The sequence below is a fragment of the Sturnira hondurensis genome, unplaced genomic scaffold, assembly GCF_014824575.4.
Source record: "Sturnira hondurensis isolate 20B ecotype Veracruz unplaced genomic scaffold, ASM1482457v3 Scaffold0014430, whole genome shotgun sequence".
NCBI classification, from domain to species: domain Eukaryota; kingdom Metazoa; phylum Chordata; class Mammalia; order Chiroptera; family Phyllostomidae; genus Sturnira; species Sturnira hondurensis.
This window is the reverse complement of record NW_028087061.1, coordinates 1,909,596-1,980,173: the sequence shown is the minus strand read 5'-3', so window position 1 is coordinate 1,980,173 and position 70,578 is coordinate 1,909,596. Positions and strand designations below refer to the sequence as shown.

General features: G+C 48.0%; 2 protein-coding genes and 1 long non-coding RNA gene across 5 annotated transcripts in view; all 3 read left to right on the top strand.

Annotated features, from left to right (window-relative positions):
• The window catches only part of SRSF3 (serine and arginine rich splicing factor 3), a 7,482-nt gene extending 4,785 nt beyond the window's left edge, over positions 1 to 2,697 (top strand). Inside the window, exons 4-6 of the mRNA XM_037063300.1 lie at positions 739 to 777; positions 1,000 to 1,086; positions 1,244 to 2,697. Of these exons, the coding sequence (XP_036919195.1) occupies positions 739 to 777; positions 1,000 to 1,086; positions 1,244 to 1,271 (154 nt within the window). The 3' untranslated portion in view covers positions 1,272 to 2,697. The remainder of the gene's footprint in view (positions 1 to 738; positions 778 to 999; positions 1,087 to 1,243) is intronic.
• A 42,527-nt stretch (positions 2,698 to 45,224) lies between these two features.
• Positions 45,225 to 52,181, top strand: LOC118998934 (uncharacterized). 2 transcript variants are annotated; one of them, XR_005069002.1, is made up of 3 exons: positions 45,225 to 45,451; positions 48,641 to 48,756; positions 52,012 to 52,181. It is a non-coding gene; the product is annotated as an uncharacterized LOC118998934 (long non-coding RNA). The 2 variants fall into 2 exon arrangements; XR_005069001.1 differs by lacking the exon at positions 45,225 to 45,451 and adding an exon at positions 48,366 to 48,520.
• A 2,902-nt stretch (positions 52,182 to 55,083) lies between these two features.
• CDKN1A (cyclin dependent kinase inhibitor 1A) lies at positions 55,084 to 61,467 on the top strand. 2 transcript variants are annotated; one of them, XM_037063299.1, is made up of 3 exons: positions 55,084 to 55,177; positions 59,427 to 59,882; positions 61,194 to 61,467. In XM_037063299.1, exons 2-3 carry the CDS (start codon positions 59,438 to 59,440, stop codon positions 61,241 to 61,243), a joined length of 495 nt encoding a protein of 164 aa, XP_036919194.1. In that variant the 5' UTR covers positions 55,084 to 55,177; positions 59,427 to 59,437; the 3' UTR covers positions 61,244 to 61,467. The 2 variants fall into 2 exon arrangements, with proteins under 2 accessions (XP_036919194.1, XP_036919193.1); XM_037063298.1 differs by having other exon boundaries at positions 55,085 to 55,177; positions 59,430 to 59,882.
• The last annotated feature ends 9,111 nt before the right edge of the window (positions 61,468 to 70,578 follow it).

The following is a 70,578-nucleotide window of genomic DNA, read 5'->3' as shown; positions in this document are numbered from 1 at the left end:
GCTTGAATAAAACTTTTAAGGGTGATAGGGAACTCATAATGTAACTTGGACCTTCAAATGAAACTTATTTGCATGTGTGAGATGCCAAACTAAAAATTTTAATGACTAACAGATTTAGCTTTCCTTTCTAGCAAAATTTTGTTGACTCCTATCACCTTTAAATGGTTTTACTAACAGTTTTCAAAATTTTAAAATTTTGGGGGTGAAGCGGGCCAAGCTAAGGTAATTTTGATAAGTCTAAACACACTCTTAAATGTGACGATCACAAATGCAGTTCTAATGTAAGCACTTAATGGCATCAGTATTTACACCTACCGCCTTTTCACAAAATTACACTATCCACCTGGTACCTAAGTCTTGTCATAGACTTACAGGTTTGCATGGGTTCCAAATACTGGTTTATGGTACTGTTTTTGGAACTACTTGTGGGAATACATTTTGGTGTGGTGTTTTGGGTACTGAAGTTAGTTTGACATGAAGTTTTGCATTGGACAGATCTGCTGTGAAGCATTCTTTGTTAAAGTGAGTCCATGGTTGGAATACCTGCTTTTCACTTGAGCTTTTGGTTCCTTAATCCTTCTGTGCCTTTTTTTCTATTATTTTTCTTTTTTTGGACGATGGGTGCCAGTTCTTCCGGCACATTCACTGGGCCCAACAGTGAGATTGAAAAGTTGGGAAATGCCTCACGCCATAAATACTAGTTGGCAATTAGCCTAACTTTCCTGTTTCTGCTTTTAGATCTCCAAGACGGAGAAGCTTCTCCCGCAGCCGGAGCAGGTAAATGATTTTTGGTCACATTCTTGGAAATGGCAGTGTTAACTACTAAGCTGTTTTCCAAATGATTTGATTAATGGTAATAGACATTGACTTTAGTAATGAGTAAAGTGCTGCATGAAACTAATATTAACTTGTAAGAATGAACCAGTTTTCAAAGACAACTTAGAAGTATTTGTTGTGTTTAATCCTTAATGGTCTTATTTTTCTGTTCTCTATTTTTAGGTCCCTTTCTAGAGATAGGAGAAGAGAGAGATCACTGTCTCGGGAGAGAAATCACAAGCCGTCCCGATCTTTCTCTAGGTCTCGTAGGTAAGATTATTTTAATGACTTGAGCCATTTAAGACCTTGCATACATAATATATTAAAAACAGAAATGTGTCTTAAGCCTATTCTATCATAAAAGTGTTTCGATGTTTTGTCACTGTCACCAAGTTACAGGTGGAACTTGTTTTTTTTCTCTTTTTAGCCGATCTAGGTCAAATGAAAGGAAATAGAAGACCAGTTTTCAAGAGGAGTGGTGTACAGGAAATAACTTCATTTGACAGGAGTATGTACAGAAAATTCAAGTTTTGTTTGAGACTTCATAAGCTTGGTGCATTTTTAAGATGTTTTAGCTGTTCACCTTTGTCTTGGAACAGTCACATAAAGATGTAATTCTCTATGGTTTGAAATGGATCATATGAGGCATGTAATACCAAGAATTGTTACTTTACAATGTTCCCTTAAGCAAAATTGGTTTTGCTTTGAACTTTAGTCTTGCATAGACTGATAATAAATTTCTTAACTCCTCCCAGCTAAAGTGTGATGTATAGTATTATGCCATTCTTGGAAATGTCTATTACCTAAACTGGCAAAAACTGAACTTAAGACTTTGCATAGCTGGGATATAACAAGCAGCCTTCAGAAGCTGCCGTGAACACAAGCCAGCAGGAAAAATTTAAGCTGCACCCTTAAATTAGATTAGGTTTAAAAAATCCGGCTAGTCTTTACACTGGGCATAGGTTGTCCAGTTAGTATAGAACCCAAGAAGTTTCAAGGAAGTTAGTTTACTTTTCTTTGCTTTAGGTCATAAATTTCTTATGTGATTGCTATATATGAATACATAGCCCTTTGTAACATTATTCATTTGGAAATTTGAATTTGAGACTTCAAGATACCAGTGTCCTGACAGTTTAAGGGTACATTGTAGAGCTGAACCTTGAGTTACTGTGCAAAAGTTTTTTTCATGCTGTCATTTGTAATATGTTTTGTGAGAATCCTTGGGATTAAAGTTTTGGTTACAAATTGTTGTTTAACATGAAAGCCTGTTTTTCCTTACAAAACTAAAATCTGTGAGCTTGGTATCAAGTTCAGGTGTAACATTCCTATTGGAAGCCATACTTATATTTTCTTGTAAAGTGCTTTTGAATTAATAAAATAATAGCATAACTATTAGTCCAACCCACTATTACCATAGTTTGTGTCCCATGGAAAGTAGCTGATTACACATATCTTATAAAAAACAAAATTGAGGCCTTTAAAATGAAGGAAATTTTTGTCACCTAAGTGATTGTTAGTTCTTACCACTTTGGGTTTTTTTGTTTTGTTTTAGTGGAAGCCAGTTCAAAGTTCATGATACTCAGTGACTAACATTTTCAAATTTAGCAACCTAGTACATTATAACCCAAAGTTACCCATTAAAAGGCTTTTAGCATTAGCATGAGAACTTCCACAAAGCTTTAAAAATCTGCTTCCATTTTATATAATTTGAGGTATTGCATGGGAATTCTAAATTGATCCATTATGATGTAAAACTCATTATATGGTTCAAATGTAACAGTGCAGACTTGAATATGGAGGCATGCATAACTGTCCTCTTAAAAATCCAGAGGAGCTGTAATTTCAAAATTTTGTGCAATTAGATTAAATCATAATACAACAGTCTTGTGGCTTAGTTTCCTTAAATGTGCTATTTTATGATTGCTTTGTATTATTGTGACATTGTGAAAAAAGCAGTCATTGTGTTGAATTGAATCTATAAGGATATTTTATAAGATACAGGTCCTAAGCGTGTTTCTTCCTTTGGCCCTTTACCTGTCATGTGAATGTCAATAACAGGACAGTCATAGGTGTCCTAAGGGAGTATTGGTAGTTAGTGAACTTAAGTATGAGCCTTTTTACAGAAGATACTTAAAGTTACCTGTTGATTTGCAGGAAGCTCTGGCTTTGTGCTTTTGTGTTTTGGTGATTTCACATTGCCTAAATACTGCTTCTTGTCAGGAACCAGGGAATAGCTAAAAAGTCGTGGAAGTAATAATTGTATGTGACTAATTACCCTGATCTTATAAATGGACATTTACATGGACTTTGTCAATATACAATGTCCAGAGTCTTGAGTTAGAAAAGCTTTTATAAAGAGGATAATAGATTATGAGTATAATGTGGCTAGTGGAAGAGATGAGATAGTCAGTCTTGGACTTACTGTGGGTGGGGGGGTTGGGGGGGTTGGGCAGTTTTAAATTTGCAATCACTTTAATTAAAAGCCCTACCACATATGTGTATTATGGCGTGCAAAAAATACAGACAAAACAGTGTTAGACTCTTAAATTGTACATTTAGGTTGTGGTTATATTAAAAGTTCTGACGTTACTGCAAGAGTTCTGTTAGCCAGTTTGGTCATGTATCCTGAGTTGAATGATAAAAGCAGTCACTAAAACTGACCTGTGGTGTAATGATAGCAGGTGTTCACTAGAAGTCATTATTGGTGATGTAAGGAAACCTGAGGGTTATATTGGTTTTAATGCTTTCAGGAGCATGTGACAATCTGTGGGTCTCAGCTTATTGTGGGTTACTTCTGAACTCCATATCTTAAGCAGGAAGGGTAAAGACAAAGGTAAATTAGCCAGAGAATTTTTAATTTTATGAGATAATTGACATTATATACTTTCTACAGTTCCTTAAAAATATGTGATCAGAAGATGGCATCTCCACCCTTTTAGTTAGACATACCTCTCATATCTAGATGGAGGGGGTCCTGGTTGCTTTTTATTGTAGTCTCATGGTTCATACTAGTATAATAGTTTTTAACACTAGTAGTGATCATAGAAATTTTTAACATGGGTGCAGCCTGATTCCAGGCTTGTTGGCTCAGTTTTCCACAGTGGTCTCAAGTCCTGTGTTTGGAGGAGTTCCCCCAGGTGATAAAAGTCCCTGGTTATGTAAGAGCCGCTTGCCTTAGTGTTGTGTCCTTTTGTGAATGTTGAACATGCTTTTAGTTGGCCAGATCTAGTTAGTGATGTCTTCCAGTTGTATATTTTTGTACTGGACTTTTCCATTGGGGCATGAAAGATTTTTATAATTAAAATAGCTGAAGAAAAAACTGGGTTGGAGTATATTTTTACCAAAACAGTCTGATAATGTGGAGTAACAATTTTATAGTGCACAGATTTTTCCATCTTACTTTGTTAAAGATTCACTGCATACCTCAAAAGAATTCAACTGTAGCACACTTGTAAGGTTCTGAGAAAAGCTTGAAATTTTTTTTGAATGCTTAATTTTTTCCTGCAACTTTGCCCTAACTGCAGAAATTCAAAATACAGTGTGTAGACATCACTTAGTTATCCCAGTTCTTTAATTATCTGGAACACCTAACAACTATAAACAAGTTTTCCAGAATAACGTGAAATATGTGTGTAGAACACTAATCTTTCCATCTTCAGCTTTTTTTTTTTTTTTTTTTTTTTAGTTTTAGCGTACAAAAAAAGCATTGAGTAAGATTGTTTTACTAAGGTCTTTGATCTGGCCATTTAGTCATTTTACTATGCATTAGTATGTGTATGTATTTAGTTTTGAAGTGAAAAAAATCTCTGGATTTTGATACTGATTCTTTGTGATGATCATTCAGAAAGAGCCTGAGATGGAGAATAGTTCATTTTCAGAGTAAAATTAGGTCCTCCAGAAAATAGTCTGTTAGGTAGCTTAGATAGCTTTCCCCTCTTTTTAAGTCTTTCTCCCCTGTGAATAGTCACCTTAGTTTTAGTATATATTTAACTCACATTTCATTTGGGGTGAGTTAAGTGTCCTTTTTGGTATTCTGTTATTTAATAATAAGCTCCTAAACTTCAAATCAGCCAAGGGAAAAAGTTGCTGAATGCTCTTCTTTCAGTGGGGTGGGGTGCAGTTACTATTTGTTATTTGCATAAGGAAATAGAAATGATCAGTATGAAAATGTAAATTTTGAAAGCTTAATTTCCCTTAGGAAACAATTTCTAATTTTTTTTAAGTTTAGGCAGCTGGTAGCTTTATTTGACCCATTCCAACTGGCTGTGCCACCAGAATTTATGAGGAAATTTATTTTTAGATAAAATTATCCATGTTAAGTTTCAACAAGAGTGCTTTACAGGTAAATACAAATTGGAATGTTGACTTGTCATCTAATTGTTTTTAAAGGCCATTCTTGCCCTACATGGCAATCCATGACACACAGGTGCTTAGTGGGGAATAGGATACAAATCTGATTGAGGGCCCTTTGAAAAGCCACTCGGTGACAGGTGAAAATAAGTCACAGCAAGGGGATGGATGGTGCAGAAGAGCTCACAAAGAACAAGGCTATGTTATGTAAAGAATCTGAAGTAGCCTTGGCTAGTGTAGCTCAGTGGATTGAGCTGCGGGCCTGCGAACTAAGGGATCTCAATCTCGGTTCGATTCCCAGTCGGGGTTTATGCCTGGGTTGCAGGCCAGTTCCCAACACGGGGCGCACAAGAGGCAACCATACATTGATATTTCCCTCTCTCTTTCCCTTCCCCTCTAAAGATAAATGAAAAATCCTAAAAAAAAAATAATCTGAAGTAGAAGTTTACAGGAGTAATTGAATGTACAACTGCACTAGGATTTTAGCGGTAAAGCTGAAAGGATTCTAAAACCTGAAGTAGGTCCAGTCTGATTTGACCTTTTCAGCCATACTGCCAAATAAACAGGTGTGGGATATAACTGGTACTGGCAAGAAGGCCAAGGAGCTGGGGGTGTTAAGACTGCACTAATGAAATGGTTGGCTCTTGCGTGCCAGCTCTCTGGGGTTTGTTGGGGACAAGACTATGAACTAGCTGTCCTGGTAGGACTTGTGTTGACAACATATAGCTGTCTAGTTGACATGAAATGGTCTTGTAGAGGCTAGGTTGAGAAGAGAAGTTGCCCACTTGGTAAGTATGTATGTATGTATTTTAAGTTTTCTTTTTCTTTTTTTTTTTAAGCTTTTATTTATCTTGGGAAGGGAAGGAGAGGAGAGAAATACCAACATATGGTTGCCTCTTGTGAGTCCCCTGCTGGGAACTGGCTTGCAACCTAGGCATGTGCCCGGACTGGGAATCAAACCAGCAACCCTTTGGTGCACAGGCCAGCACTCAGTCCATTGAGCCACGCCAGCTGGGGCTATTTGTAAAATTTTTTATTTGTAAAACTGGACATAACAGAAACATACTTCACAGAATTTGTTGATGACTCTCAGTGGTCTTGGGCCTCATTCTTAGAGCCTCTGATTTAGTGTGCAGTGGGAACTTGGTGTTTGTATGCTTTAAAAGTTCTCCAGGTGGTGGTGCTAAGGAGCAATCAGGACTCAAATGTTTTTATCCTACCATAGTCCTATTGGTCTGTTTGTGTGCTTCCTCCTTTCCACTGCCCATTCTTGTGAATGGAACAAGGTAGGTCAGTGCCCTTAGCCCGAGGTTCTGCTGGCTGGCTAATCCTCTGCCTATCCCTGTTCTTGCCTCATTCTTCCTGGGAGAGGCAGCCTGGTTTCTGTATAGAAGCCATGAAGCTGGACTGAAAACTCCCAGCATTTTGGGGGCACCTATCTTTGTATTACTTAGCAGTTGGATGAGATTGTCATCACCAGAAAATGCTGCTTTCCTTTGCTCTATTCAGCACGTTCACAGTGCTGTTGTTTCTCTTGAGCAAGGTGTAGGGGGAGAAAAATGACAACTAGACAGGAAAAGAATTAAAATTGAATTACCTTATGCTGAGCCATTTGAATTGTGCTTTTTCTCATTATCCACCTTGGTGTTGGGGTTATCTCTCATTTTCTCCAAAAGCTCAGATTGGTCTCAATTCTATCAGACTTGGGCCCCCTTTTAGTAGAAAAAATTTTGTAATGAATGATTGATTGTTCTAAAGTGAAATCCATTTTCTACATTCATTTTTTTTAAAAGTCAAGATGAAAATTTTTTAAAAAGTTGAAAGCAGTTTATAAAATAGAAATGTATTTCTGTATGTGTTAGGTATAATCACTGGAAGACATAAATTGTTGCTTGAGCCCATTTGAAGCCACTTCATACTTGCCCTCAGAAAAGTTAAGGTACATGTAGACACCAAAATAGACTTACTTGAGTATGATGAGAGAAAGGGAAAGCTTAACTGAAGTAGCGATAACACGCCAAGAGAAGTAACAGACTGCTGAATTGGAGAAATGAAGTATAACATTCTCACAAATAAGCTGGGTCTTAAAAACTAAGGCCCTGGCCGGGTAGCTTAGTTGGTTAGAGCATCATCCTGATAAGCCAAGATTGTGGATTGATCTCTGGTAAAGGCACATAACAAGGATCAACCAGTGAATGCATAAATAAGTGGAACAAGAAATCAGTATTTCCTTCCCCCCGCCCCTTTCAAACAGTAAAACTATCAAAAATAGTTTGTCTATTATAACATGGGACAGGGAGAAAATGAAATGCTTGTTTCATGGGTTGTTAGGAAGGTTTGATTGAATCAATACACGAGACATGCTCAAAACAGTTCCTGGCACTTAAATACTGTAAAAGTATTAAATAGTATACATCCTTTGATAGAAGGGAATAACTGATTAGGAAAAACTGAGTACTGGAAACGCACACAGTAATGGGTTATTCAGTGATATCTAGGCAATGTCTTTATTCCGTTTAATCGTTCTATCTGGCCTCATGCAAGTTACATTATTTTTTATTCTCATTTGATATGTTTATTGATTTGAGAAAGAAACTCTGGTTGGCTACTCCAGTATGCACCCTGACCAGGGATTGAACCCACAACCTCTCAGTTTACGCGACAATGCTCCAACCAGCTGAACCATCTGACCAGGGCTATGCAAGTACTTTAAATATTTTGTACCTGTAATAGGTTCAGTCCTGTGGATGTGGGCAATTCTTGGGTGACAGACATCTCTCTAATAGCACATCCATCTAAAGTAATTTATGTTCCCTGGTCAGTGTGATGATTTAAAAAAAAAACCTACATCAGTTTCTCACCCACCCACTAGGAGGCAGTACTGCCCCATTGAGACTTCAAGGCCAAATCCTTTATCTGAAGTCATCCTTTTAGCATTGAGTCTCCATTGACTCTGGAGTCTGTCTTTCTCTGGCAATAACAATAAAGACAATAATAATGACAAGAATGACAATAATGAGCATTTTTTGAACTCAGGTGCCAGCACTTTGCTAAACATTTTACATGCACGAACTACCAGCTCTCTTAAATCTCTCCACTTGGGAGGTTCTGTTACCTCACCATACCAATGAAGAAACAGGGTTAGGTACAAGAGCCACAGGAAGTGTTTTGTGTTGAAGAGGTTGTACTTGAGTTAATTGTTGAAAAATGAGCTTTGGCTACAAAGCTAGCTATATACAGGAAAAAGCCATGTGCTTAAAAAAAAACAAACTTCAAGGCTTTATGTGGGCTGACGAGTTTAAGACCCTATAAATTTGTACGGGGTTTAGAATTGGAGATGAATAGGAAGTCTGAGCCAGAGGATAACTTAGAACTCGTTAAGGGATGGTGGATTTTTCTTTTGAAAATACTTAATTTTTTTATAGGGATGGTGATGTTCAGACCTGAAAACTTACGTAGTAAATACAGAATATATCAGTTTAAATGATACTGGTATAAAAGTTCTAGTAGGTAATACTTAGGAAACATGTTTTGATGAACACAACCTTAGGTTAACCTCAGAACCCAATTTCTCCTGTATTTTGGCTGTACAGAGAAGTAAATGGCAAGTGGTAACATTTTTAAACACATCACTTTACAGTCTTTAGGAGTGACAAGATAGGAAGATCTTCTCCAGAACAACCCAGAACAGTTATGTTAAAATACACCAAATGGTTGAATAGGTTTTTATGTTTAAAAAGATACTTTTTAAAAATTGTGAGATCGATGTATATATTTCACGGACAGTCAAATGTCTGAGAGACTTGTGCAGCGCCCTGTGAGAATTCCTTATGCTGCCCACACTGTTGCTCTGCAGATAGCCCGAGGGAAGGAGTGGGAGGATTGGGGGTGGGGGTGCAGGCACTCAGACCCCCGGAACCCAGATGGGGCCATCTTTGCATTTGGCCTCCTGACTTCCGGCCCAGTGCTCCTGAGTGGCCAGTCCTGATAGCCCGTCTGGCAGCATGCCACAGCTAGGCTGTGCAGTCCCCAGCCTGAGAGGGCCCTGGCCACTTGCCCATCGCCCTGGCAGATAAAGCCGCAGACGGAGGGCAAACAGTACTGGCTCCAGGAGTCAGTGCAAGTCTGACTCACCCAGTGGTTTGTGCAGGTGCCCGTGCCAAAGGCTCTCCCCTGATCTCCTTTCTATCACCTCACTGTGGCCAGATTGGGATACTTGAGCAACAGGCAGACACCTGTGAGCATCAGAATGGTGTCTTATGAGGTGGGTTTTCCAGGCTGCAGAGGGACTGGTCTGCCTCGTTGCTTCATCAGTTTCGCTCTTGGTGGTGCGGTGACATGGGGTGGGGTGCTGGGGACCACAGGTGGTAGCTCTGGAGCTTAGGGGAGAACAGGTGGGCTCTAACCCAGGATTTCAAAAATAACATTTATCGGCATTTGTCTTTTGAAAGAAGCAGTGTTCTTAGAAATGACAGGATGTTTAGAAATTGAACTTGCCCTTCTTTTTTTCCTTTTTCAGAAAAGGAAATATTACATTGTGTGACAGACATCTAGTATCTCTGTCTCTAGGTCAGTTAAGATCCCTGTCCAATGTGATGACAATAAAAAAACTAAACCATTAGGAGATGTTTCTTATAAACATATAATTAACATTTTTAAAGAATACATTTGGTCACTAATGAAGAGAAGAATACCAAGTGTGTGCAGTGTTTTTATATGGAAATATTTAAAGAGTAAGTTCACACACTGAAAACTTTGGCTGGGCACAAGGCTGTTATTTAATAATTAATTTACCTGACCTTGACCCAGAGCAGGTTCCTGGAGTGTGGCTCTGATGGGAAGGCTTTGCACAGGGGCTCTCTGGCCTTGTTGCAGGGGAGGGCAAAGGTTCCGCTCTCCCAGAGCTGGAGGGCTGACCTCTGTGACACAGCCCTGCACATGACCACAGCCTGAGAGCGATGCGGCCTTTGACGTCTCCAGGAATGCAGCCGAGAAGTGGTGGCCACACTGCCTCCTTTGTAGGCTTGTTGGGGCCAAAACCTGAGGTAACGTGTGAAGCAACAACTGTGTCTGGCACAGAGGAGGCCCTGGAAGTTGACAAGTTCAGTGTTTTCCGTTGCACTAGCTCCACTTCATCCCCTTTAATTGCTCGTTTTTAATTCAAAGGTAATGTATGACCACGGTAGGAAAATGAAAGGATACTTAGAAATAAGAAAGGAAAAAAGTGATCCAGTAGCTTCTAGCTTTCATAAGTAGTTTTTTTTTTATCCTGTTTTCTAACTTGTGCTGGGAGTTGGAAGTTTCTTCATTTGTGTGTATCAGGTGTTAAGTGATAGGGCCACAACTGTGGGAATGAGGAAACTGAATTCCAGAATGAGGAAGTGCCTCCCTCAAGGTTGGGAAGATAGTAGGAAGTTTAAGCCAGTTTGAAACCCACAGCTTCTGAGTCCAAGCCCAACACTGAGTCAAGACAGGAGGGGCCTCAGAAGTGCCCACACCTGCCCCTGAACTCCCGTGTGTGGGGAGCCGTGCCCATAATGCTATATTTCCCCTTGATGACAACCTGAGGTATTGACCATTCCCTGCTGAGGACAAACTCCTGTTTTGTGGCCCGCCCAGCCCTAAAGTCTGGGAGTGGGCAGGTGGTGAATAAGCCAGTTAGGTGGGGCTTTTAGGCCCCATCAGTTTTGTGTTACCGGGGCTCCTGGGTTTGCGCCGTGCTTAGGCGTGCTGCCATTACTACAGAAGTGTCCTGGGCTTTCCCCTCACTGAAAAAGGTATTTCTTACTCTGCTTCCTTCTGGCTGCCTTGTTTTCTAGGTGGCTGTCTTGGGGTTCCAGCAAATACTTCTTTTCTAAGAAAAACAAATGTGTACTGTTTTAATGGCTAAAGTGGCAAGCACTGGTTTAATGGTTAAAATTATTCCTTGAGGTGGAAGACAAGTGGATTGTGGGCAAATTGTTTCCTGAAATCCTCTTATCAGTATAATTTTAAAGAATGCTGAAAAGAGACATCAGTCCGTGAGACCTCATTGTGTAATGATTGCAAGTAATCACGTGTGACGTAGGCCATGCCCTGTGCTGGTCAGGTGGTGCACAAGCCTGGCTCTGTGCCCACACGGTGGTCAGGTCTGATAGTCCTGCGCATCAGGTGAGGGGAGAGAAGGGGACTTTCTTCCATTTAGTCGGTTTGTCCATCTGTAGGAGGGGGCAGCTGGGACAGCGGTGACTTGTTCCACACATGGCGGCCTGTGCCCTGGAGCAGGTGGACCACAGTGTCCCTCCAGCTGAGGCAAGCGTGCCACCCTGGGACCAGATGGCCTGCAAGGTCCTTTCCATCACTGAAATTCTAGGGTTGGCAGCTGCAGAATGAGTAAGGTTGTTTTCTTTGTAAGGGTGGCAGGTCCAGACTCGTGTTCCTAGAGGGGAAGGGAACAATGTTAAATGCATACAGTGAGTGGGTGGCTGTCATCCAGGGCGGCACCAGGCTACCTAATAGGTTTTGTTCTGCAGGGGCCACACAGGTGGTGTAATCCTCACATGGCCCTGTTAAGAGTTACTACCCTCATTGTACAGATGTGGAAACTGAAGCTTAGAAAAGGAAAAGAACCCAAAGTGAGGATGGATATCCGCAGCCAGGACTAGACCCAAGACCTGACCTCTCGGGCCCATGCTCCTCCAGCACTGTGCTGTGTGGATATGCTATTACTGGGCCTAGCATCGAGGTTCACATTGCTCCAGAGGCTTCTTGGTGAATGGAGATCCCCAAAACCCATGGAGGAAGTAGGTTCTTTCTCAGAAAGGACCAGTGGGTGTAGAAGTCGTGGTATGGGAGAAGGATGTCCATGAGGAGTAGAGACCGCCAGAGCCAAAATTGTCTCCACAGCAGCCCCTGGGTTGCCGCATGTCACTCAGATCGGCACCAGGGAGGCTTTGCAGAGCATTTGCAAGTTATATGTTGGGGGTCAAGGCCCTGTGGCTGTGTCTGGTAGGAAAAGCACTGCGTTCAGTCTAGAGACCTGGACTTGGCTCCTGGCAATACCATTTATGCAGCCTGGGCAAGTACTTTGCTCCTTGAGCCTTGGTCTTGCCATCTGTAAAGCAGAACAGTACTTCATAAGGCTAGTGTAGGGTTTAAAGGGGCAAAAAACCTTTACTGAATGCTTGGGGATTCCAGGCACTGTTCACCTGTATTAACTCCACCTTCTCAGCAGTCCTTGGAGAATTGGTGCTGTTACTATCTCCATTTTAGGAAACAGGCACAGAAAGATTAAGTAACTTGTTCAATGTCACGTAGCAAGTGGAGAAGCTGGGATTGGAACCGAAATCCTCTGGCATCAGAGGAGATAGTAGGAATCTATTAGATAAATAAATGAATTCTAGGGCTCATGAGTCCTAGACAACAGCTTTCTTAATGGCAAACACTAAGGTAGATGGGACGCTGGGGGAGCCTTAGTGTAACCTGCTGTTTAATGGATGAGAACCTCAGGAGTCTTAGTAAGCCTGGGGCAGAGCTGAGGTGAGGGGCTAAGCTACTTTAACAGCCATGCCCCGTCAGGGGGCGCCCATGGCCCACAATCTAGAGGTTCTGTGTTCTAGGAAACAGCTCGGGCACAGTGCAGTAGCTTCCATAATCATGAATGCAGGGTCTCAGCGACCTCCAGGTGCTGCCACTTTTTAACATGTATCCATTAACCCTGTCCCCAAACACATTAAATAACATTGTTAAAGAATGGTTAGTGCTACACGGCAACACACATCTGCATAACCCCACACTTTAGGACACAGAGGGTCTACTGGACTGGCTGCCTGTGGGGCACGGAAATGGCAATGACCCATAGGGGGAATCAGAATGTGTAAAACGAGGGGTCTACCCATTGGAGCAGGGAGTACCATCTCACTGCACGAAGGGCCAAAAATAATAGAACTGAGTTTAAAAAAAAAAAAAACACTGGATGAAATGACTGCCTGAAACACGCTGGCTCTGAGCTCAGGGAGGAAAGGTGCGGGGGACACATCCTGGGTTGCCTCACTAAGGGCAGGGACATGGAAGAGTGCCCCTGGGTGGGGCAAGTGAGTTCAAGGTGAGAGTCAGTCACACCTTGCACTGCTCCTGGCCACAGGCTGTAGGGCAGGAGGGAAGAGCAGCTCCTGGGTTGGTGTCAGAGGCCACACAGTCACCTGCTGTGAAACCTTCCTCACCTAGGGTCAGCCAGATCCACTACTAGGATGAGTCCAAGGATGCCAAGAAGACACGGACATAGGTCAGTGATCCTGGGATTGTACAGTGATTGTAGGCTTAGTTGCCATGAGGGTCCTGCCACACACTGGTCCAAGTGGTGCGCCCACCCATGTCCCAGACCAGCGGAGTGTGCCTGTGAGGACACGGGAGGGAAGAGCCCACCTTTCCCTCAGATGGACCATCTGTAGATGCTGACCTCCCCAACAGTCCACCCATACTGGAATACTAGAACGTTACTGCAAGGGGATGTACCCGGGCATGGAGCCTGCAGTTCTGGGCTCAGGACACAAGGTGGCAGCATGGGGAAGAGCTGACTACCCCATGGAGAGGAGGTTTAGGTTTGCTGGCAAGGAGAGGCAGGCATGATTTTCTAGAAAGTAAATCTTCAAGCCTGTTAGTCCTCAGCCATGAACCACCAGTGGTGGGTGACTGTGCGCATATGCTTCTGAATATGTATATGTGACGTGTATGAGTGTGTTGTGTGTGACGAGTGTAACAGGGTGGCTGGATGACTGTACCTGAGTGTGAAGTGCGTCTGTAAGTGGGGTGAGGGGAAGGGGAAGCAGCAGTCTCAGGTGTCGCCAGAGAGGCTAGGCGGAAACTATAAACCTGGGCGGGTTCCTCTTTATCAGTGAGCCCTTCTGTTGGGTGAGTTGGGGTAGGGGGCAAAGTTCATGCAGATTAGTGGGCACCCGGAGGCATGGCAGCAGTTTTGGAAGGGAGGAGGTGGTGCTCCAGTGGGAACGGAGGGCCTGCACTAAATTCCACTTAGCCCCAGACTCGAAGACCAGGTGCTGGGCCCAGCCCAGCCAGGCCCCACCCAGCCTGGCCATTTTCAAGTGGTGCAGACAGGACAGTTAACCTCCCTGGGCTTTAGTTTCTCCACCTGTAAAATGGCAGGAAAGTGGGCCCGCCTTCCTGGCTGTTTGTGAGGATTAAAAGCCAGCTATGTATGTAATGCACTTCGAAGAAGGCCTGGAATGTGATGAGTGCTTGCCAGCTGGTTGCGGAGGAAACATGAAACCGTGTAATTTGAAGAGACCCAGGTACAGCCTGGTCCAGGCCTGCCACTCTGCCCACCACAGCCTTCAAGAGAGGATGTTCCTAAAGGTGAAACGGGCCTTCTCAGGAGGCGAGGAGGGCCTGTCTCCCAAGGAGGGGAGTCTGCTCTTGGGGGAGGGTGTTGAGCCCACACCATCCAGACCTGTCTCCAGCTCCCAGCACTGCACACTTCAGGTGTGCAGAGCACTGACTCACACGCCCTCCTGCTCGAATTTTGCTCGTTTCTTCTTGTTTTAGAGGCCTGGGTGGAGAACATTTGGTGTCATCAGGGATTTCTTTGAAACTACCGCCTCACATTGGGAGCTGGCTTGAGTCAACTGGTCACCATGGAATTTCTTTTTTTAGCACATAAACAGGCAAGTCAGAGGCAGCTGTGGCCCCGTCCAGGGTGGAAAGCAGCCTGTGGCTGTGGAGCTGCGGGGCTCGTATTTCTTGGGTAAACAGATGCCGTGTCTGTCAACTCACCATGAGGAAGCCCAGAGACTGTGGTTTGGAGACCGAGTGTCTAGTCATGTCTAGTTATTCAGGTGGCTTCACCTGACAAGCCCTCTCTAAATGTCAAAGCTACAAGATAAAGTACATAAAAAGGGTGCTGCACTTCTTAGGAGCCACCCAAGTCAGTGAGGAAACTGTTTTGTAGCCAAAGCATAAAAAATCCCAGCCGCAAATGGATGGGCCTTTTCCGAGTGCTTGTTTTGTGCAGGTTCTGAGTCCAGGGAGGGCCTCCAGGGTGGGGAGGCTGGGGCTGGCAGGGTAGGGCCCTTCGAGAGGCGGAAATGCCACGGGCCAAGGCGTGGAAGTAAGAGTGTGTAAAGTATGTTACAGGTTGGCGCAGAGAGTTTACAGCAGTAAATAAATCCAACACACTCATTGAGCATCTACCATGTAGTAGATACTGCTCAAGTCACTGAGATGAAGCTGGTGAACAAAACAAAAATCCATCTTCCATGGACATTCTATGAAAAACAACAAGATAAATAGTAATAGCTCAAATTTATCAAGCACTTACTGCATGCCCGGCACTGTTTTAAGTACTTTATTTACTCATTTAATCCTCAAAACACCCCCATAAAGTAGTTATGGTTATTATTTCTAGTTCATGGGTGAGGAAGTGTAGGCATTGAGTGGTGGAGACAGAATTCAAACCTGTGGCCCGTGCTCTGATCTTGACACCCGACTCTCCTCATTGAGAGAGAGTGAGACATCAGGTCACAGATATTGGGTATTGAGGGGTGGTGTGCAGGGTGCTAAACTCTGGGCAGGGAAAGTGAGGGACCCAGTGTTTTCAGAAAATCAGTCTGGGGGCCCATGTGGAGTCAATTGCAGGGCTGGTGGCTGAAGGGACTTGGGGGTTGAGGGGCTGTGCAGCCCACTGACCTCACACAGGAAGAGGAGAGAACTGAAGAGAGAAGGATCAATAGACAGGGCTTGGAATACTCCTCAGGCCATACCTTGACTGGAATTCATAAACAGAATTAATGAGCAGAAATTGTTCCCTCCCATCAAACAGGACTGACCACCAGTTTATTGTGGATTGGTCTTTTTTGTCATTAATTGCACTTGGTGAGGGATGAAGGGCCTTCCTAATGTGTTGAGCCCAAAGTCTACAACCAGGGGCTCGAAGGGCCTCCCAGGCTCTGTAAGAAGATGCCGTGGTGTACGAGGTTCAGAGTCAGTCCTTCCCAAATAATGTTAACCAGTCTACAAACTCAGTGTTCAGGTGAGTCACAGACCCACTGCCATTCTCCCCCTGTGCCCTCCCAGCCCTGCACTTCGGGACCCTTCACATTTCTTCTTTGGCAGTCCCACTGCCAGCCCCTGCCAGTGGCCAGTCTGCAGGTCCTGGGTGGCTGGAGCTATGCTTTTGTTTGGGTGGTACCACTGCCTGCCTGCTCCGTTAGGAGCACAAGCCAGATCCCTGGCTCAATCTCTTCGAGTTTTCATGCGTGTTTCCTGAACGGAAGTAGGATCTCACTCTGGCTTAGGTGAGAGCAGCCATCTTTATTTTTTTGGCTGCCACCACCTGCCTGCTACCAGTAAAGCCTCTTAGAGAGCTCTTCCCACCCCTGCACGCACCCCATCCTGGCCACATGGCTTTGCCAAGCCTTCATCCTGACTCCGGTCTGCCTCACGGAAAGGCCTTACCTCCAGGAACCTCGAAAGGGCCTGGACCTTCAGGCATCATATGGCCCACCACCAGGAGCCAAGCCCTTCCCCTCCTTTATTCCCTTTGGCCCTACCCTCTCCCTCCCTCCCGAGCTCTGCTCTGACCCTCAAAACATTCATGCACACGCACCCACCCCCCCTGGGGCGGGTTCTCCCCACGAACTGTCAACTAAGTTAAGAAGGAATTTCAAGATCAACCTTTAAGAATGTCCTCAGCCTGGCAGAGCCCTTGAGGGCTGGGAATTCCCGCCTGGGAATTTTTCCAATGTTCTGCCAGCTGTTTCTTCTCTTTCAGTGGCTTTGTTATTTTTCTTTCTGTTCCAGCTCCTCCTTTCGCTTTCTGTATGGCAGCTCAGGCCAGATGGCGGAGGAGGGTGGGGCCCTGGCATTTGCTGAGGTCAGAGCCCTGGCTCGGTCCAGCTGTGCCCCTGGAGGGGGGGGGGGCGCAGGAGGAAACAGGAGAGAACAGGAAACGAGACGGGTGATCTCCATGTCATTCTGCTCTGAGTGTGGCCTCCTTTCTGGCCCTGTCAAAACTCACATTTGCTGCCTGGGCAACACACTAATCCAGTCACTTGTTAGACATGCTGGCTGCTGCCTAACAGAGCAGAGACCACAGGCAAGGGCACACGCACAGGTAAGTGGTGAAGCACCTAGGAAGGGTTGGGGGTGTGGACCACATGCCTGGGGCGGCGCCATGGCAGCTGTGAGCAGCAAGGTGTGGCTAGACACCTAGGGATTGGGGGGAAAGGGGTGAAGCCCCGCCTAGCAGGACTTTTTTTTCTCTGTGGCATTAGGCCCACAGGGGCGGGTGGTGGGTAGGACTCCCTGGAGAGATCATTTCCGGATGTGATATTGGCACCACAGCCCCTGCCTGTGCCCTTGGGTCTTGGACAATTTCCTGAGGGGACAGCCCCTGGCCTTCAGATTCAGATCAGGATTAAACTCAGCTACATGTAACAGAAAAGCAAAATAAATGGCTCAGACCACTGACAGCTTTATTTTTCTCTCATGTAAAAGAATTCCGGAGGCAAACAGTCCTGTGCATTTTAAATGCAAGACTCTAAGGAACAGAGATACCCAAGTCCCCTCCCTCCCATCCTGAGTCCTGCCCGGAACTTTCCTGAGCGGCACTCGTGCAGCTGGGGAGATGCACGGCGTGGGGCTTCCTTCCCTCCTGCAACATCGCCCCACAGCCCGTGGCTTCCTGGGCTGACCTCCCAAACCCCATCTTGGGGTCTGCATCTGGGGGAACCCCAACCAAGATACTAACATTGGTGATCACTTACCTACAGCTTGCAGGCCTCATTTCCTCTTGACGGCCATGTGGCAGGGTATGAGTATTACCCCCGATCTTAGAAACGAGGCCGTAACTTGCCCCAAATCTCCCACCGTTGGAGCCAAGTCTCAGACCAGGCCTGTCATTTTGTGTTAGTTCCTTGGGATCAAATCCTAACCCTGAGCCCCCGGGTCAGAGAAACACATTTTGAGGCTTTTGACCTGTTCTGTCGAATTGCCCCGAGTAAAGTGAAGCCTGATGCTCCTGCCTGCTGGCAGTGTGGGGCACGACTCTGTCTTCACATCCTCACTGCCCTCGGCTCCCAGCTCTCCCCCACTCAGCTCATGTGAGGCTATTCTTCCCAAATACAGCTCTTTTTTTAAAATGCAGAAAGCATTAATATTAATTAGCCGGTCAGCCTCACGCCAGCAGACATGCAATATGTGTCTGTGAGTTGAACTGAAAATGGGTGGAGCCACACGGCAAGTTCCAAACCCAAGCGGAACAGCTGTTTCCTCCACTTCTTGGCTCTTTGGGGACTGCAGCTTTTGCCTGTGCCTCCTCCCTGGCGGCGGGTGGGCAGAGATGTCTGGGTGGACAGGTGGGTGAGGGAGGGGGAGGCTCAAGGAGGAAGGCAGCAGGATGGCCACTGAATGGTGAGGGCCTGGGGAGAGAAATCCTTGCATAACGTTGGTCTCTGCCGCCACATTCCTTGTCTTAGCAGAAGCACTGGTGAGGTGGGGGTGGCTGCGCCTGCACTGCCCTTAGATATTTGAAGAGCCACCAGCCACTCCCTCGCCCAGTTGTGCCATAGCCCGAGGGTGGCAGGGAAGCATGAGGGCAGCAGGTGGGGGAGGCCCTGGGATCCCTCTCACTGGCAGCTGAAGCTGCTGATTCAGATGCCCTTGGTGGGTGGAGAGCCCTGCCTGTGGCTCCAGGGTGGGGCTGACTCCTTGCAACGAAACTCTCTGCTGGGCTTCATAGTATTCAAAACACTTTCATGCCAGGAAACTCCTTTGATCCTTATACCATCTGTAAAGGGGGCTGAGCCAGGAGGCTATTATTTCCATTTTACAGATGGGGAAGCTGAGGCTCTGATTAAAAATGATGCTATAACTCGTGCATGCTATAACTCAAGATTTCTGTAGCCTCGCCTCCCAATCATTGTAGTCAAGGTGATGACAAGTTCACTGGACATTATTAGGGACAGGTGCTGTGCAGTGTCTGGTGGCTCTTCGTCCAACCTTTCAGCCCCTTAGGTAGGCTGTCAACCGCATCTTGCAGAGCTGGTATTGGAACCTCGGCTGCCCGACTCTGAGAGCTAGGGGTTCTCAGAGTATGGTCACCAGACCAAGAGCATCGGCCAGAAACTTGTAAGAAATGCACATTCTCAGGCCCTGCCCTGGAACTACTGAATGAGAAACCCGGGGGAGGCTTGGCAGTCTGTGGCAATCCTGCCTGACTCACTCTCAAACTTGAGAGTTGCTGTTCAAATACATCGTTTTGACTCCGTGGATGTCAATCCTGACTGCACAGCAGAATCACCCGGGAGCTTTAATAAATACCAAAGCTGGGCCAGGCCTGAACCTCTGGGGTACTTTTGAAAGCTCCCCATGTTCACGTCACTGACATGCACCAGGGGAAAGTGGTGGAGGAAAGCTCCACGTTTTACTAGAAGGTTCTAGAGTAGAATAGGGCAGCCTCTCCAGAGAATCCTGAAGGGAAAGGGGGAGACTCGGAGTCCAGGAAAAAGAGACTGGGGACTCAGCCCCTTCACCAGCTGTCTCCCGGCTCCTCTGCCTGCCCCGCCCCCCCCACCCCGCCCCCAGCACTCGACTGTTTGTCTGGGCACTTGCCCAAGCAGGCGGTTCTGTGCGGAGCTGCAGCTCCTTTGTGTGGTGTAACTGCTGGTCCCGCTTTTCCAGTCTGATTAGATAGTCCTGCCCCAGCTCCCACAAGGGGCTGAAGCAGCTGTTTGTCCTTTGAGTGGAGGCAAGGCGACATGTCCCGGGGCTGTGCCCACTTTTGACTGTATTATGGCCTGACCCCACTCAGGTCCAGGGATCTGATGATTGCATTGGCCAGGGTCCAGTCAGGAGACAGAAAGTACACCAGTCATTTAATAGAGTCTAATATGAAGAACTGTTAATTAGCGACTGGACAATTGAAAAGGCAAAGAGGGAATGCTGAAGTTTCACAGGTCACAACAGCTAAGGTGTCCCTGGGGCTGGAGGAACAAAGGGAAAAGGTTGCATCATTAAAACTTGGAAGCTGGGAGGATGGCTGTGGAGCTGAAACCCAGACCTCCGGGAAGGGGGTGCCAGCCGGTGGTTCTTTGAGTACTGGGAAAGAACCGGACTGGAATCAACTGCTGCTTCTGGAATGAACTGCTGCTGGCAACTTGGAAAAGCGTGGTCAGGGCAGGGGCATTGGGGCAGCTGAGTTTCTGGTTGTCTAAGTTCTCCACCCTCGGACCCTCCATCCTCGCCTCAGTCTCATACTCTCCCCTCTCTTAGTTTTCTCTTTCCTGGACTAACCCCAAATGTTGCTGATCCAATCAGTAAACTTTTATTGAACACACATTATACCCCGGACCCTGGGGCCTGGGTGCCAGGGACACAGACAGAGCGATAGCACCCACAGTCCTGGGAGCATTCGTCTGCCTGGCCCTGCTCTAAGCATCTCACATGCATTAATGTGTTTACTATTCTTCTCAATGTGCAGGTGGGGAAATTGAAGCACAGAGACATTTATAACTTGTCTAAGGTTATTATTTAATTAGTAAGTGGCAGAACCCAAATGCAAACCCAACCAGCGTGGCTCCACCACCTGGTATTCTTCACCTAGTCGTCTCATTGCCTCCAGTCCTAGGGAGACAGACATGTAAACAGTTGATTGCAGCACAGAGTGGAGAACGTCACATGGGGAGGGTGCCAGCTCATTTCATTCATTCATTCATTCATTCATTCATTCATTCAATAAATCTTTAGACTGAGGTGTAATGATGAGCAAAATCAGACACTCTACCTGCTCTTGGGAGGCTTCTAAGTGAAGACATGGACATTAATAAAATTTTCACACTCAAAAAAGTTAGCTCCAAATGGGTTCCCTTTGCTTTGAACACAGTAATCACAGAGATTTGTCGTAACTGTGGAAATGAAGGAAATCTGCTCCCTGGAGGAGTGATGGCTGGGCCAGTATCCAAAAGATGAATGGGCGTTAATCAAATGGAAGTGAAGAAAGAAGACAGAGGGAGCAGCATGTACTAAGCCTGTGAGGTGGGGAGGGCATGGTGAGTACAGGATTATAAGTCCCGCTCCTGAACTCTTGCCTCCTGACCTTGGCCAGGCCTCCCAGGCATGTAGCCCACCTGTTGGGACCCCCACCACGCCAGTCTGGAGCCCTGTGGCCCACCCTTCTAGATCACGCTGGGGGCCAGCCATCACCTGCTGGTGTGGGTCCCAGCCTCCCTCAGCTCCCAACAGGCTGGCCTCAGGGGACTCCTGAGGGAGGCGTGAAAAAGCTCCACAGCTGAAAGCTGGCCTAGGGACAGACTAGGGCTGTCCTGTGGGTAGTGAGTAGAGCAAGTCGCCATGGAGTTTTTGGAGAGTAAGTGAATGAATGAACCATATAAATCACCTTTGTAAAAAGAGGCCTCGGGGCAGCTGGGGGCACAAATGGGATGGATCCCTCCCCACAACCACCAGAGCACTCAAGTCACAGTCACTTACTCCTACTCCTTGGCTGGGTGGGAAGGCAATGATCAGGCCCATTTTACAGGCAGGAAAGTGAAAAGGCAAGGCTGGAGAGGAACACGCTGTGTGGAGCAACTTCTCAGCCTGGCCCTCTGGAATGCAGCTGGGCATTTGCAGAATGAGATTCTGAGGACCAGGCACAGGTTTTGTGCAGGAACCAGAGAGCCTCTGGACTCTGGGGGCAAGACCCTAGCTTCCTCATGGGCCGCAAAAGGGCAAGAGACAGACTAGAGGGAAGAGGGAACTGCCTCTTCCTAGGTTACTCTTTCTGCTCTGTTTGCAAAAAACAAAGTGTCTTTGGCTGACTCCGGAACCAATTCCCCTGAAGCAATTAGAGCGGCCACCCTCCATGCTCCCAGGAAGGGCCTCCTGCTCCCCTATTCTGTCATCTGCAGTGGCTGGAAGCCCCACTGGGGCCCCGGGCTGGTGTCTGTTGGGGACTACGTGCCTGGGGTCCCCAGCCTCCTCACACTGAAAGGGTGTCCAAAGCCATCCAGGTTTCCAGGGGCCCAACCTAATCAAGCATTGAGAACTGTGTCATCCTCATCGCTCTCCCCGAGAACATCTTATGAGGAGGAACGCGGTTGAATGGGCCCCTCTGGTTCCCAGTGAAAACTTGAGCCCCTCCCCTCCTGACCCCCACACCAGCCTGAGGTAGGCTTTTCAGCAGAACCACTTGACCAGAGACGCTGAACAAAGATGATTTGAATCTCTGAGCCTCCCTTCCGGGGCAAGGGTGAGGGTGTGCGCACAAATCTCTGTTGTACCCTGTTGGGTGGCGGCGTTGCAGGACGCCACTACCCGTCTGTCACACTGACTAGGCCCTGGGGCTGTTGGAGGACAAGGGAACCACCTGATGAGATGGCACGAGTCAGGAGCCAGGGACAGAGAGGCAGCCCCATTGGTTTGTTGGGGGTCCGGAGACTCTTTGTCCTTTCAATAGCTCATGGCGCGCCATCTCTCCTCTCAGCCAGGTGTACTTTGTGGATGGCGGAGGGGGTTCCTCTCTCCCTTCTCTGCTTTGTTCCCTCCTGACTCACTCACTCCCACAGGCTTGCAAGAGCCAGCTGTTAAATATTCAAGAATTTCGTGAGCTGGCTGTTAATCCCAGCCACCATTGAAAATTAAATTAGTGAACCTTTTGTTCATTATTGCTTCCCAATGAGCCTTTCTAGACATTTTTTCCTACCACCCTCCCCATAAGATTTCAATATCGCAGATATACTGTATGTCTATTTATGTACTGGATATAGACCTGTGCTTTATATATAAAAAGAATAAGACTTTTCCCCCCACCAGGAACCAACTGTCACCCCTGTTGAGAATGCATGCTATAAAAACTCGCAATTAAATAAGTTAAAAACAAAAGTCACATATACTCAAAACTTACCACTTCCTGAATATTTTATTACAATTTTTCTATAATCGATTCTTTCAAAGTTGTGTATACATCTACTTTCCCCGCCCCCAGAGAGCTGGTTGTTCAACATTTCCTAGTACACCGTTGGGCAGGTGTTTCAGCAAAATAGGAGACACTTTGAAAGGTGATCAATTTTAGCCGAAGAAAAATTGGTTTGTCCAGCAAACACCTAACCTGAGGAAACACGGGGGGACCTGGAGAATTCCAGCAGATGCCGGCAGGAGGGGAAGAGAAGCTCAGGAAGAGAAAGGCCCTCTGAGGCTGACTCCGTGTTGGCTGAAGGGCAACGCTAAGTGAAAATTTGTGTGTGTGCATGCGCGTGCATGGGTGTGCTCATAATCTACATGCTCATGCTCTAGGAGTGCTTGCTTTTTCCTCAGGTATAGGCACACCTGAACACATTACAGATCAGGGCATAAGGTCGAGGTCCCTCCCTGCACTGTCCCATTTCCTCCCAGTGTCTTTTGTCTGGAGTCCCCTGGAAACACCTGAATCTCCATTCTAAATGGTGTGCGGAGCCCTATGGGAACACAAAAAAATCAACAATGCTGACTGGCCTTGAGGAGAGGGAGAAGAGAAGACCTTCACAGGCAGAAACATGATGTGCCTCAATCCCTGTGCTCTGGGCCTCAGTTTCCTCACCCTTGAAATGGGAGGGTGGACTGAGTTCTAGGAGGCCCTTTCCTCTCACCATCCTTGTGTAGAGAGCTCTCTTCTTCATTCCTTCTGGACAAGGTCCTGCCCAGCCACTTCCTCCACCTGCTCCTCTGGCCTCACACATCTCCCTTCCACTGCTTCACCCCAAAAGGTGGCAGCACGGTGGGGGACAGAGATGACCCAAATGCTGCACCGTCACTTGTGAGATGGCAGAACATGAGCCCTGACCAGGGCTCTCGTCTTTAAAACAGGAATAGGCCCACAGTGCCCGTGAAGATCACGAGCTAAGATGTGCACATAAGTAGGTTCTTGTGACGGGCAGAATTGCATCCCCCCAAATTCGTATGTTGAAGCCGTAGCTCCTCAGCACCTTAGCATGTGACTGTATTTGAAGGTAGGGCCCTTAAAGGGGTGATTAAGTTAAAACAAAGCCCTTAGGGTGGCCCTAACCAAATTGCACTGCTCTCTAGTCAGAAGAGGAGATCAGGACCCACAGACACCGGGGGTAGGCACGCACAGAGGGCCAACCGGGCAAATGGGCAATGTGAGGGCGGCTGTCTGCGAGCCCAAGAGAGAGGCCACAGGAGATCAAGCTTTCTGGCACCTCTATTGCAGACTTCCAGCCTCCAGGCCTGTGAGGGAGTACATCTGTTTAAATCACCCAGGCTGTGATATTTCGTCATGGCAGCTCTAATACCAGGCTAACAATACTTACGAGGTGATGCTTCTGCCTTTAATTCACATCAGCCTTGTTTTTGTGTGTGAGGGTGGGACCCAGGCAGGTGTATCTTTTCCTGTGTCCCCAGAGGGCATAGCTCAGTCTCTGCAGAAAGTACCTGGGTCCTCACTGTCCCCTTTGCCCACCTGCAGACAGGGTGGGGGGACCCGTTGCCGCCCACCAATGTGCTGTTCAAACTCCACATCACAGAATCAGTTGAGTGACTGGCATGAGTGCTTCTCACGAATAACAACAGAACAGCAAAGAAAAGAAAATGCCACAGTGCATCTCAGGCAGTAAGGGGAAACCTTATTTCGTAAAACTTGTGTTTGCCTTTACGTACTTGTCAAAATAATAACATTATTTTAAAGGCTGTGAATTATGTTTTTATGTCTATTTACTGCACTGGTGATTAGTGCATGTCTCACTATGCATTATAACCCAAAACTTCTGAAAAAACACTGATCTCTAGGTGCTCTCAGTTCCTCTTAGAGTGAGTTCATACTTGAAAAGCCAGTCAGCCGTCCGGGGGAGGCTTGGGAGCTGGCGAGGGCCTAAAATGGGAGCAGCCACTTTGTCCAGGCAAAGAGTCACGGAGCCCTGGCCTTAGGTTCTTTCCTCTCTGTGTCCTGGAACAAGTGACATGACTTCCCTGAGCCTCAGTTTCTCTACCTGTTAAAGGGGGACTTAGGAAACCTCCTCATAGCAAGGGGTGCTGTGAGGATGACCAGGAGCCAAGGATCCACTTGATGGAGCAAAAGGCAGTTTTGCTATTTCATCATTTCATTCAGGTCTCTCTGCTCTGGTAGGCAAAACACTTTTTTCTCTTCTATCTCAAGAGAAAGGAATGCCCATGTCTCTCACCCCTTGGGAATCCCTGTCTGGAGATGGGCCAGGAGCTCAGGGGTGTCCAGGGAAGTATTTCAGAGGCTAACTTCCAAGGTGAGACTCTCCTAAGGATTTTATACAGATAAAATTAAATTCTGGTAAACTGCCCTGGCTGGTATAGCTTAGTGGATTGAGCACCGGACTGTGAACCAGACGATTGCGGTTCGATTCCCAGTCAGGGTATATGCGTGGGTTGCAGGCCAGTTCCCGGCAGGGGACACACCAGAGGCAACCATACATCGATATTTCCCTCCCTCTCTCCTTCCCTTCCCCTCTAAAGATAAATAAATACAATCTTAAAAAAAGAGAAATTAGAAGATATTTTTTAAAAATCCTGGTAAACTTTCGAAGCAGCTTCCAAAGGGCAATAATGTCCTAAGAGGCCAGGAGAGGAAGGAGTAGCCTCCTACCCTTTGCCCAGGAAACAGAGAAGTCCGGGCCTGCTGCTGCCCCTCTGCACTCTGGCTGGGTTCCCAGGAACAGTGCCTGCAAGCCCTGGGCCATTGCTAGAAGCCATCCTGGGGCCCTGGGAGTGAAGGCAGAGACGGGTCCCTGCCACCAGGTGGTTCCCTAAATCTGTGTCCTGGCCACCCCTCCCTCGATCCAGCCCCTTTTCTCTGGGCTTCTTCTTCAGATTCTCTGAAACCCATGTTGGCAAACCTGCTTCCATGCAGGGAATTTGGACATGAGTGGAATACCTGGAATCCCTAGAAGATTTATAACGCAGCAACTGAAACAGGTGAGGGTAGCTGACCCTCACCCCCACCCCGTCTATGACTCTGCCTCCAGTTCTGGCACTCATCTTTCCTCTCTGGCCCCAGCATCACATCTAAGTCACCATCCTGACCTCCGCCCCCTTGTTGGGAGCAGAGAGCGTGGGATACAGAATCGGGAGTCCTGTTTCTAGACCTAGCCCCGCTTCTACCTGTGTGTGGCCTCAGGCAGTCCCTACTCACCTCTCTGGGCCTCAGTTCCCTCATCTGTACCATGGGTGGGCTGGTGGGGGATGGGTCATTACTTGATTTTCTTAAGAGTCAGATCTTTAGCTGTCCTGTCTTTTTAAAAGTCTAGGAAATGAACTACAGGAGCTGAAACTTGGCAGGTTTCTGTCCCAAAGAGAGAAATGGGCACCTGCATTCCTGGGGAGGCAGCCAGAGCTTCTGAGCCATGGGACCAGTTTCCGGGGTTTGCAGTCTGGTTGGTGGGCAGAGGGGGGCATCCTTTCTGCAGCCTGCACCAGCAGGATGCGCACTCTGGCCTGCACAGGGCGTACCTGGGTCTTGGGTTGGCGTGGAAAGTGGTCATTCCCCACGCAGCAGCTGCACTCTGCACCAGAGCCCCCACGTGGGGACTTCTCCTTAGCAGCCCTTACTAGCTATTCTCCCTTGTCCTTCTGTGTCTCAACTCAGAGACCCTCTGTCTTACTTTGGAGATGCCCATTGTCCAGGCCCGATTAGCAGGTCTTCCGAACCCTACCCAGTCAACCTGCACCCAGATCACCCAGGCACTGCCTCAACAAACTGTCCTTTTGAGAGTCAGAAGGCCAACAGAGAATCAGCCAGCTCCTCTGGCCCAGAACTTCACTTGGAGAAATTCATCCTCAAAATAGAGGTCCTCAGATGTTCCTTTTCCTCTGTGAAACCTGCCCTGACGGATGCCCATCCTCCACATCAGATGCTCAGTTCATTATTCATTTATCCACTTGATGCATATTGATGGCTACCCACCCTGCTCAGCTGGGTGCTGCCTTAAGGAGAGCAGAAGCAGACCCAACACCATTTCCAGAGGCCTTCCTCTCGCCTCCAGCCCTCCATCCCACACCCGCTCAAGACCAGCTCCCAAGGCCTGCCCTCTGTCCCCCATGCCTCTGTCTCTCAGCACCTAGCAAGTGCCTATCCTTGAATAGGCCTTCAATACATTGCAGAAGACATTTGGCTACGAGGGAAATCGGTTTATTCCCGAGGCTGGTCCTGGCTCTGTTATTTGGAGAACAAAAGATGGGAACAGTGAGTAGGCCACACACGGCTCCAGACGGAGCTTCAGCTGCCAGCTGCCAGTGCTGTGCGGCCACAACCATCAGGATTATACATGCGTCCTCTTTTTGACCCCACAGTTGCACTTCTAGGAGTTTACTGACGGATGAATGCTCGCACAGGTGCGATGATGTATGTACACTGTTAGTCACTGCAGCGCTGGTTGCAATGGATTGGACACAAATGAAATGTTCGCCTGTGGAGTCTGAGGTGCAAAAACCAACGAGGAAGCTCGCTTTGAATATGAATAGGAAGATCTCTGAGGAAAAACTTAATTTAAAAAGGAAGGTAAATAACAGCGTGGTAGTTCATTACTCTTTGTTTAAAAAAGGGAGGGGGCGTGGTGTGCTGGGGAAGAAACACAAATAAGTACTCATGGAGCTGTTGAGACATGTGCAGAAGGGCCCTGCCTGGAGGACTCACAGGAAAGGGCCCCAGTCAGGGCCACCGCAGGAAACCGGGCACGCGGGACACGAGGTGACATGAAATCTTTCCACTGAATAGCTGAGCCTTTTGAATATTATACCATGTAAATGTGTTACCCATTAAAAATTAAAATAAAAAATAAAATTAATTATAAAGACTATGAGGCAACATTGGAAAATGCTTATAGTATAAGTGGAAATATTTTTAAAGATTTCTTTCTTTTAAAAAAATGCTTTTCTTCTTTAAATATTTATTTCCTTTTCAGAGAGAGGGGAAAGGAGAGAGAGAAACATCAGTGTATGAGAGGTACACTGATGGGTTGCCTCTCATTTGCCCCAACCTGGGGACCTGACCTACAACCCAGGCATGTGCCCTGACTGGGAATCCAAGGGGCATCCTTTTGATTTGCAGACTGGCACTCAACCCACTGAACCACACCAGCCAGGGCAAGGTGAAAAACTTTTTTGTACTGTATTTAGTAAGATTATAACTACGTAAAATAAAAGCATATTAAAATTTCTATTTGTGGAAGAAACATTCTAGGTAATTTTTATCTCCTTCTTTTCTTCTATGTTCCCAGAAATTTCAGTTATATATATTGTTTTTATTATTTGAAAAAAAATTAGTGACACAGAATATACAAATATACTAAGAAAATTGTATGCACATTTGTATAACCATATTTATGAAAAGAAGGCATTGAAAAAGAATGAAAAAATATGCAAAACATTCACAGTGGTTGTCTCTAGATGTGAAATACTAGACGATTTTTAAAATATTAAAATATTCTCTATTATTTTCATGATGACAGGAAGGAAGGGATTCTAGTGGAGGGGAATTCTTCAAAATAACAGCTATGTTGGGGTAGTAAGATTATGGGTCTTTTTTGCTGACTTGTTCCATTTTCCAAGCTTTTCATTATGTGGTTTTGTTGTTATTTTAGCAGGAATAAAACCCTCGTTGCTTCAGAACAGGATTTCACTCTCGAAAGGCCTGCAGATTTGTGCTAAAGAGCTAGGGCTCCATGCCCTGGCTGGTGTGGCTCAGAGGACTGAGCGCCAGCCTCTGAAAGGTTGCTGGTTCGATCCTTCGTCGGGTCATATGCCTGGGCTGCGGGCCAGGTCCCCAGTAGGGGGAGTATGGGTGGCAGCTGATCAATGTTTCTCTCACGCATTGATGTTTCTCCCCCTCTCTTCCTCCCTCCTTTCTCTTCTCTCTAACAAGGTAAATAAATAAATAAAATCTTTAAGAAAAAAAAAAAGAGCTAGAGCTCCTAACTGCTTGTATTCATCCCAAGTAACACAGCAAAAGCCGTGGCTGTGGATGATGGGAGATTGCTACTGGTGACGTGTCTCTGGGGAGAGAGAGCAGAAGGCAGAGCACTCTTAGTCCCTTAAAATGTTTTAGCAGGCAGACACTTCTGCAGCCCCAACAGCCCGGCTGGGGGCTGAGTGAGTCAAGAGCAGCAAGACCCAGTCCCTGCCTTCTCGGGGCTCCAGCCACCGGTGGAAAGGCAAGGGCACTTTGTGCAGAGATGGCAGGGGAGGCCTCCATGAGGTCTGAGCAGAGGCCTGGCAAGATCTGGCCTTGTAGGAAATGACCAGTCTCACCAATGGACAAAATTAGGCCTGTCCGAGGGCTGAACCCTCAATGGCTGTCACTTGCCTTTTCATAGTAAGCGCATGTCTAGGCAGAATCTGCTGGGTGGATGACAGCACTAGTGATTACAAAGCAAACTGTCCAACAAAGGTTTGGTCATCCAAACCCAAGAGACCTGGGTTCTGATTCTGGGTCTGCCATTAACCAGCTGTGGCACCTTGGACAAGTAATTCCATCTTTATAAGCCTCAGCCTCCTCATCTGCAAGATGGGAAGAACCACAATAATAATAAATAGTACCTGTCCTGACTACGTCCCAGTGTTTTTGAAAAAAATCAGGTAACATAATGTATATAAAAGTCCTTTAAGAGTATAAAGCATGTCAGCTGATGAACGGACAAAGTGTGGTATATCACTGCAGTGGAATACTATTCAGTCCTAAAAAGGAATGAAGCACGGAAGCCCTACAGCGTGGATGAACCTTGAAAACATGCTGATGTTTCACTTATGAAAGGAGACAGACACAAAAGGCCACATATCGTATGATTCTATTTACATGAAATGTCCGAAATAGGCCAATCCAGAGACAGAAGGCAGATAAGTGGCAGCCAGCGGCTGGGGACAGGGATAAACAGAGTGACTACTTAATGGGCACAGCACTCCTTCTGAAGTGATGAAAACACGCAGGCATAGAGAATAGTGACGATAGTCGCACAACACGGTGAATGTACTAAAGCCACTGACTTGTACAGTTTAAAATTGATTAAAATGGTAAATTTGTTACATGTATTTCACCACAACATTAAAACACTGTAACAAGTATAAATGGTAATTTGAATCTGAGTTTATTATTATGATTATTTCCACAATTTATAATCAAAAGGATTAGATGTCCAGAATTTCAGAGTCCTTCATCCGCACCAGGGCACTGCGAGACGTGACTAGGAAAGAAAGAAAGGAGCTCACGCTCAGCCTGTGTGCAGAATTCTGCCTCCCCTCAGCCCAGGAGCAGGGGACCCGACGGCAAACCCAGACTGCCAAGGCCAGGGAGGCACACAGATCTGGGAATTTCAAAATCCATCTGCGTGGGCTCACCCTTTAATTCAGTGGCTGTGTGATCCCTCGGGGAAGATTTCATCACCAGCCTCCTGCCCCCTCGAACTGTTTCCCAGACAGACTGGAAGCAGCCTTTCTGGTTCTCGCTCCAAGGGCAAAGGGCAGCTTCCTGGGCGCAGCCCTGCCTTAGCTCCTGAGTGACCTCAGACTTGTACGGCTGCAGAGCTGGAGACTTCTTGATGACAATGATGTGACATTTTGATGACAATAATGATGTGACTGAATAAGAGCAACCGTTCACTGACAAGACACTCAGATGTGCAAAGAAGATACTATTCCATTTTTTACCTGGTACTGATTTAATGTGCCTCTGGCGCCCCACCTCAGGGAGTGGAGCTGGGAAGGGAGGGGACAACTGACCAATTAGGACTCTTTGTTCCCGTTTAACCTGCATCTAGCCGGTAACAGTCAGTCATCTCATTAATAGGGCCACTTCTCCCTTCCCTCCCCAGCCGCCCCATACCACCGGGGAGTCAGTTCTCACGTGGAGCCCGCTGCGTCCCCTGCCCCTGTCCTTTTGTTCCCACCACGCCCAGGGCCCTCTGCCAGGGTTTCCTAAACTTTCCTGGGAAGAAGCAGTCACTGCGGCACTGAGAATCCGATCAAGGAGATCTGGGGTGGGACCCACGATTCTGCATTTGGTTGCCTCCCAGGAAAGTTAGAGAAATACTGAGTTCTGTGTAGCCTGGCTTACACTAACCTTCGTGGTCAAATCCTCCAGGATGAAAACGTTTGTAAAATCCATCTCCTCCTCCCCAAAGCCTGGCTTCTGGGGTTACTGAGCACCCCCCCCACCACAAACATGGGAAACCTGATGGTTGGAGGAGAGCAATGACTTCGCCGTACAAACTGGAATTTGCTCCTCTCGTGACACTCCAGAAACCCACTGACTGGCCTGTGGAGCTTCGGAGGTCCACACGATTAATGAAGCTATGCTTCCAAAAACATCTTTTAAAAATCCCCATTGATTAACAATGATAATACCTAACATTCACTGAAAACTCACTATGGGCAAGGCATTGTGTTACATGCATTCATGGGTTATATGCCTTAATCTACGTAGCAGCCTTATACTATAAGTTATCCACAGTTTATAGATAAGGAAACTGAGGCATACAGAGGTTAAACAATTTGCCCTAGGTCACATCACCGATAGTGAAAGAGACAGGACTTGCAGGGACATGTGGATGACTCTGGGGGTTCTTTTAATCACTAAGACACCCCTTCCCTATGTTAATTGGAGGCCTCTTAGAAACCCTGGTCCAACCTTCCAATTTTTTAATTTAATCTTTATTTCATTTTTTAAATTACCATTTAGCTCCCTTATACCAGCATCCCACTCCCCGCCATGCCCTCGCCCGCTAAGCTTCTTATTTCATAGCCTGGGAGACCCAGGCTTGGAGACAGAAGGTGACTTGCTAAGGACACAGGAGCTAGTCAGCAGCAAGGTAGAATGGAACCCCAGGCCTGGGACTCCTGATCCAGGGCTCCTCCCTTCAGCCCCAGTGCTGGCATTGGACGTGCGATGCACTTGGCATTCTCCAACTGCTGTTGTACAGAACTCGGGGACAGCCTGAGGACAGCAAGTGATCTGCCCATGGTTTCATAATTTCAGGGAACTCTTAAAACGAGCGGGGCTCTTCCAAGAGCATTGCTTCAATATTGTTGCACCATGTGTTTCTCTTCATTGATTTCCAATGTGCACGTTTCTTGGTTATAACTCCAAATCAATTGTGGTGTAGTGCTCCATTTTGCAGGTTTTTAGGAACTGAAAAAGGCTGAGGCTGGTTGCCCTGCCAGGGTGTCTCTGGGCCCAGGCAGGCTCGTTGCATCTTTGCAAGGTGCAGATTCCTGAGGCAGGGAACTCCTCTGAGGGTGTGAGTAATTGGGGTGAGACGCCTTCTCACCTCTGGTCACAGGATCTTTGTCCCAGCACATTTCACAACTTGGAAGGGGGAACTCCAAATCCCAAGTGGAGGAAAAAAACGGAGTGCATATTTAGTAAGTGGCTGAAATGAGCCAGACCCTGTGTTGAATACTTTACAGTTATTTCTTTTAACTCCCAGCCTTGCCTTAGGAGGCTGTTACTACTATCCCCATTTTACAGATGAAATCCAGGCTCAGAGCAGGTAGATTTGTCTAGGTCCCACAGCTTTTAAATTAGCTGACTTGGAATTTGAACTGGGCATCTGTTGAACTCCTGAGACTGTATATGGGACACCACAGAGCCTTCGAGGGTGACATGCTCCCTACAAGCTTTACTGAGACTTGCAGGTCCCACCGTCTGCTGACACACATGGCCTCTCTTCATTCTCCCTCGTCCCTGGTGGTCCCCTGGGCTGGCAGTCCTGCTTACGTGCTGCTCTCCTCTGGAGGACACGCTGCCCAGCCCCACCTTCACTCTCTGGCCTGGAGGAGTCGACAGCTGTAAAGAGGCAGTGGTCTGGAGGTGTCAGTCACTGCACGGCCCACCCACACCTCTCCTGGGGACTCCTTCCCTCAAAGCCTGCCTTCCAGGGTCCCAGCAAATTGCCCCAAGATGGACAACTGACCAAGGTCAGTTCAAATGTGATTAGCTCAGCTACTTGTGCTCCTTGCTTAGCAAAGAGGAGCTCTTTCCATCAGATGCCTTGCCAAAAATTGGAAACTGGGCACTGAATCAGTAGAAACACTGGAAATATAAACGCTGTGATATAGAAAGGGGATGAGGAAGTGGGGGAAGGTGTGATAAGCCACCCCCTTGTGAACTGATGAATGGATAAGCCAAGCCTCTGTGCTGAGAAAAGCACAGTCTGTGCGCGGAGAGGGGCAGACGGCCCCTGCACTGCAGGTGATGGCCGCAGTCTCCCTGGTTCCTGCTCTGGGGTTCCCATGGGCCCTCTGCAGCCTTTCATTAAAACCCCCTTTCCTGAGGTAAACTGAATGTTTCTTCTCTTCCTTGAAACTAAAGAAGCTTTGTCTAGAGCAAGAGGAAACTTGAAATAATTTATAAGGTTTGAACTTCCTTTCAATTGGCAAAGAAGACCTTCGGGTTAAGAGCTCCCAAAGGGCTCTAACTAAGTTGTGTGGAGAAGCTATGAAGCAGTGAGTAAAAAGTGGTCACAGAGCTTTCCAGTTATCTGTTGCTATGAATGATAACACCTCAAATTTACAGGTCTAAGAGAACCATCATCTCTTTTGTTTATAAATCCGTAATTTGGGCAGGGTCAACAGGGACAGCTCATTTCTGCTCCACTGGGCATCAGCTGGGGTGGCTTGAAGGCTGGGGCTGGAATCACCTGAAGGCTCACTCGCTCACCTGACTGGAGGCTGGTGCTGGCTGCCGAATGGGGCATCAGCCGGGGCTGCCTGCCAGACACCTGCATGTGGCCTCTCCGTGTAAACCACACGCTTCTTCCTGTGGCATGGTGATCAGCTTTCAAGAACAAGTATTCCAAGAGGACCACGTAGAAGACATATCACCTTAATGAGCTTAGTCCCGCGGCATCATAAACCCACTCAGATTCGAGGGGATAAAGCATACTTGATGGGTGGAATGTCAGCATGACATTGTAAACAGAGCATGTGGGATGGGCTGCATTGCGGTGCCCATTTTTGGAAAATACGCTGTCGTGTATAACTAGTGAGCTATAGACTTTAGGACGATGGATAAAGCCCCTGACTCCTAGTCAGACAAATGTAAATTAATTGCAGCAACAGATCAAGAGGCTCAGTAAAACTGCTGCCGCAGTGAGACAGAATTATGAAAAGCAGAAAAAAGTATAAAGCACCGTAGTGTGAAACCATTTAATCAATATCAGCATACTAATGTTGAACTTGAATCCTCTGTTAAGAATGGAGGGATGGGTTCTGGCCAAGATGGAGGTGTAAGTAGATATGCTTTGCTTCCTTGCACAACCAAAAGAAGGACAATAACCAATTTAAAAACCAAAAATAACCAGAACTGCCAGAAAATCAAACTGTATGGAAGTCTGCAACCACGGAGTTAAAGAGAAAACATTCATCCAGACTGGTGGGAGGGGCAGAGACAAGCAGTTGGGGTAGAGAGAGTGCATGGCAACAGACTGGCGGGGCAAAGCAGCGGCTGTCAGACCAGGCAGCTCTATATTCGAATGTGGATAAACCAAGAGGGACAACTGGGGAGCGAGACAGACAACACAACCCAGGGGTCCAGAGTGGGAAACTAAAGCCTCAAAACCTCTGGCTTTAAAAACCTGTGGGGGTTTCAGCAGCAGGAGAAACTCCCAACCTCACAGGAGAGTTCTTTGGAGTGACCCACAGGGTCCTGATATGTACACAAGCCCACCCACCTGGGAATCAGCCCCAGAAGGGCCCAATTTGCTTGTGGGTAGTGGGGGAAGTGACTGAAAGCTGGCTGAGAGCTGAGCAAGCAACACTGTTCCCTCTCAGACCCCTCCTCCACATACAGCGCCACAACACAAAGATGTGGGTTGCCCTGCCCTGGTGAACAGCTAAGGCTCCGCCCCTTTCTGGTGAATAGCTAAGGCTCCGCCCCTTACTACTTACCAGGCATAATGAGACAAAAACATATGGCCCAAATGAAAGAACAGATCAAAGCTCCAGAAAAAATACAACTAAGCGACCAAGAGATAGCCAACCTAACAGATGAACAGTTCAAAATACTGGTCATCAGGATGCTCACAGGACTGGTTGAGTATGGTGGCAAAATAGAAGGAAAATGTGAAGGCTATGTAAAGTGAAATAAAGGAAAATGTACAAGGAACCAACAGTGCTGGGAAGGAAAGCAGAACTCAAATCAATGGTTTGGAGCAGAAGGAAGAAATAAACATTCAACTGGAACAGAATGAAGAAACAAGAATTCCAGAAAGAAAAAAAAAGAGAGAGAGAGAGGCTTAGGAACCTCCAGGACAGCTTTAAACGTCCCAACATGCAAATCATAGGGGTGCCAAAAGGAGAAGAGGAAGAGCAAGAAATTAAAAACTTATTTGAAAAAATAATGAAGGAAAACTTCCCCAAGCTGGTGAAGAAAGACAGACGTCCAAGTCCAGGAAGCTAAGAGAGTCCCAAAGAAGGTGGACCCAAGGAGGAACATACAAAGACATATCATAATTACATTACTCAAGATGAAAGATAATGAGAGAATACTAAAAGCAGCAAGAGAAAAGGAGACAGTTACCTACAAAGGAGTTCCCGTAAGACTATCAGCTGATTTCTCAAAAGAGACCTTCCAGGCAAGAAGGGGCTGGAAAGAAGTATTCCAAGTCATGAAAGGCAAGGACCTACTAAGATTGCTCTATCCAGCAAAGCTACCACTTAGAATGGAAGGGCAGATAAAGTGCTTCTCAGATAAGGTCAAGTTCAAGGAGTTCATCATCACTAAGCCCTTATTATATGAAATGTTAAAAGGACTTATCTAAGAAAAAGAAGATAAAAATATGAACAGTAAAATGACAACACACTCACAATTATCAACAAGTGAACCTAAAAACGAAAACAAAAACAAACTAAGTAACTGAAACAGGAACAGAATCACAGAAATGGAGATCACATGGAGGGTTAGCAAAAGGGGAGTGGGAGGGGAGAGAATGAGGGAAAGGTACAAGGAATAAGAAGCATAATTTGTAGGTACAAAATAGATGGGGAACTTAAGAACAGTACAGGAAATGGAGAAGCCAAAGAACTTATATGTATGACTCATGGACATGAACTAAGTGGGGGGGTGAATTCTGGTGGGGGTGCAGGGTGGAGGGGGATAAATGGCAGAAAAAAAATGAGACAACAATAATAGCATAATCAATAAAATATACTTAAAAAAGACTGGAGGAATGGGATAGTATATTTTGGAATAATTTATATCAGAAATCATTAACAATGTTTTGACTTTTAAGTGGATAACTTCAATAACAGATTAACTGTCCCTCATGATGACAGGTCAATATTACTATAGTATCCTATAATTATTTTACGTGTAACCTTCCAAGAAGCAGGATCAACCTACCCTACTTAGAATTCTCTTGGAGATATCATTCCATTATATTTTAGCCTCTTGCTGTCAAAGAGAAGTCTGATATTACTGTATTTCAGTTCCTTTGTAAGTTATCTTATTTCCCTGGTTGCATTTTAAGATTTTGTTCCCCTCTTTGGTGTACTGTATTTGCTCTTACATATATGTCTGCCCATGGAGCTAAAAAAATTCTGCTCAGGGTTCACTATGATGCTTGAATCTGACGACACATGTTGTGTAATAAGGTATCTGTTGGTCTTTGTCCTGGGTTCCTGGAAGGGCGCTTCTGAACCTTTCCCGGTTTTCCTGAGTGATAGGAATGTTTTGTTGATCGTGGTGGGGCCCTCGGACCACACCTAAGTTTACATTTAATGACGACTCAGGGTGGGGGCTCAGCACACCAGAAAGACCAATCATGTGATGAGGGAGTTGAGGGTTTCCTTGATATCAGTCCAACTTCCTCTGGGGTGGGGATAGGGGCTAGAGACTGAGAACAACCAACCCTGCATATATAATGAAACACCAAGAAAAACTCTGGACACCCAAAGCTTGGAGAAGCCTCCTGGTTGGTGATGCACTGATGTGCTGGGAAGGTGACACATCCTGATTCCATAAGGAGGCTCATGGAAATCCATGTTTGGGACCCCCCCAGACCACACTCTATGCGTCTCTTCACTGAGCTGCTTCTGGTACTTCTTTACAACAAAACTGTAATAATAAGTATTGCACGTTCCTGAGCTCTGTAAATCATCCTAGCAAATTATGGTACCTGAGATTTGTACCCAATTGGTCAGAAGTGAGCATGGCTTTGGGGATCCCCGAACTTGCAGCTGGATCTGAGTAGGGCAGTCTTATTAGGGACCATGCCTTTCTCCTGGGGAGGCTGTGCTGATTCTGGGTTATTACTGCCAGAATTGCACTGCGGTATTGCACACATCTTTCTTCACTCTGGAAAGATTTCAGTGTTTCACACGTGCTCATTGAATACCACACTAATTTACTGAGAAATCTGGAATGACTCCTCATTGCCCGTTCTTTTTTTGTATTTATCAATTTTTTAGACAGAGAAAAACATCAGATTTGTTGTTCCATTTACTTGTGCATTCATTGGTTGATTCTTATAAGTGCCTGGACTGGAGATCGAACCCACAATCTTGGTGTATCGGGATGATACGTTAACCAATTGAACTACCTGGCCAGGGCTGCCTGTTCTTTCCATAGGAGTGAATTGTGGCTCCTCTGCTTGCATCAGAAACGTGCCAATAGGAGCCCTGGCTGGTGTGGCTCAGTGGGCTGAGTATTGGCCTGCAAATGAAAGTTGCCTGTTTGACTCCCAGTCTAGGGCACATGCCTGGGTTGCAGGCCAGGTCACCAGTAGGGGGCGTGTGAGACGCAATCATACATTGATGTTTCTCTCCCTTTCTCCCTCCCTTCCCCTCTCTAAAATAAATAAATAAAATCTTAAAGAAAAACATTCCAATAGGAAAAATAATATCATACCTTTCATGTCAGAATACAACAGTACAAAGTAAAGGCAGTGTGGTAGGTGGCATTAATATTCCTTTAGTGGACATTATTGGTGCTCTGCACAGATCTTTTCAGATCTCTTTTCTAATTCTTTTCCTTCTCCCAATTTCTGTGGTTTTGCTTCTAAGAGCCATGCAGGGCTACTCCTGCAGGGCTGCTGGAGCTGCTTCACCCAGGTTCCGAAAGCTGAGTGCCCCGTTGCTTGGAGCAGTCCCCAACCAATGACTGACAGCTGTGAAAATATGAAAGCCTAGCTCCACTGCCTTGAGTTGGGATAGACTCTGAGGTATAATTTACACTGCAGAACTCCCTGAATAACGAGGTTTAGCCCAGGACTTTGTCTAAAATTATACCCTTAGCTTTGTCTCCTTTCCTGTCCTGGTTCCCCACTCCTTTTCTGGATTCTCGTAGGAATACTTCTTTTTTAAAAAATACTTTATTTTTAAAATTATTATTTTTTTTAGAAAGGAGGGAAGGGAAAGAGAAAGAGAGGGAGAGAAACATCAGTGTGTGGCTGCCTCTCACATGGCCCCCACTGGGGAACTGGCCCACAACCCAGGCATATGCCCTGACTGGGAATCGAACTGCAACCCTTTAGTTCACAGCCTGCACTCAATCCACTGAGCTACACCAGCCAGGGCAGGAATACTTCTTAATAAATTGCTTGCCACTAATCCTTGACTCAGGGTCTACTTTGGGGGAACCTAAAAGTTTCCAATCATTCACTACTAAACAGGTTGCCACATGACTTGCAATGTCTGGGTGGTAGGGGAACCTATTTCTCAGCCCCCACTGAGTCAAGCGGCAATGTGACATGCTTAGACCAATGGAATGTGATGAGAAGTAATGTGTGCCACACACTACTTGGCTCTTCAGAATCATCACATGTTACCAGAATTGCTTTTTTTCTCTGGGGAAAGGCCAAGACTGGGGCTGCTCCTTTGGTCTGGATCCCAGAACAAGTCATGCAAAGCAAAACCACAGCTGATACACAGCCAGTATGTAATGGGCAAGAATACACCTTTATTATTGTTAAGACACTGAGATTTGGGTGTTGTTACTGCAGCACAACTAACGGATAGAATACAGGAAGGGTAGTATAATAGTTAACAGTATGTGTCCTGGAGTCAGATGACCTGGGGTCAAAGCCAAGCTCTGCCACTTACTATGTGTATAACCTTGGCCAAGTTCTTTAGTTGACCTTCAGTTTCTCCATCCAAAAAATGGGAATATTTAGCAATAACCACCTCATAAGCTCACTAGGGATCAAATGAGTGAACACATACAAAGTGCTTCATTAATGCCTGGCACATGGTAAATGCTTAACAATTATTAACTAAAGTGAACTATAATTATGAATGATAACTCATCCCTAAGTTTTCAATGTTTCCTCCTACAACTACTGAGCTTGTTGGTTGCCTCCCCAGCATGCAGTCTCCATTTCTATTTGGGGATCTATACGGTTCTGGGAAAACTGACTTCTCTTGTCCTAAGAGATGAACAGCCAATAATGTGCTGGTAAACTGGACCCCAGAAGGGTGGGGAGGGAAGCCACTTTCCATGCTGTCCTGTCAAGACTCCCTCCATGGCTGATTTCAGTACTGATGGTTTAAAAACTGGTTTGCGACTTTCTTGAGTAGTTGACGACCACGCAGCGAGCCAGGACTCCTCCCTGCCGCTCCTCCAGCTGCAATGCTAGTGCAAGCTACTCCAACCAGCGAGGATCTCAGGACTGCTACAACTCTAATCAAACAGACATTTTCCTTGCATGTTGTAAAATGTAAAAGAGCTTTCCAAAGTGTATTAAGTTGATCACATGAACCTGCCAATATGAAACTAGTTCTGATCTATATCAAGCGCAGTATCATGTGATGCAGCCTAACACATGGAATTCACAGGAAAACGGCAGAAGAAAGGAAGGAGGAGTAAATCCCACCAGAAGCAAATTTGAAGGAGGACCATGTGGATTTTAAAGAGATGCTAATGCGTCACTCCAAAATGGGTATTAAATATAATTTTGGACAATTAGCTTCTTTATTATTCAACTACATACTCCCTGGAAAGTATCATATTATACAACACTAGCTTATATAACATCATCATTCTCCCAACCTTGTTTTCATGGCGCGATATTTCTTTTTCCATCAGGGGCAAGAAATTCCCAAAGGCCTTAGCAGAGGTTTTGGAGAATACCTTTTGACAGGTTTGGGGGTAACTCAGGGCCAGGCAATCCAGGGAATTCCGTTTTTCTTGCCGTAAACTCCCCTGCAGCAAGCTGGGGCCTTAGGGACCCAAGTGGGGCGGGTCCTTCCCCTCGCTGAGCCGCAGGTAACGCACAAGTGCGGTGGGGTAAGAACTACCCTTGGAGTCCGGCTGGAAGGATTAAACTGGGAAATCCAAGTCTGGGCCAGGGCCCTCGGTCAACAGGAGCAGTTACTAAGTAAGATAATTCCAAACCCTGCGGCTCTTACAGGGTGCAGCCCCCAGCATATGAGGAGCGAGACGCTACACCGGACCTCTGCTCCTGCCACCCTCGCCGCCGCCGCCGCCTCCGCCTCCGCCGCAGGCGGCGACGCTGCCACTGCTTCCCAGCGGCCCCTGCGGCGGGCGTGGCCCCGCTTCCCAGAATGCTCCGCAGCTCGGGCCGAGAGCCGGGGCCGCAGCGGCCAGACGTCCAACCTGGGCAGGACTTGGTGGCCCCTCGGCGACCCGTCACCGGCACAACCGCGGAGGCTTTTGGGGTGTTACCGCCCTCCTGCCATCTCCTCACCCCGCTCCCCGCAGCGTATCCCACCCAAGCATGCAAACGGGGCATGGATACATTAGCACACACGTCCACACATGACAGTTCGCTCTGCTTTCCGCCCACAGACAACACACATCCCCCCCGCACAGAACAAAGCCCACGCACGGCAGCACTCGGAACGTGTGCAAAGCACAGCCCAAGTACATCTTCACACGTGGCAAGTCTCAGTGCCCACACGGAACATAGACCTCAACATTCAATGCATTCACTTTGCTCACCAAAGACACGAATATATCCCATAACACAGCAAAAGTATCACACACACAGCTCACCACTTACACATGCACACACTACAAACACTGTGTATTTTGCCAAGAGACCACACGAGTCACCCACACCCGGAGGTAGATGTCACATACATACTGCAATGCTCTGTTCCCTCCTTACACAATTGACATGTGTGTATTCCACACTACAACAAACACAAAATACACACTTAAACCCCCGCTGAAGAAAGCACATTAATTGCCCACAAACGTTATGCATACACTACCCATATCATAGTCAGTACAACATACTACAGAAGCCCTAAGCATAGGGATATACCTCACAAACATGAAAACATCACATCATACAGTCAGCAACATACACACAACACACAAATCCTAAATGTAACATAGCCACCCTACACACACTGCTCACACACACGAATAATCACACACATACCCACACTCAGCTTGCTGGACACACAGATACTACACTGACCAAAACCATACCCACAGCTGACCCCCACACACAGATACACCTAAGGTGACCAGCCATCCTGTTTGCCCAGGACTGGCTTGGTTTTAGCATTGAGAGCTTGACGTCTGGGGAATACCTCGATCTCAGGCAACCCAGGACAGTAGTCACCTCACACATTATTCAAATTAATCAGGCCTGGACCCCTAATTACTACCAGTAATGAAGTCTGAGCAGGTCTGCGGACCAGGGAGGGAGCCCTAGGCAGGGTTCCTTAAGCACCAAGTCTCACCCCCATCCCCACCTTGTCTATAGGGGGAAGTTCAGCTGGGGAGGAATTTGAAATGAAGTTGCAGTCAGGACCTTCCAAGAAAAGGAAAGCGGCAGAGAGGCTTAACCACACCTGACTGGGGTTTTACCATTGAGAAGCACTTTTATCTAATCAAACTTACCTAATCCTTACAAAAACCTGTGAAGTGGGTAGTATAGGTGCTATTATGACAATGATGCGAGAGAAGCACAGACATCTGACTAAAGTCACACAGCATATGTCACAGGCAGAATGTGTCTGGAAGACATCCCAGCTCTCTGGTCCCCCCCACCCAGGCTTTTCCCCTCCTGCCAGCTGTCTGCACAGGCCCCTCCATCCCCCATCTTGGTTGAGACACCTTGGCTAGAATCAAGAAGCCACCTGTCTTGAGCCACCACCTTCAAAAGCCTTTCATTCCATCCTAATGGGGCAAGGCGCCCAGGCTGCCCCACCCTCAGGGTGGATTAGGCCTCCACCTCCCTGTTAGGGTTTAAAGTACTTCAAAAGAGTTCCCTGCACAAAAACAGCTCTCACAGGTCCTGTCTGGTAGCTTGGAATCACACCAGGAGAGACAGACCCCTTTTAGGTAAAGGCATTGAGCCTTGGAGGCCCCTGCTCAAAAGTCACCTGTATCCCTAGAAGGGACTCCCACACTGCAGCCTCCAGTACCCTAGCTGGCATTGTCTCCCTTGTCACTGTGTGCATTGCAACAGACATTGCCTAATGCCAGCTTGCTGATGGGATTGGACAGTCGCTAGCAATTCCTGTGAGAATGGGGAACAGGATGGGGAACTTTGATTGTGACTGAGGGAAGGTGTGAGAGGGTGCAGAGTGACTTGGACAGGGGAAGACAGGATAGTAGAGATGTGGGGTTTTGCGAAAGAGGGGGACACGCTGTTGGCAGGAGTAGAGGAGGCCTTTAGTCTAAGGAGGAATGCCATGAGCTTTCCAGTGCTGCCAGGAAGAAAAGGGTTGAGTTATAGGGTGGGCATGTGTGGGGGGTGGAGAGGTCAGAGAGAGGGGGCTGTGTGGGGGGGACGCTCTGGTTCAGTGCTGGCAGCAACCTGAGCAGAACAGTTGAGAGCAATCACAGATTATTCCTCTGCGGAAGGTGATGAAGAAAATGTAAGAACATGGGAAAGTGCGATGTAACGATAAGTGAGAAAAAAGGAGGTTACAAAATGGGACGAAGAGTGGGATCCCTATTGTGTAACACGGGCTGGAAAGACGCCAGAACATTAGCTGTTGTTATCCCTGCTACAGTAAGGATGACTTGCATTTCTTCTTGGAGCCTGTCTGTGTAGTCCGGGTTTTCTATAACGAACTCGAAATGTGATTTTTCTACATATCTGAAAGTGTTATTTTAGAAGAAAATTATTTGAGTGCTTATTAAATCCTGCAGTCTCAGCACAACACGTCATGCAAAGAAGTGTAAGCCACAGCCACCACTCACAGATTACCCTGAAATCCAGGCATAGCACCGGGGTACAGTTCTGTGCTGAAGGAATGTGGCCCTTGCCTGGGCTCTGCCCTGTTCCACAGCTTCCTACCTGTGACCCGAGCAAGTGCCTTGACCTTTCTGTGTTTTGGTTGCCTCATCTGTAAAATGGGAATAATAACAGTGCCTGTAAGGATTAGTTGAGCTGATACACGTGACCACTTAGAAGAGCACCTGCCACTGGAGAATCACAACCGAAGTGTTAGCTGTTGCTTCTTAGTGGTTAAGGACTTTGTCTCTGGTGTTGCTCTGTCTGGGTTCAAATCCATATTCTGTCTCGATCAGCCTTAGGCAAATGATTTCATCTTTGTCTTTACCTCAGTTTCTTAATCTCTAAAACGGGGATGAAAATAATGGTGCTTCATCCATAGAGTTGTTATAAAAATTAACTGTGTAATTATGAATAAAATATATTACTTAGAAGAGTGCCTAGCACCTAAGAAGTGCTCAGTAAGTGGGAGCTGCTATAATACTAATTATTAGTAGCTATTACTATTACTATTGGGGGAGGCCGTGAATGGGGGTTGAGAACCACCAGAGCACCCTGTGGAGAGTCGGCAGCGGGGTCCGGGGTGCATGAGATGGGCTGAGCCGGGCTCTGCAGGATGGCTCTGCCCTCTCTTTCTTGCCTCTCCTGTGTCCTCCTCTAGCTTGGGTTATTCTGGCCCTTTAAGTTTTAAAACGGTGCCACTCCTTCAACACACCACTAGCTCCCTGACCCTTATTCAGGCACAGGCAGAGGTGGGCATGTGTGAAGCTAATGAAGGGAGGCTTCCAGAACTGTTTATTTGCATGGGAAATGCCTCAGCAACATTATATTTGTGACTGAGTCTTTTTCTTGCAGGAGACTTCCATCTTTGTGTCAACTTTGACCCCAACTGGATCCTCCCTTCGATTTAGGAAGGGGGCTCCCAAGTTAGCCTTCCAAGGCCCCGTCTGCTGAAATCCAGCCCCTTTCTTTGACTGGCCCTGGTCACCAGGGACTTACCTGGGCAATGTTTTTGCCCATGTGAGCCTCTTTTCTTTTGTTACTGATGCACAGTATTTCCTGTCTCCTCCTGTAGCTACAGTATCTACCTGTCACCCTTAGGGTTGGTGTTAACATAAATGAATGAATGAATGAACAAACGAATGAATGAACTTGCAATGCCTGGGGGTAGAGAACAAATGAACAAATATAGTTTGAGTCTGTTTTGTCCTTAAAGAAAAATTAACAGCAGGATCATTGCTTACTCTGTGGTGGAACAAAGCCCTCAGCAGACAGGAGAAGCTGGAAGCCTTTTAAATCGAAGAGGAACAAGAAGCCTCTGAGATTGTAGAGTGACTGAAGTTTAGGAACACAACTGCATCTACATGAGAAAATGTACTGAGTCTGGAGAGATGTGTACAGAAGTTGAAATTTGAGGAACCAGCACAGGGCTCTATTGAGAGCTTGTTCTCCTTACATTGGGCTTTATGAATGCCACTTTGCTGGTGCACTTTATTAAAGATTTATGTTTTTAGTTAAGAATGAGTAAAATCAACAGGAGAGGAAGCCTGGTTGTGTCAACATTAGGCAGGGACTCCCAGTGTCTCTCCGGCTTTCTGGACTACATTTGAGAGAACTTTTCCAGGCCATACTCAGAACCTTGCAACCTACCCCATGACAGACACTTCTACGAACGCTGTGTTATTGTTTCATCGGCCCAGCATCTCCTTGGAGACCATTAACTCTGGGAGGGCAAAACTTCCACATCCCACCTGACAAACACTGAGAGCTGAGAAGCTGGGGTGTTAAACAGGAGCCGTGAAGAATTTTGTGTGAACTAAGTACCCACTTGTTGGTCAAATACCAGCCTAGATGGGTGATGTGAGGGATTTGTAGATGTAATTAATATTTAAATCACTAAGCTTTGAGTAAAGCTAATTACCCTTCATAATGTGGTTGGACCTCATCTGATCAGCTGAAGACCTAAGAAAAGACTGAGGCTCACCTCCCTCACCCTGCCCGCAGCACCCCCTTCGCTCCCCAGCCCTCCGACCAGCAGGAAGAAGGACTCTGCCTTTCTAGTGCCCTCGGATTCCGCACTGTTGCACGGACTCTGGCCACAGTGGCCGGCCTGCCAGCTTGCCCTGCAGGTATGGACTTGCTAGGCTACACAATTGCACGCATATATTCATGTTCTGTTTCTCTGGAGAACCATAATACAGTAGGTGTGAATGTAAGTTGTTTTCTTGCTTGGAAAAATTTTTCTCAAAGGGAATGACTTTTCACGATGGTGAGTGTTTGGACAGGTGTAGGCAATCCAGGAGACCGCAGAGGTCTTCTTTTCTCTCCCCTCAACTCCTGAGTGGGCTTGGACTTAAACATTCAGTCACAACTAAGCATGAGAAGTGAGCATCCCATTACTCCTCTGTTGCCACCTGCTCTGTGTAGTTAGTTACATCTAAAACTACATGCATTTGTGATGGTAAGACTGGAGCCAGTCTAAATATTCTTGCACAGAAAGGAGAACTATGCAGCAGCACAAAGGAAGTGGGGTCTTTTTCTGCACTGATTTGGAATGGATTTAAGATAATATGAGTGAGTTCTGGCTGGTGTGGGTTAGCAGATTGAATGCTGGCCTGCGAACTGAGAGGTCACCGGTTTGATTCCCAGTCAGGGCATGTACTGGGATTGTGACCTAGGTCCATAGTTAAGGACGTGGGAGACACAACCAATCAATGTTTCTCTCCCTTTCTCCCCTAACCTTAAATAAATAAATACATAAAGCAAGGTACCGACATTGCATTTCCATTCGCAATGAAAAGAGTGAAAAGAATGTATGCATATTCACTTACAGGCCCACAATCCTTCATTCATAATCCCCAAATCCAAAAATCTCTGAGATTTTTCTTTGGTGTTTGGCAAATTTATTTGGCAGCAAAACTGGAGCTGAAAGGTTGTGTAGCCATTGGCAGTTTCTACGTGTCCCCTATGGACACCTCACACCCCAGGCCCCGGTTGGCCTGTTTGCCTGGGACTGAGGAGCTCCTTGGCCTGGAACTGCAGGGCTCACACCAAGACCGTGGGTCATCTTATGCAGAGCTGACCGAGGTGTTAGGGAACACGTTATGCACCTTATTACCTGTATAAAATCTGACAAGTGCTGGATTCTGAAACCCATCTGTCCCCAAGGGTGCTGGATGAAGGAGTGGACTGTCTCTGGAAGGAGAGCCAGCAGCCAGCCACGGTCCCTGGGGAGGAAATGAGCAGCTGGGGGGCTGGGCCATTTTTTACTGCGCATCGTCTCACATCTTTTGACCACGGACCATGTGAATGTATTATCTCTCAAAAAATAAACACAGGAAATACAGGAAAAACAAAACTCTGCACTTTTGACTAAACTGGAAGTAGAATTTTAATGGTTTTTGAAAAAAGAAATTACTGTGCTGCTATTATTGATGCTTCCAAAACAACATTTGCCTTTCAGATTCTGCTGCCCTCAGTGCATCCTGCCCTCAGGGCCGCCTCACCTATTGAGGCCCCAGAGGGAGTCGGGAGGCTGGTTTTTTGTTTTCTAACCTCAGAGGTCCCTCTCCAAGTAGCAGCAGGTGGATGGACCCGGGCTCTTGCCTCAGCACCTTGCTCCACAGCCCCAGGCGACTTTTTCCTGGTTGGAAGTTCTTATTTTGAAAAAATCAAAAACAATCATACAAAACAAGTAGAAACAGGCTGGGTCAGCTGAAAAATACCCACATGCTCCCAACCCAGGTCTCTGGGTGATATAATTAGCTGGTTTTATCCTGCGGTGAGTGGGAGGCTTGCTCCTCTCACACTGGGCAAGGCCAAAGGCTGACGCAACAAAAGGCAAGCCCGGGCAAGGCCAGCCTGAGCTGTGGCTGCCGAGTTGCTGATGCCGGCTCTGTGGGGGAGAGGGGGAGGGCGCTGCTTCAGGGCTGCAGGGGTGTGGGGACCAGGCTGCCCTGGAAGCAAAGCTGGCCTCCTGCTCACTCAGCCTTGAGCTAACACGCCAGCCAGCTATTCCCAGTTCCCTCTATGTCACCTAGGTGGAAGGGTCTCCTGAGAGATTGTAGAGGTGAGAAGCACAGCCCACACCTCCAGGGAGCCAGGATAGACTAAGCCAGGGCTCCCAAAGCTCTGTGGGTGGAGGGTGAGGAGGTTTCAGTCACTGGGAAGATTTGTCAAAATACCTGGGCACTCGTGTTGATGGCTGACCCTCACTCAATTTTAATTCAGTAGGCTCAGATGAAATGAGAAATTTGAATGTTAAAAATTGTGTTAATTATTATTTAAAATGGTATTAACTATTTAAAAACTATATTATGAGGAATAAGCCTACCTTGCACCCTGAGACAGTCTGGCTTTGCACAGCACACCTCCAGGGGGCACTGTCCACACGAACTCAGTGGTGCTAATGGTACCCCTGGAGGTGAGCAACACGAGGAGTGGGCCTGCTCCTCCCTCCAAAGGCAATCCCTTGTTGTTTCCTGTGTCTTCTTCCAGATGGTGTCCATGTGTGAGCAGGACCAGAGCATTTTTCACAGGGGCTGCCCTTTCCTCCCACTCTCTTAAGCTGAGAGTCATTGAGCTAGGGGAGGAAGGTCTGATGGAGGCAGTACCAGTGTCTTCAAGGTGGTACTGGAAGACTGGGTCTTCCCTGAAGCCTCACCACAGCAAGCCCCTGCCCGCCACCAGGTCGGGGCTGGGTCCCACACACCCTTCCAGGAACCTGTCAGGGTCTCTCTATCTGCGTTTGGGGCAATAAAAAGCCTTTTCTTATTAATCCTCCTGGGCCCCAGGACGTTTTCTAACGGATCTGTGGAGGAAGGGATTTTCCTGCATTGCAGTCCGATGGCTCTCAGCAGGCTTTGATGTTGACTTGTAAAAACAAAACAAACCTGTGTCCCAGAAGGGAGAAACTGGGTCCTGCTGTGTGTCTTTAGACAAATCACACTGTCCCTTTATGTCCTCTGTCCCTGGTTTCCTCCTTTGGGAGCTGGGGGAACTTCATGTCTACCTCATTTTTCCCAGCCTCTTAAGGATGAAGATACTGAGGCCCAAGAACAATCAGCTTGCAGGCGGCACTGTTTTTGTGGGGGCCATGCCCAGACACTGGGCAGGAAACGGCTCACTTGGAATGAGGAAAGGAAGTCCTCGCCTGCCTCACTCCCCTGCTGTGGGACCGCATGGACCCCTGCATCTGGGTAGGGCCACAAGACAAGTTGTTGCAGATGGAATGTGGGTGGGAATTGGTTCCCAGGGATTTCAGAGGCAGGTGTGAAGAAATGGCCATGCCTTCATGTACCTTCTCTCCCCTCCGGCAGAAAGCAGAGATCCTGTGGCCCTTGGGAAGAGGAGCCACAGGATGGAAAGTTCTTGAATCAGCCCCTGGAGGTCAGCCACTCGCCTGCCAACCGGAACACCTCAGTTGTGTTTATATGTGAGTAAGAAAGAGAATTCTGTTGGGTTATTGCTGAGATCTAAGGGTATTTGCTATAATGGCTAGTGTCACCCTAACACATACCCCCACCTTTCCTTCTAAGTCTGGCCCTGAGCTGCTCACATGTACCCATTCACCCAGGAGGAGCCCTTGGCAATCATTCCTCCCAGCAGAGGGCAAGGCTGTTCTGTTACAAGCCACTGAGGGTGGAGGGAGGGAGCTGTCATCTGTTCCCTGGCTCTGAGCTCAGCTCCAGTAGGGCCACCAGCATGCGGGGCTTGGGGGTTGCAGCTGTCGCATTTCACTGTGGCTCTAGTGGCATTATGACCATGTGTGATACTCAGAACCATCCTAGGGAAGCAAAGACAAGGACAAACAGCTGATGGGGGTCAAGGGGAACAGAAAGGGTGAGGCCACAGCTGGCGCCCGGTGTCTGCCCTTGCTGTCTGCATATGTCACCTCCTGGGGCCTCCATGTCCCTCTGTAGTGTGATTCTAAAACACCTGTCCTAGATGGGGGCGGAAGAGGGTGGGGAGGGTGAGGTAGTAATCTGAAATCCCGAAATTACTTTGTGAGATTCCACACTGCTCTGCAATCAAAGGGTCCAAACCCAAGACCCTCAGAACTTTAATGTATATGGCGCTTTTTCTTGGGAGGGGCTTAAAAATCATTGGTTAGGAAAGAAGAATGAAAGAATGCATAATTCCTACTCTTTGGGGATTATCCAGAGGCTGTTCTGAGCTAAAGAGCCTGGAGAGAGGGATGTCTTTGGGGCTTCCAAGGCCAGCTCAGTGTCTGTGAGCAGTTCCCCTTACCACCAAATCTACTCTCAGGCGTCACAATATCTGAAATTCCACCATTACCACTTCATTCCTTTGGATTCCTTTTCATTTCTCCACAAAGATGCAAGAAATGAGGCCCTGGCTGGCGTAGCTCAGTGGATTGAGCGCGGGCCTGCGAACCAGACGATCACGGTTCAATTCCCAGTCAGGGCACATGACTGGGTTGCAGGCTGGTTCCTTGCAGGCTAACTACCAGCAGGGGATGCACAAAAGGCAACCATACATTGATGTTTCTCTCCCTCTCTCCTTCCCCTCTAAAGATAAATAAATAAAATCTTAAAAAAAAAAGATGCAAGAAATGATAATCCTTTGCATGCATTCAATATTTTAGACTTGTTTCAATAATCCTGAAAGAGACAGACAGTGAGATCCAAACACTGGGCATGACAGGAAATTGTAGGGGCAATTCTACTCCTAAGTGTAGGTCCAAGAGAAACTCTTGCACGTGTGCCCCAGAAACATGGGTAAGAATAATCATAACAGCCCCATATAAAACAACACAAAACTGAAAATAACCCAAGTTCTATTGACAGGAGAAGGGATTATTGGATGTTAAATAACAGTGAAAATGATTGACCCCTGTTTTTATAATGTATTGCTGCATAACAGACCATGTTGAAACATAGTGCAAACACAACCATTTATTTGCTCGAAGTTCTACAATTTAGGCAATAGCTCAATGGCGATGGTTTGTCCCTATTTTGTGTGCCTTCAACTGAGGAGGCTCAACTGGGGCTGAATGCTCAGCTTTCAAGATGATCTCACTCAAGGTTGGCATTGACGTTGGCTGTCAGCTGGGAGATCAGCTGGCCCTATTGAGGGGGAGACCCTCCGTTGTCTTGCATGTGGCCTCTCCACATGACCTTTCACAGCATGGTGGTCTCAGACTAACCAAACTTCTCACGTGTAGCCCCAGGTCCCCACATATGCAAAAGCAGAAGTTGCTAGATCTTCTCAAGGCTTAACCTAGAACAGGCACAGGGTTACTTTTGTCCCATTCTGTTGGCTCTAAGAGGTACAAGTCAGACATATTCGGGGGCGGGGGCAACTACAAAAGAGTGCACCTCCCCAGAGGCGCACTGCATCGGGTGCTGCGGACTTCCACAAACCATGATTACTCACAGCCACAGGTCTAGGTCTTAGGTAGGTTATGCTGCAATAACAAATAACCTCCACATTTCAGGGACTTTCACACAACAAAGGGTTACTTCTTTCTCACATACACATCCCACACAGGGTGGTGGGGTGGTCTGCTCCACACAGTCACTCAGGAACCCAGGCTGATGGAGGTTCCCTCATGTTGAGATGAGACCTCACTTTTACCAGGGCCATGGAGGACAGAAAGGCTGGAGAATTCCAGCTAGTCTCAGCCCTAAGGAGACAATGTCACTTATGCTCACATCTCATTGGCTAGAACGAGTCACATGACCTAGTCTAACCTACAATGGGCTGCTGGGAAATGTAGAAGAACACGTAGAAAAATGGGTAAGTATTAAAGTTGCTGTCTGGCCACATGGGATAAAATTGTTGGAAACAAAAGAAAGTACAACCTAAAATTCAAGGTAGGGGAAGAAGGGGTCCAGATAGGAGAGAAATTTACAGGTAGGTATCAGTGATCTGCAAAGGCCCTGAAGCCAACCACAGAGTGCAGGCTAAAAACAGCACTTCCATAAATATTCACTGAGCTCCAGCTGAGGCTGCTGGGCCTCAAAAGTACAAAGATTAATAAAATATGGGCTCGTCCCCTCCGGGTTCCCAGCTCAGTTGATGCACATAAACCAAGCAGGCCAGCAAAGCCCAGTGGAGTTGATTGCTCACCAAGAGGAGCTCACCTCTAGGAGCCAGAGGAAGCTCTGAGAAGGCCTCCCCACAAAGGGTCATGTGAGTTGGGCCATGAAGGATCAATAGGAGTTCAGTGGAAAAAAGAATGAAGGTGGTGAAGGCAGGTCAGGAACAGTTATTCCAGGGAGGGAACTATATGTGCAACCCCGCAGTCTTCACGTGGCCTGTGTTCACTGCATTTCCTCACCGCCTTCTAGTTCTTAAATGTCTGGTCAACTCATTCACATCATGCTGTGCCACCCAGAACCCTCTGCAGACTCACGCACTCATTGTTCCCACTGGCTGTTGGGAGTATCGGCTGCTAGTCCTTATAGTTGAGTCTTTTATTAGGAATCGGCCACAGATAAGGAGGCTCTCTTGCCCAAGGTCATGCACCCCCTATCCCCAGGGTAGCCACATCCAAATGATTGGCGTATAAAGGCTCTGCCTCTAGCTTCACTTCAGGGAACTCTGCAGGACCATCCTACCTCCAGAGCTCCCTATGGAATTGGCTGAGGCCTCTTGGGCCTCCAGTCTCCATCACAGGTCAACTCCCCTCTCTCGGCTCAATCCTGTTTTCTTTATACCCCAGGTGCTGATTGCTCATGTACTCTCCAAGAAACATCCTTCAAGCAAATCTCCACTTCGGAGTGTGTATTCTGGAAAACCTACCAAAGATACCACTGAAGTGAAATGATTACTAAATTTCAACGGATGCCTTCCTTGGAGGTGTTTGTATAGCAGTAATAATAACTAATATTCATAGAGTGATTTTATGTGCCAGGCACTATGCTAGGCACTTTGCCTATATGATCTCATTTAATAAAGAACAAAATTCATGCCAAAGGAATGAATTTCTCATGGTAAAATTTCAGGCTTGGGCAAGATGAAATTTCCAGCTCAGGGATGCTGGCTGGAAATAATTGTGTAGCACAAATTCTGTCACAAATTTCTCTGCCTCACTCTATGATCAGTCCTAATCTTCACTGGCTGGGTAAAGTCCTTATCAGGTCACGGTGGTGGCTCCCAATCTCATTCTTCCTTAAAAAAAAAAAAGCAGTGGGGGTCTCACTTCTCAGGAGCCAGTGTGGAGGTAAATTTCTCTGAAAGCTGACTGCCCCAATTTGGGACTCCCCGAGCCTTTTCTGAGAAATGGTGACATTGTTCCCAGCACTTCCTCTCCCTGCTTGGGAAGTTCCTGCAGCCACCATTGAGTCCTCCTCACATCCTCCTTTTTCAGGCTTGGGCTTTCCGCTTTTCCTTTCCATCAGCTCCCTCCCAGATGGGGGCTGGTCTCCTTCCCAGTGGGGGCTGAACCTTGCTCCACCCCTAAGCTGCCTGCTTTCTGGGAGCGTGCCCGGCAGCCGGCTGTGGCCCTGACTGGCCCTCTGGCCCTCAGGAACATGTCCCAGCATGCCGAGAGCTGCCGTAGCAGAGGCTGATGGCTGTTTTGTCCTTGGGGCTGCCTGCTTAGGGGGTAGTAGGAGACAGGAGACCCCCAGAGACCCCAGGGAGACCTTAGCCTGAGTTTTTCTGAAGAGAATGTGTGATTTTCAGCATATCCCTTGGGAATGGCCTGAGATTTGTTGTGCACACACACCTGTGTGTGGTTTTGTTTGTTTGTTTGTTTGTTTTGGGAGTCAGATTTCCTGTGTGACTTAGAACAACTTGCTCCTTTGCCTTCTTCAGGACAGAAGTCCTCCTTCAAGAACATGCCTGGCTATACATTCGGGTGTATGATTGGAAACACTCAATAGGTGCTTTATAAGTATTTGTTGAATTCTATTGTGGTGGTGGTAGTATTGAGGTAGAAGTTTTTTTTAAAAACACACCAAAAACCTCACTTCCTAATAACAACAGAATTATTTCATTGTGAAGCTCCGTGCCACAAAACTGTAAGCAGTTCAATACAAGCCTTCATTAAAAATTTTCCCCCAAAGTAAATAGTTAGACAATGTCAAGTCTGTTTGAAATGCCTGAAAGCCCAGGGGATTCAAGGCAGTAGGAGGATGTGTCTGTCTTCTGTTGGACTTTTGACAACCCAGCCTTTGGGTGGTGCGGGTGTCTGTGTGTTGGGGGCGGCGGCGCGGGAACTGGGGGAGGCAAAGGGAGAAGCAGTTTTGTCCTCCCCGAGGTCAGCTGTGCTACAGGAAGGAGACTGGGCATGTCCGGGCAGAGATTTCCAGACACTGAACAGCCGTAGATGTCAAAAACTACAGCTGCTCTAAGTCTGGATTCTATTTCTTGGTGGGATTTCTATTCAGATTTAAGCAGTTCTCTGCACATTTTTAAAAGCAGAAACTGCAAATGCTTTAGGTGAAGGAAGGGGGAAAAGGTGGGGACCCAAGGGGAGCTGGAGATGTAGGGGTTCATGGGAACATAGGGGCACCTCCCTTGCTTCTGTATCTGTCAAATGCACCAGGGGGCATTTCCAGAATTGTTCTTCCTCAGTGTCACCTCCGTGAGCTATCTGGAAATGAGGGGTCCTGGCTGTTTCCCTCATTCTAGAGCCTTTGAAATAGAGAGGGCAATAAGCAGAGAACCCTGGGCAGGAGGGGAACGCCTGTGATTCGACCACCACCACTTATTTGCCAGGTGATCTGAGTAAGGTCACTGAACTTCTCTGAGCTTCAGTTTCCCCAGCTCAGTTTCCTTAGTGTGTGTAGCCTGTGCGGGGGAATACCCAGGAGCTAACTCATTCACCAAGCCCCTCTGCCCTCCCTAGTCATGAAACCTGTGGCCATGACAGAGGTTTCTTCTGTTGAGGTGAGAGAGGTGTGAGGAGTGAGGAGGAGGATGCAGGGAGGTCTGCTCAAGGCGGATTCCCACCCCCATTCCAGACCAGGATGCCCCTTCTGAGGAGGGTCCCCAGTTCCCTCCTTTCCCGAGGCGTTGCCAAGCAACAACTCTGCATCTCTTTAGTTCTGTGAGCCTCACCTGGGAAATAAGGGGGGCTGAATATACTTCAGACCTTCGGGAGGCTTTGTTGGGATGTCTGGGTGTTCCCGGTGCTGGGGTGAGGCGGTGTAGTGAGGGATCTGTGGGGCTAGTGGGGATATCATGCGGGCCTTTCTGGGAATTGAAAAGTGAGATGCTCCCTGGCCAGTGTAGCTCAGTATATTGAGCACGGTCCGTGAAGCAAAGGGTCGCTGGTTCCATTCCCAGTCCGGGCACATGCCTGTGTTGCCGGCCAGGTCTCCAGTAGGGGACACATGAGAGGCAACCACACATTGATGTTTCTCTCCCACTCTTTCTCCTTCCCTTCCCCTCTGTAAAAATAAATAAAATATTTTTTAAAAAGTGAGATGCGTTATTGTTATTATTTGTGGATTTTTATTTACTACGAATGCCACTCCTTGTGCTCTTTTCAGGGCCAGAATATGGCTTATCTTAACAGTGCCATCCCTTCTGGTGTGTGCTAACTCACTCCCCAGCCTAACGATCCCCCACACGCATACATTTGGGGCTCAGTTCCCGGGGAAAATGGTCAAGCGAAGGGCCCGAGAGCGCGGGGTGCTGGGCGGAGGGAATCGGAGCTCGCGAGGATGGAGGGGCGTCTCCGCGGACGAGGACGCGCGGGTGTCTCAGCGGAGGGCGGTTCCAGGCTCTGCGAGCCAAGCAACCAGTTCCGCCTCCTACAGTCACCGCTATAAAAGGGCCGACGGGCCGCAGCCGCTGAGCTGTGAGCGGCTGCCCGAGTCTGTGGCTTGGAGATCCGGAGCTGGTCGCGATTCGCCGAGACTCGGAGACCCGCAGAGGTGAGCGAGCCGGAGCGGACCCCGCCCGCGCGGGCGGCTGGGAGAGTGTGTCCGTGCGCGCCCGTCCTCGTGAGTGGGCGCGGGCGCGTGTGTCCGCGGGAGTGTGCGTGCTGTGTCCCGCAGGTGAACGACGTGCGCGGGTGTCGGTTTTGCTCGCACGAGTGTGTGGAAGTGCGCGTGTGACGGGAATCGGGATGTGCCGGAGACTCAGGGCACGGAGGGACCCGCGTCCGAGGGGCGCGTTGCCTCGCTCCCCTCCCCTTGAAACTCGGCTGGGGTGGGGAGGGCGTGCACGGGGCGCGGCCGGCTCGCGGCGTGGGGATGAAGCCTCAGTCCGCCGAGGGGCGGCAGGGGGCCAGGAGGGCCCAGCGCAACAGGAGGTTCATCCCGGGCGCCCCTCGGGTGCGCCTCTGCGGGGATCTCTGTGGTCTGCGTCCCCGACGCCGGAGTGTCCGCCGCCGGGCTGGGCGTTGAGGTCAGCGCGGGCTGTGTCCACAGCTTGGGAACAAGTAGGGGCATGTCCCTTAAGGGCCAGCGAGGAGGTGAATCACGGTGACAAGGAGACCCCGAGAACACATTCGGAGCCGCGGGACAGCTGCCCCCAGAAGTTCCCTTCTTTGCCCCTCCGAAGTCTCTGTCCCCCTGCCCCCCCCCGCATCAGCACAGTGACCTATTTGGCTGGCACAGAGTGTTCCCGGGGAAGCCAGGACCCCGGGAGCCCAGGGCCGGGTGTCCGGTCCCTGTCCTGCGGACCCCGAGCCGCGGCCGCGCGCCGGGTGGGCTCACCGCCGCAGTCTGTCAGTTGGGGGAGCGAGGGCGCCCGCCCACCTCTGTGTCACCGCCGCCCGGAGACCCCGGCCCCGCCGGCCCTCGCGTCCGGGCGGCTGTCTCCTGGGCAGAACGGAGCCTGCTCTGCGGAGCGACTGGGTGTGCGGTCCACGCCCGGGTGGGAGGCGGGGTGGTGTCGAAACTTGGAGGGGCGAGGCTTCTCGGGGCGCGACGCCGCTCTGTCCGCTTCATCGGGCCCTGGCGCGTCCCGGACCGCGGCCAGAGTCCCCTCTCCCAGAGCGGCAGGGCTGAGCCAAGCAGCGGGGCGACTCGCCCTTCGGGTGCCGCCGCCCAGTCCCCGGCCCGCTGGGGCCACTTCGCCCAATGGCGGAAAAGAATCTTGGAACGAGTTTGGCACTTTACGGTGTCCAGGCAGCGCCCTCCCTCCATGTCGCGTTTCGGGGAGGACTTTCGAGCGGTTTTGTTTTCTTTGCCCCCGTCTATTTTTATTTTCCAGGGATCTGACTCATCCCCTGCTTTGGGCGTGGAGATAAGGTGGAGGGACTAGATCACTGTGCGCCTGTGTGCGTGCGTGAGTGCGCGAGTGTGTGTGTGTGAGAGAGAGAGACAGCGATGGCGCGAGAGTACGCGGTTTCCCAACAGTGGCGGGGGTTTCGGAAGCTTGGCTGGGTCAGCGTGACGTGTTCGCGGCCCCCGGCCCCTCCCGTCCCCCCTCCCTCCCCAGCTGAGAATGACGTGCAGCCAGAGTGGAAGCTAAGTTTTGGCGGGCAGGGCGCACTTTGCAGGAAACTGACTCATCACAGCTCGCTCATGCCTACCGGGGCTGTGCCCTCGCACCTCCCACACGCGCGTGATTTCCAGGAGACTAGCGACCCCTTCCGGCCCCAAAGCAACAGTACACATGCCTTCCCGCGGAATGCGATTTCACCCGCCTTCCTTCCCGCGGCTATTCCTGGGCTCATCCCAGGTCGCTACCCCGACTCTCACTCTGCCCTCTACCGCTCCCTAAAAAGAGTACCCCATTGGTTCAACAGTGTTTGTTGAGTGCTTAATATTTACTTGGGAATTAAAATTGGTTGAAGTCTAAGGCACTAAGGCCAACGAAGAAACCTATTCTCAATTACTTGTTTGTAAAACAAGGGTTTGTGCTTGTGAGTTCCCTCTGAGCTGGGAGTTATGATAATGGGCGCCAGAGCAGATTTTGATGGGGCCCCTATGAAAGTCGTAAGGGAAGGGGTGGTAGAAAGAGAGAGGGTCCCTGCCTGGATTCTGGTCCTATCTTCAGCTCCCAGAAGCCGAGGAATATCCAGCTTCCTGATAAAGCCCTAGGGGAGCTCCTCGTCGTGCTCCAAGGCACCGAGACCTAGAATTTCTGTTTCAGCATCCTGTGTGTTCCCTCTCCTGTGCCCATCTGGGGAACTGCCAAATACTTGCTTAAAACCCACTAAATTTTGAATTAAGTTGGTCAGAAGAGAGAACGGCTTATTGACCTACATTTGTGTAAAAGCTCTCCAAGTGATTCTGTTGGGATTTTCTGGTTAAGAAACCTCAACATTAGTGAGGGAGTAGGGTTCAACACCAGAGCACAGAATTCAGGGCAAATAGGCCTGGGTTCGAATCCTGGATGTGCTGTGTGAGCTGTGTGACCCTGGGACAGTTACTCAAGTTCCCTGAGCCTTGGTTACTGCTTCTGTAAAAAAGAGCTAAGACACCCACTTTTTAAGGAAAATTAATATTCATGAACTTCTTAGAACATCTCTGGCACATACAAATATATAAATAAATTTCAATCCTTGCCCTAGAGACAGTGGGCAAAGGTTATTTGAAGGCTCTACACTGTGTAACTTCTCCAGGGGGCAGTGGCCTTTGACCTTTTTTTAGCTTTATGGTTTGGGGGCAAGTATTGTGTTCAAAATCCCACCCTTTAAACTTCGTCTGAGGTCACCTAGTGGCTCCCCTCCCCATCAGCTGAGACCTGAGCTGCACTCCTTGTGAGCGGTGGGTGTGTCACAGGTCCAGAGCTCCCTGCCCCAGGACGTCCTTCGGCAGAGCTTTCACCCTCAGACCTGCAAATCAGGACTTGTCCCCAGGAAAATCCAGTCCCTGCTGATATCATGCAGCGGCTCAGCTCTGGAGTCAGGCAACAGAGGGGCAGATGGTGCCAGTGTTCGCTTGGCTTTCCCTCTACTGAAGTGGGAGGAGAAGGACTGGGTAACCAGCCACCTCTGATTTTCTTAGCCTGTAAAACGGGTTCGTTGGATGCAGGCAACATGGGGCAGGGCCTTCAAGGTTGTCTAGACTTCAGATTACCTGATGGGTCTGGCAGGAAGTGGCTCAGCCAGGGAGAAATCAAGGCTCTGCCCTGCCCTGCCCAGCTCCTCCTCAGCCCCAGGCCACTGGCCTGGTGACATCCTTGTGAAAGGCTCTCAGCCTACAGCACCTGTCAGCTGCTGTCTGGCAGAGGTGGTGGCCTGGCGGGGCAGGGGGGTGGGGGGCGCGAGGCTCAGCCAGAACTGAAGACAGAGAGAAACAATAATACTTCTGTTTTCCAAGCACTTCTATTTACCAGGTGCTGCTCTCAGCACATTCCCCACTCAGTTAATCCTCCCATCTGTCCTCTGAGACATTTACTATTGTTTCCCTTTACACATGAGGAAAATAGAGGCCAGAGAAGCTAAGCCACCTGTCCAGGGTCAGCCAGCAGAGCCTGGACTCCACCCCGGCAGTCCTGCTCCAGAGTCTTGGCTCCTAACCACAGGGTACAGGCTGTCAGCTCTGTTCCGCCTGCTTCACCTAGAGGGATTCCTGACCGATTGCGCCATATTTCAACAGCCAAGCTCTTTAAAATTCCACAAAGCCCCGTTTTACAGATGAAGAAACTGAGGTCCAGAAACATTAAGCGGCTTTGTAAAGTTTAGATAGTTAGCAGCAAAGGTAGGCCTAGATCCCAGGTGTTTTTCATCCCAAGGTCCAGGGTATTTGTGTCAGAGCAGGGTTACCACACACAGGCGTCTAGGTAGGGGGTTCAGGAGGCTGGAGAAGCTGTCAGCCTGTCCATGCATTTGGGAACTGACCTCCTGGTCAAGGCTGGGGAAACTGCTGGACTCACAATTCGCACGTACTTGGGGCATTCACACCCATGAGGGACACCTCAGGGGCGGGAAAGTAAATTGACTTTAGCTGATAAAACCAGGTGGTAAACAGACCCCTGATCCCTGCTTTTGCAGTAAACTGTTGACATAAGCTTGCCCTTCAGCTGTCCGCTCTCCCAGTCACCCTGGGGTGCCATGCTGGCTGAGCTCTGCCCTACCCAGTGTCTGTTGGTGGGAGATTGAGAGCCTGTGGGAAAGAGATGGTGGAAGGACACCCTCTCACCTGTTCTAGTAGGAAGACCTCACCTGAGCAGGACCTGGTAAGGGGGTCCAATTTCCCGAGTGACAAGGCCTTTCTTGTGTCTCAGCAGCAGGCGCCATGTCCGAGCCGACCCGGGATCCCCGCCCGATCCCCCGTGGCAGCAAGGTCTGCCGTCGCCTCTTCGGCCCAGTGGACAGTGAGCAGCTACGTCGAGACTGTGATGCACTAATGGCCAGCTGCGTGCAGGAGGCATGTGAGCGATGGAACTTCGACTTTGTCACTGAGACGCCGCTGGAGGGTGACTTCACCTGGGAGCGTGTGTGGGGCCCGGGCCTGCCCAAGGTCTACCTGTCCACAGGGCCTCGGGGGATCCAGGACAACCTGGGAGGAGGCAGGCGGCCCAGCAACTCACCTGCCCTGCTGCAGGGGACAGCTCAGGAGGACCACCTGGACCTGTCGCTGTCCTGCACCCTTGTGCCTCGCTCCCCTGAGAGGCCTGAGGGGTCCCCAGGTGGGCCTAGCACTTCTCAGGGCCGAAAGCGGCGGCAGACCAGCATGACAGGTGAGGGCAAATACAGGGAATGAAGCTGCAAGGGACCAAGACTCATAATTCATGGTGCAAGGGCTGATCTGTCTGGTCTACTTGCTCATTATGAGGGGGAAACAGGCCCAGAGAGGGGAAGTGACTTGCCTGAGGTCACACAGACAGTCTACAGCCAAGACCAACTAGCTCTCATTTATTGGGAACATTTATTAAATGCCAAGCCCTTAACTAAGCTTTTTGGGTGGATTTCATTTAGTCCTTACAGCAATCCATATGACATTCCTGCCACCCTTTTATAGGCAAGGAGACAAGGTTCAGAGAGGTAGAGTGATTTTCCTAAGGTCACACAGTGAATTTGCAATGAAGAGAAAACTAATGATAATGATTTCCTGGCTGCCCTATCCAAACTTAACTTCCCTTCTCCCACTGTGCACACACACATGTGCGCATACACACTTCCTGTCCCTCTGCCCTGCCTACTTTTGTTTATTTCGGTACTTCTTACCGTGAAGAGTTACTTCCTTATCTTGATATTGCCCATCTCCCCCATAGGATATTATTTCCACAGGAAAGGGTTCTATATCTGTCTTGCTCATCACTGAATCCCAACCTATAATGGTACCTGGCACATCATAGGTGCTTGATAAATAATGAATGAGTGATGCTGCCATTGAGCACACACTAGACCAGGCCCGAGACCAAAACCTTTGTAGAGAGCATTTTATTTAATCCTTAGAGTAGCGCACCAGTGTCGTCTCCATTTTACAGGTGAGGCTCAGTGAGATGCAGCCAAGAGTCTGCAGCAAATTTGCAGCTGGGTCGGAACTAGCAGTAAGGATAATAGTAACCAGTAATGTTTACATGGCCCCGGCATTGAGCAGAACACTTTCACGGAGGGCCTAATGGTAATCCTCAGAGCAGTGCTGTCCAACAGAACTCCGCAGTGATGCAAATACATGGTGCCACCAGCCACAGAGAGTTCCTGAGTACTTGGCCTGTGGCTAGTGTGACTAAGAAAGTGAATTTTTCACTTTCTTTTCTTTTAGTTAATTTAAATAACCACATAGGACTGGTGGCTATGGTACTGGGCAGTGTGGGTTAGAGCAGGCCCAGGGATGCAGGCCCCACAGTCAGTCACATCTGTGCAGTGGGTCTCTCTGTAAACACCCTGGGAGATGGGGGGCAGTTGCCAGAGTTCCTCCCTGTACTTGGCAATGTGTCCCTTTGGCCAGAGGGAGGGGTCCTGGCCCCTCCGCAGTTTGCCTCAGTTGGGTGGCTCTCTGTGCCCTCTTCCTCCTGGCCTGGCTGACTTGTGTTCTCTTTCCTTAGATTTCTATCACTCCAAACGCCGGCTGATCTTCTCCAAGCGGAAGCCCTAACTTGCCAGCTGGAAGCCTCTCACTCCTGAAAACATGGGCTCCCCGCAGGCCCATTCTACATCTTTTGCCTTAGTCCTGCAGTTTGTGTGTCTTAATTATTATGTCTGTTTTAATTTAAACTCTTCCTCATGTACATAGTCTGCTTGTCACCACTCCCCTACCCCCTGCCAGCAGCTGGCATTAGAATTATTTAAAGAAAACATTAGACAGCAGAATGATACACTCACTAGATTGCCAGATCTTTTTATTATGCAAACTTTTATTTAAAACCTCCTCATTCTATGTTCTCTATTTCTTTCCTCCCTGAGGTCAGGTGGGGCCAGCGTGACCCTCACCTGTTGGGTGGTGCTTTCTGGAGGGGCCTGGTTCCCTCTGGTCACTGTCTCATGGACAGTGAAATTCCACTCCTATCCTTCATTCTCAGACCCGAATTTCCTTTTAATTTGAGAAGTAAAGAAATAGCACTTTGAAGAGGACCCAGCAGAGTGAGGACCTAATCCAATCTTGGGAGTCCCCTCACTTCCTCTAAGGTTGGGCATGGTGACCTTGAAGTGGGCACAGCCTGGAGCAGGGTGGGGGACTGACACCCTCCTGGCCCTTGATATGACGGCATGGGGCAGGTAGGGTCCTATAGCAAAGTGTCCACCTCCCCTCATGGCCCCCTGCTGCCCACAGGGGTGGCCGCCTCCCTGTTGACTTCCCTGGGACTTCTCTAGGAGCCTCAGGTTCCCCTCTTTTCTAGCTGGGCCCTCCAGTCCCCTCTGCTCCTCTCCCCTACTCCATGTCCTTTCCCTCTACTCCTCTCTCAGCCCTGGGCAGCTGCTCTGGGGTGCACGTCCCCCAGCCCAGTGGACTGGAAGGGAGGGGCACACTAGAAGTAGGTTCCCCGGTTCTACCTCAGGCAGCTGGAGCAGCAAGCACCCCCTCCTCTCAGCTCTGGGGTGGGGGTTCTGGGTGGTCTGACAGGCCTCCTTGAGTGGGGCTCTGCCTGTGATAGTGGCATATAGGTCGGGGGGAGCAGATTTTTCTGGGAGGAAGAGCATGACACCAGCCCCTGGATTTCATCCAAGGACCTTCCCCATCTGCTCCACCTCTCCCCCACGTCATCACACTTTGAATAGCAGCTGAGCAAGGAGTCCGGTGTTTTAAATGGTGGGAGCAGAGGCTGTGGACTGGGTTTGCCAAGTGGGCTAATATGGGCCTGGGAGTTGTGAGTTATCTTTCCTGACACTGAACATTGAGCCTCTTGGGGGACTGAAGCACTTCGTGGGCCTGCCCCAAATGCCTTCCAGCTCCTGTAACACCTGGCCCGGCCTGTTTTCTCTCATTCCCCTTGTGTCCTGGTTCTCCTGTCTTTACCTAGACTGCACATCTCCAGGGCAGGGGCCACGTCCTGCATTGCTCTGTGTCCTTCACAGCCCATCTCCCATCCCCCCCCAACCCCGCCCAGTGCTGGTCATACAGCAGGTGCTCAATAAATCAATAAATATTTCTTGGTGACTTTACTTGCAAATATACCTTGTTATTTTTTGAGAACAAGTAAGTGGGTTTTTTGGGTGGTTTTTATAACTTTAAAAATTAACCGTTTAAATTTAAAACTCACAAAAAGCTTAGCAAACAGGGCCATGAGGCAAAAAAAAAAACACCCCGACAAATAAGAACAAAATAAAAACAGTAAAGCATCACCTCTTCGAAGATCACCCCTGTCAATATTTTGGTTTGTTGCATGTTTTTTAAGTAAAGAACATATTGTAGCTTGACATCACTACTCATTGGGGAAATGCGAATTAAAAGCACAATAAGATACTGCTAGGCACCTACTAGAATGACTAAGATGAAAAAGGCTGACAATGCAAAGGGTTAACAAAGGTACCTAGCAACCGGAGCTCTTATACCTTCCTGGTGGGAATATACTTCAACTGCTTGGAAAGCTGGCAATATCTTCTAAAGATGCCTTCCCTCCTGCCGACCTCCTGACCCAGGAATTCTGTTCCTATATTTGTTCTCAAGAGAAATGAGTACAGACTTCCACCAAAATACATGTTCATAGTTGCATCTTTCTTAACACAAGCTGGAAACAACTTAAATGTTCTTAACAGAAGAGTAGGTATGTCAATTGTGTATCTTTATGTAGTGGAATACTATACAACATTACAAAACCAAAGTGTTTTTATACGCATGTTCTGATTATCTGCTCATAATTAACCACCCCAAGACTTAGTGGCTTAACATAATAATCTTTAATTTGCTCTCGGTTATGCAGTTTGGCCAAGAGCTACTTTTCAAACGTTAAATCATTCTCTGCTGTCGGGCATGGCTTTCTTCCAGAACCCTAGAGGTCAGAGACGAGGCTCTCTCATCTGGGCTCTCCGGAGACTTCACAGGGTTCCCTCCTCTCCCCAGTGGATTTCTGGTATTGTGGAAAATGCTGGGTCGTACTGCCCAGGTGCTCGGCCCTCAGCGTGGGCCCGTCACAGAGCCCTCTTTTGCTCTGGACTCCACTCAAACAGGGCAGCTTCCCAAGTCATCCAGTAGATGGGCTGGAGCATAAGCCAATGGCCTCCCCAAATTCACACTGGTCCTCCCAGGGCTACGTCTCTTTTTGGTGGTAAAATGTCCCTAGTATAGTAACTTGTCCTTTCCCATAAGAGGAACATCCCAGCATGCCCCAGTTCATCGACCACTTAAAACTTAACCGACACGATACGTCCCTTTCCTCATGTGGATTGGAAAGAATGCATTGGCCATATTATTAGATTCTTACAGTCAAAGGCTGGGTAGACAATTCTAGCAAAGATCCCGTATGTGACATAATGGTTGCAGTTAGAGCTACCACGTTGCTTCATTTGGTTGTGACAGGAGCTGTATGAGGCGGGTTGGATGGCAGGTATGACCAGGCCACCCCACATGCTTTGAGATAGGACTGATCTCTGCAATTCCACCGGGATGTGTGGTATTGCTTCGATTTACTCGCTTGACTAGTGGGAAAATTTTATAGACTTCTACTTGGTTCTTCTTTCCAAAACGGTTTTTATTTTACAGATTAGGGAAGTGGTATGTGAGGTTCTGCCACCTGCTAAGTCTATTCATCCCAGTTTACATTTAGGGGCTAGGAAATAACACAGAGGAGGTTCACAGACCCACTGGACTCTGAGGTGAACCTGTGCAGGACTCCATACGTCCCCTGCTCTAAAAGGAGAGTATAATGCTATTTTGGGTCCCCTGGAACAAGGGCAAGCTCAGACTCTATCCAATAGACCTCAAAAAACTTGGTCTCCCCCTTTCCATACTGTATTCTGGTAAATAGCAAGAGGGCACCTTGGGGGGGGGAAGAACCGAGGAGGTATTTATTTTACATACTTTCAGTGGCATTGTGGGTCTGGGTCTGAAAACTGTCTCCAACCTGGAAACCAGTGGCAGGCTGCCACGTTTTATCGTAGCCTCTGCGCGTCCCCCCCGATCTGTTGTGGTTAAGTCAAGCAACATCCTCACTAAATGCTTGTCTCTCTTCCCCTTGGGAACATCACAGCCACAGGGCTCTGCAAATCAAGAACCCCTGGTTACCATTCAGGCCTGCCTTGCCTCTGATGATTCAGTGGCCCTATGTGGCCTCTGCTCCTCCTGGATCTTAGTGTCTCTACAGACAGCGCCCGTGGACTCCATGGCAGCACCTGCCCAGCCAGCACTGGCTTCTTCTCACTAGGGCATCCTTTACTGCTCTGAGAAGGGAGGGTGTTCTGGGCAGTAAGCTGGGGAGACGGTAAGCTGGTGGATTCTCACGCAGGAGGTCCATTCTCTCTCGTCCACCTCTCTGAGCCTTCTAAGCCTCCCCGAGTACTATTCCAAGGCAGTTTCAGCATCGCCCCCTCGTTGGCCGCAGGCTGTCACTGTGCCTAAACTTTAAGGACCAGTTCAGCAGTGTGTTAGGACTGGCTCCAGAGGGCCTTGCCAAGTGCTCAATCCTGAATCATGAGGGAGAGACCTCTGTAAACATTGTCTGTCTCCAGCCCTGTATTCCTCCTCTCCCTGGCCCGACTCCCACACTCCCACGTCTCCTCCCATATGTGTTTCCCTGCTCTCTCCGTGCACACCAGCCGGACCTGTAGCTTTTTTGGTAAGTTACGTCCTCCAGTAGCAGGGACTGTACTTTCCTGCTTGGGCAATGCTGAGACTCAACCCTAATTACTGGTCTAGAGAAGGGGCAGGCAAAGTGGAGCTCAGACGCCAGTTGCCGGTTTTAGAACACAGTTTTATGGGAATGCAGACACACCCATTTGCTTACTTATTGTCCATGGCTGTTTTTGCACTATTATTTTAAGTTGTATAAAGGCAAACATGAGTAGTTGCCACAGAGGCCACGTGGCCCAAAAGCCTAAAATATTTACTCTGTCCCTGAAGAAAACATTCGCTGACTCTGATCTGCAGGCAGTGAAGGGAGGTGGGATGGGTCTTGAGGAAGATAAACATCCCCTTATGAGGCATCCAGGTGAATCTTTGTATGGACTCAGGTAATGAGAGAGGGTTCTCCTCTAGCAAGGGGAGAAGGGCACTTCTGCAGGCTGGAGGGCTCAGGGAAAGCTGAGGGTCCAAGGTTCTCAAGGGCATACATCCAAGAATCTCCATCCCAGGCCTCATGGCCTCACCCTTTCCTTCCGCCTGTGGCTGTGCATTCGGTCTCTCTTGGAGCTTCACACCTTTATAACCAAATCCTGAAGGTGCTCATCAGCCCGCCTGCCAGTGGGCCACAAGAGGCGAGGGAGATGGAAGGTTCTCGTGGGGTTCTCCAGTTTCCTAGAACTGCCCTGGGTTAAGCCTGTCATTCTCTTTCTTCACGGCCCCTAAGGTAGTTAACAAAAGCCAGCCAGCTCCACAGTCCTCATAATGAGCATTGCTCACATCTTTTGAGGGTTCACCTTCCTGCCTAGGTCAGTGTTGTCCTGGAATCCCACGCTGTTCACCCCTTGTGCCCTGAACGCAGCTGAGTCTGGTCTTGAGATGCAGCCGCCTGCCTGGGTGTCACCACCCTCCTCACCACTGGCGGTCAGGTCCCCACAGGCATCTCATTGGCGAGGGCTCCATTTTCAGAAGCCCACCTGCCATTTCTGATACCAGTTGTCCTCATTTTTTTTTCCCCTCTCAAAAGCAACCTGAGGCAAGGACTTGTGTGCAGGGTGCTTACATGGGGACTGTGAGGAAGGAAAGGAAAGGCCACAAACGGTATTGCTGAGCAAGTTCTGATGTGTGTGGCTGGGACCTACACCCACTCAGGGCCTGATGAAGCCACGTGGAATGTGCTGTAGACTTGCCCATCACTGGCTGAGGGGTGCTGCCATGGTCAAGTTCAGGTTACTTCTCACAAATGAAGTGAGTTCCCGAGATGCCGGAGAAAACCAGAAGGGTGCAAGCATTTGAGGTGGGAAGCTATGTCCTTGCCAGGAACTAGCTACCAAAGCTTCAGGTGAACACAGATGTCGGCCTGGGGGGCGAGTGGTTGCCTTGCCCCTTCAGCCAGCATAGTGCCCAGGCCAGCATGTTGGCAAAAATCACTGGGGCTTTACCCTCTCACACCCAGCCCACAGAAAAGGGAGCTAGGTGAGGGTAGGTCTTTGCCTATTTCGTTTGCTGCTGTATCCCAGTGACTAGAAAGTGCCTGTCACATAGTAGGTGCTCAATAAATATTTGTCAAACGATCCACCATGGCTTGAATTTCCTTCCTTACCTTCCTTGTCTTCCAAACCCCACCCCAGACCCAGCCCTCAGCCCTACTACTCCCGCCCCGTCCCAGCACCCTGGTCACTGGTCACTGGTCACTACACCCTGGTCACTGGTCACTGCTGCTCATCACTCGGCAGTCAGTTTGGCCCATGAACAGGCCATCCACAAATTGGCAGGGTCACAAAGATAACACCCGCTGATGCTGGTCATCATCTGCCTGACATGGCTCCAAATTTTGATATGATTACAGCATTGAATCCTTGCGACATACCCACAAGGTGGGCGCCATTATTGTCTGTTTCACGGATGAGAAACTGAGGCAATAAGCCCTTACGCCACTTGCCTGAGATCCTGCCCTAGGAAGTGGTGGGGAGGCAGGATACCCACCTTGATGACCAAGGTCATACTGCCTGCTCAGTAAACCAGGAAGGGGAAGTGCCTTGCCCAGGGCCACCACCACCACTGTGACAATTCGAAGAGGAGGCTTAGGGGGAACTATCATCTTCTGTGCCCCTCTGTGGTCTTTACTGTAACTTAGGTTTTCTTGTGTAAAGCGTGCTATGTAGATGCAACTTCAAAACAAACTCCTTTTAGAGCCAGCAGTGGGAGGTCTCCAGGTCTCTCAGTTGGAACCCAGCTCCTGCCACCGCACCCCAGAAGAAAGAGTACCCTGCTTTGGGATTTACTAGACTATGAAGAGAATCCAAGTGTCCGTAGGGAATTGAGGATTCATGAATGCAAAAACTTTCATATTCATAAAATGGTCTCACTGTCTTTGATCTTTGTTCATTAACTCGGTTTTTGTAAAATACAGTTTCTGAGCTCAGTGTTTTTACATCCAGCTACACTATATTTTAAAATGAGCTCCACTGTTTCCAAAAAGGCCTGGATCTAACTTTTTCTTAGTATGAATCAGTTACTCAGTTATGGCTCGGGGGCGGTTCCCCCCGAGGCTGGTGTGGAGGGTGAAGCCAGGCTGAGCACTCCAGGGCCTGCAAGGGCTGTGGTCCCTACCTTCTCTGTGATGGTGTGGAGGAGACAAGTAAACTGCGGTGGCCTTGAGATCCTGGGGGCTGGGTCTTAAAGACCTAATTTCACACTCTATTCAAAGAGAAGTGGAGAGAGATCCTCACTGGAGAGAAAAAAAATCCTGGATTTGCTACATTTGTCCAAATCCAGCAGCAAAATATGTCGGCCTTACTTTCAGAATATACCCAGAGCCCTGAGCTCAGTGGATTGGGCTCGGGCTGCGAATCAGAGGGTTGCCGGTTTGATTCCTGGTCAGGGCACACGCCTGGATTTCGAGCTAGGTCCCCAGTGGGGGCCACCTGAGAGGCAACCACACATGGATGTTTCTCTCCCACTCTTTCTCCTTCCCATCCCCTCTCTCTAAAAATAAATAAATAAAATCTTTTTAAAAAAGGAATATACCCAGAGTTCAGTCACCTCTCATCTTCACCTCCACTGATGCCCTCCTGGTCCAAGCCACCACTTCTCGTCTGGATTATGTTAACAGCCTCCTCACTGGTCTCCCTGCTTCTGTCTTCACCTGGTACAGTCTGTTCTCCACAGTGTATGCAGCTAGAGGATTCTTTTAAAACCTGTATTGTCACGTCACACTCCAAGGGCCTCCATCTCACTTAGAGTTGAACTAGGTCCTTACGTGGCCTACGGATAGGTCGGACTGTCTGCTAGCCCTGACCTCACCTCCACTCTTCCCTGCGCTGTCTGCTCCAGGGAGGCCTCCTCGCTGCTCCTCAGGTTCACAAAGCAGCCACTCTTCCCTGCGCTGTCTGCTCCAGGGAGGCCTCCTCGCTGCTCCTCAGGTTCACAAAGCAGCAGAGTCCCAGGTCCGCTGCACTCACTGTTCCCCTTCGCTGCACACTCTTCTTCTGGATCTCCCTCCGCACACACTCTGTTCCAACGGCCTCGGCAGCCTGGCGTCCTGGGCCAGCCCCTCTAAGACACGCCTCCCACCCTTCCACTCCTTTGCTCCGCCTTACTTTTCTTCACAACACTATTGCTACCACACATTATGGGGTTTTCACTTAGGGTTTTTTTTTTTCTTTTCACTTTTGTATTCTCAGTGTCAGGCACAGGGTCTGGCATGTATTAGGTACTCAATAAATACTTGTTGAATAAAATATAAATGCCTCATTTACTTCAATAAAGCTATGGAAACTCTGTATCAATTGCTTCAGTGGTAAAAAGGAGATAAAAGGATGGTTGGTTGTGAGAATATACATTTATTTAGAAATTAAATTTATTAATTTTGAAGATTTTTATTTTGAAATCATTTCAGACATATAGAAAAACTGCAAAAATAGTAAAACCATTTCCATGTGCTCTTCATCAACACATCTTAAAAATTAACATTTTACCATGTTTTCTTCATCATTCTCACTCTGAATTTCTACAAGTTATTCTTTTTAAAAATATATTTTATTTATTTATCTTTAGAGAGGAAGGGAAGGAGACAAGGAGAGAAATATCAATGTATGGTTGCCTCTCATGTGTCCCCTGCCAGGAACTGGCCCGCAACCCAGGCATGTGCCCTGACTGGGAATCGAACCGCGATCCTATGGTTCGCAGGCCTGCGCTCAATCCACTGAGCTACACCAGCCAGGGCAAGTTATTATTTTTTTTTAAATATTTTATTTATTTATCTTTTTAGAGGGAAAGGGAAGGAGAGAGGAAAGAAACATCAATGTATGGTTGCTTCTCATGCATCCCCTGCAGGGAACTGGCCCCTGCTGGAAACTGGCCTTCAACCCAAGCATGTGCCCTGACTGGGAATCGAACCGCGATCGTCTGGTTCGCAGGCCCGTGCTCAATCCACTGAGCTACACCAGCCAGGGCAAGTTATTCTTAAATATATTTTTGAATGGGTAATGTGTAAAGATGGTTCAAAATAAATAGTAAAACATAAATCTCCCTCCTTTATCTCAACACTTCTCTTCAGCCCAACTGCTACCAGTATATTCTTGTATATTCTGTCAGAAATATTATTTTTAATTGAAAGTATTGGGGTGACATTAATTAAATTGCATAGGTTTCAGGTGCACAGTTCTATAATACATCACCTGTATATTGTATTGTGTCTTCACCACCCCGAGTCAAGTCCTCTTTCTTCACCATTCAACCCCCCTTTGCCCTCTTCAATCTCTCCCCACCCGCTTGCCCTCTGGTAATCACCATGCTGCTGCCTGTCAGACATATTCCATGCATTTACAAACATATATGAATGCATGTGCATTCACATAGCATACATTTCATCCACACACATGCTTTTTTTTCATGCATGCTATACTCACTGTTTCATACCTTACTTTTTTCATTCAACAACAGACTTTGAAAGTCATTCTACAGGGGTTCACCTGGATCTTCCTCGTCTCCCTCACAGTAGCACAGTCGGCCATTGTAGCTATATATCAGAGCTTATTTAACCAGTTCCCTGTTGATGAATTTTAGGTTGTTTCCGACCCTTTGCTATGACAGGCAATGCTGTAATAAATATCCTTTTATGCCATCGTTTTATATCATACATCAGCTGTAGGGCAAGTGACTAGAAGTGAAACTGCTGAGTAAAACCTTTTTGCATTTTAAATGTTGGTAGATTT

What these genes read in the sequence shown, in the direction of transcription:
- CDKN1A (XM_037063299.1), top strand. Translation starts at nt 59,438, where the DNA reads ATGTCCGAGCCGACCCGGGATCCCCGCCCGATCCCCCGTGGCAGCAAG. An exon ending in GCGGCAGACCAGCATGACAG is followed by an intron (nt 59,883 to 61,193) that starts GTGAGGGCAAAT and finishes CTCTTTCCTTAG; the next exon opens with ATTTCTATCACTCCAAACGC.